The sequence below is a fragment of the Manis javanica genome, chromosome 1 (assembly GCF_040802235.1).
Source record: "Manis javanica isolate MJ-LG chromosome 1, MJ_LKY, whole genome shotgun sequence".
Lineage (NCBI taxonomy): Eukaryota > Metazoa > Chordata > Mammalia > Pholidota > Manidae > Manis > Manis javanica.
Window position 1 is genome coordinate 188,935,649 of NC_133156.1, and position 60,948 is coordinate 188,996,596.

At 36.9% G+C, this 60,948-nt stretch overlaps 1 protein-coding gene across 3 annotated transcripts; it reads left to right on the forward strand.

The window, feature by feature from the left end:
• Positions 1 to 2,662: 2,662 nt before the first annotated feature.
• On the forward strand, positions 2,663 to 60,563 carry PELI1 (pellino E3 ubiquitin protein ligase 1). Of its 3 annotated transcripts, XM_073212572.1 has the most exons (9): positions 2,663 to 3,023; positions 15,181 to 15,272; positions 15,448 to 15,559; positions 47,623 to 47,762; positions 50,487 to 50,616; positions 53,587 to 53,688; positions 57,054 to 57,251; positions 57,347 to 57,535; positions 58,114 to 60,563. In XM_073212572.1, exons 4-9 carry the CDS (start codon positions 47,692 to 47,694, stop codon positions 58,678 to 58,680), a joined length of 1,257 nt encoding a protein of 418 aa, XP_073068673.1. In that variant the 5' UTR covers positions 2,663 to 3,023; positions 15,181 to 15,272; positions 15,448 to 15,559; positions 47,623 to 47,691; the 3' UTR covers positions 58,681 to 60,563. The 3 variants fall into 3 exon arrangements, with proteins under 3 accessions (XP_073068673.1, XP_073068663.1, XP_073068665.1); XM_073212562.1 differs by lacking the exons at positions 15,181 to 15,272; positions 15,448 to 15,559 and having other exon boundaries at positions 2,664 to 3,023; XM_073212564.1 differs by lacking the exons at positions 2,663 to 3,023; positions 15,181 to 15,272; positions 15,448 to 15,559 and adding an exon at positions 30,059 to 32,970.
• The last annotated feature ends 385 nt before the right edge of the window (positions 60,564 to 60,948 follow it).

The following is a 60,948-nucleotide window of genomic DNA, read 5'->3' on the forward strand; positions in this document are numbered from 1 at the left end:
ACTCAAATAATTTTTTTGTCACCCACTCTCACCTCCTCCGACCTGGAACTCGGAGGATGCCTTCAGGTTTACTATTCTTTTCTTCTGAATGTCTAATCTGCTTCTGAGTGTTAATCCCATCCAGTGAAATTTTTATTTCAGAAGTTGCAATTTTAATCTCTAGAAATTCCATTCTTTATATCTTTAATTTCTCTCTTTCAGCATATGGAGTATATTTACAATAACTGTTTTAATGTTAACAGATAATTCTACAATCTCTGTTATTTCTGGCCTTGTTTATGTTGACTGACTCTTCTCCTGGTTATAGATTACATTTTCCTACTTCTTTTCTCTCCTTTTTAAAGGAGAGAAAATTCCTTTCCTAGAAGCCTCAAGAATTGATTCATATGCCTACAAAAGACCAAAAGTAGTGGCCAGGGTATGGATGGCATGAGGCTAAGTATCTTAGAATAAAGACATACACCCTGCCTCTAGACCCAAAGAGTCAGCTTCCCTCAAAATTGTGATGAGGAGGTATGAATGTCTTAATGAAAATTGAGTGATTATCCAGAAAAAGAAGAATGGAGGCTGAGAAGGAGGAACCACAATATCTACTATAAGGAAAGGGAGAATGATTCACAGATTTCTGGCTTGTATGATTATGAGCTAGTGATGCCATTGACTGAGTTAGGGAATTCAGGAGACTGAACAGCTCTTGAGGGGGAATTTGATGAGTTACTTTGGATAATCTGAACTTGAGATGACTCAGGATCTCTAGGTGGAGAAGTGGAATGGGGAGTTATATACATGACTCTAGTGCTCTGAAGAGAGATCTGATCAGAAGATATAATTGTAATATACCATCATACAGATGTTAGTTGAGATTATGGTAATGGATGAGGTCACCTAGGGAGAGTATGCACAGCAGGAAAAGAGAAGTCAGTAGTAGCACCCTGGGGAACACCAGCACTAAAGGGTACATCGGAAGATCGTGAAAATACTTGTGTATTGTATTGTATCAAAATTTCATTGGCTTACAATCATGCAATGGCTTTCCATGGATTCCACTAAAGAGTCCACACTCCTTAGCATATTGTACAATATTCCTCATGGTCTCTCTTACCTTTTCTGTGTCTTCTCTTGCCACTCACTGTAACCCCATCTACCACCAATAAAGCTGAGCTCTGAGGAACCTAAATATTCTTTGGTCACATGCCTCTAGAACTCTGCTCTTGCTGCCTTCCACCCCCACCCCCAATGCTCTGGTCCACTTCTCTCTTCCCTTTCCTCCACCAACGTACACAAACACACTAACTCCTGGTCATCCTCAAGTTCAAATGTTCTTTGAAGCATTTCCTGACCTTGCTTGAGTCTGGGGTATTTGTGTATCATATTTCCCTATTATAGTATTTATCATACTAAGTCTGTGTATTTACCGGTCTTCTCTGCACAGTACGTTCTTCGAAAACAAGAAATGTTTTTATATTCTTGTATTTCTATTTTTGGAACCTAATAAAGTATGTGGGACATAGCATACTACATAAATTTTTTAATGAGTAATTACGTGATCTGTAAACATAAGGAATTCCAATCTTGGGACTATTTGAAAACTTCAACTTTTCCTACTCTAAATATGTTTCTAAGCATTCATCTTTTTCTTCCAGGATATGGGGTTCCAGATAGGCAGAGAAAGAAAACAGAACAGATGAGAAGGGTTGCCTTTAGTCCTCTCGAGACCTAGTAACATGCCGTCTTTCACCATAGTCCTTCACAACCTAGTCACACCTGGGTGTCCCGTGTGGGTGTAGACTTAGCTGACCAGCCCAACAGCATGCTCAGACCTCGGTTCAGACTTATTGCTACATATAAGCTTGCCAATATATTAAGCACAGTAAACAATTTTCAATTTTCCACTTATCTTTTCATTTATACCCTATTAAGTTTGTACTTTTTAAAAACTGTAGGCCTTAAAATAAATAAATCCAGTTATTTTATACTGATCAAGTAAAAGATAGCGATCTGAGTCCTGAACTTTTACCTTTGTTGACCTTAGATGTGACTGAGTTAAGAAATGTAACTGAGATTCTGATAGCGGAAATATTCCTAGTAGTTTTATAACCTAATTATTAAGTCACTGGAAGCAACTACATTTCTACAAGTGTCAGGTTAAAAAAACAAACAAACCTGGATATAAGGCAAAGAGGATTCTTTTGAGGGAAGGGAGGGAAACGGCTATTAGTGATTCAGGATTTGTGGAAGAAAATTAAGCAGTAGGGAAGACCGAACTATCGGGAGGAAGTCAGATTTTACTGGGCACTTGTAGGTGGTGAGGCTAAATATGGGAGGTGGAGAGAAGTAGGAAGGACTAGCTAGGGGCGGGATCCCTAGGCACCATAAAACAAGGAGAGCCTTGTTCAGTCAACCGCAGCTCTGAACACGTTCTCTTCCTCAGTGGGTCTGTGACCATAGTAACAGTGTGAGCCTCGCCTCTCATTCTGAGCATGCGCAGTGCAGAACGAGCAGGAAGCGTCTTCAACAACGCTGTATCCTTTTTCTTCCGTCACAGAACTACAACTCCCAAGAGACAACTCGGCGCCTCGAGGCCGCCTCCCGCCGTGGCCCTGCCCTGCCCCCTCCCTCTGGCCACGCCCCCTGTTAGTCCCCTCCCCTCCCTCCAAGTGTGTGTCAGTGACCCAGAGGCGGTGTGAGGCGGAGGGACCGTCGGGGGGCGCCGCCGCCGCCGCCTCCTCCTCCTCCTCCTCCTCCTCCTCCTCCACCAGCAGCACTAGCCTGCCGCGCGGTCGGATCTGCCTCGAGCCCCCGGAAGCGCACCACAAAGCGGGCCCTGCGCCCCTTTTTCCGCCCACGGTTCCTCGGCGCTCGGCTCCGCGGCCAACATTCCCCCTCGCCGGACTTGGCCGGCTGGCGAGGCAGGCGGCGGCGGAACGTGGGCTGTCTGTTCGCTCTCCCCGCGCACGCACACTCCACCGCGTCGCTGCCGCTCTCGGGGCCGTGCTGGGATTCTGGCCGCCAGCAATCGTCCGGTGAGTGGAGCCGCGGCGCGCTGCCGGAGGGTTCGCCGGGGGTGCGGGCAAGGCGGGTGCGCAACTTCCTCGGCGGCTTCCCGCGCGGCCGGCCGGTCTCCCCGCCCGCCTGCGCGCCCCCGCGCCGTAGGCGGCCGAGCGGGGAGTTTACGGCGCCTGCACCCCGCGCCCTCGCAGGAGGAAGCGCCTTTGTGAGAAGCCAGCCCGGCGCGCCCTCCCCCCTCGCCGGGGAGCCGGGCGCGCCGCGGCCAAGTCCGAGCCCCGCGCCCCGCGACCCCCCGCCTGCAGCCGGCGGGGAGCTCCGCGGGGGCGAGGCGGAAGAGAGAAATGAAAGAGAAACAAAGGGGGAGGTGGGCTTTTGTTTGTGCGAATCTGGTAACTTCGTTCTCTTACCTTACATAACGCAGACTTCCAAGTTAGTCATTCTTTTTATTGTTAAACGATTATTGTCATCATCTCAGCGCGTCTCTCGCATTTCCTTTCATCTCTGGATCGCAAGAGCATTTAAAAACACTAATTAATTACACCTCGGGGGCCCCAATGAAACAAGTTAATACGCCTGTTTCCGTGAGTGGGTAAACTGAGGTACGAAAGAGCTCTCTAATTGATGTTTATGCCTGATCTTCCACCGCACCTAGTATCTGAGGATCTGAAGCATTTATGAGTAAGAACTCGTTCACCAGTGCCCCGTGGAAAAGTTAGATGCTTATTTTACTTACAGGTTAACTTAACTCTAAAAGAAGTCTGGGTAATTGTTGGGGAGTTCAGACAATAGTTCTTCTTAGATAGTGTTTGAGTCTTAAAACCTTTAAGAACTCTTGAAAAATGCGCCAAGTGGGAAAAATACAGTAAGTCATGAACTCACCTCACCCATCTACTTTTATACATGCAGGTCTCTTACGAGGCAAGTGATAGGGGTGGGGGTAGATTTAAGTGTAGATTCAACAGATTTTAATCACTACACGCAAGGAAATATGTCTTGGTTTTCACAGAACCAGCAACCTTCTCTCATCGTTTGGTCTTCAGTATATCAGCAAATACTTGAGCACTTAATCCATAAGATGCTCGTTGAAGCTCTAAATGTATGAAAAGGTCATCTATTTGTTTTGGTTCAGAGGCTGTGTACTTTGCTTGCTCTGCAAAACGTTACTTTGTTTTCATAAGCATCTAGTCTTTTGTTTCAGAACTGGCTTGGTCTTTGCGATATTGAATATGTGTTTTATAATTGAGGAGAAAGATAAAGTTTTTTAAATTTGCATACTAGTGAGAATTAAAATTTTGAATTGTGGAGGTTCAGTTTCTTCAGGTCTTCTGTTTCAGCTTATGTTTTCTTTAACAGAAAGTGTTTTCCCAGTGATCAGATTCACATCTTTCAAAACATTGTTCTTATTGTGAAAGTAATCGTAGAGATTTCTTTTGTTGTTTAGTCACACCAACAATCTTTTCTGGAAGAAGATACTTAACTCCCAGGACAAGTGTATTTATTTTGGTAGTTGAACCAAATTGGAAGGTACCAAAAATTTAAATCAAGCATCATTTCTACTAGTTATTTCTTGAGGTGAATAATGATCAGAACTCTAGTATTTTCACTTATCCTAAGTTCTCTTGAACCTAATTTTGTACTGTGTAGATTTTAGATTTTAGACTCTGATGGTTCCCATCAGAAGAGGAAAGTGAGCTATTTCTTGCTGATATTTTTCCACCAGTCTTCTAACCTGTCCCCCTTCTGTAGCGTGTGAAAAGAAGCCATCTTGAGTTTAAAACAGTTGGAAAATCTAACAGTTAAATAAAGAAAACTTCATGTAGTGAAGTGGTTGTAATGCTTCATATAATAAATATACGACTTCTAAAGAAAAAACTGTCACCCAGATTTTTATTAGTGTCACAGAAGTTCTCAAATGTAATTATAGTAGCGTTTATTGACTTGAAAAAGGGGAGCTAGAAATGGTACCTTAGTGGCAGATTTTGGTGGTTGAGGGGGAAATAGGTGCTCTCCCTAAAATTATCGCAAAAGTGACCTTTCACTTGGTTACGTTGAACTTTTTTCTGTAGCATTTACAAAGAGATTTGTATTTTAAGGAAGCTGCTAACAGTGCCTTTTCTCAAGCACTAGAGTCCAAAAGCTCACGTTGTGTTGACTAGGGAAAGCTGCCACTGCACCTAATTTCTTTGGGACCTCTTAAAGGAAATTACTGAACAATATTGGCAGGAAATTGAGTTTAGTACTGTTGAATGCTACTGAGACAAATTTCAAGGGAAAACCTAAGTGTGTTTCCATTTGACTTTGTTTCAGCTTCTTTTTAGATTGTCAAAATGTCACTTGTTCATTAAGAGTTCTCTCATTTTAGAATATACTTTACTGTGGTTATCTTGTAGGTCAGATGATAAGGACTATAATACTATAATAGTCCTACTTTGTGAACAGCTATTTTCAGACAGAAGCTTCTGTAGCCTATAAGGCTTAGAATTGAAAGCTGTCTTGCTAACATTATCACATATGTACATCTTATCATGGCGCATGGTATTTATTGGAACAGAAAGGCTTATATGGATTATTTTATTACACATATTAACTATATATATTAAAATTTCATAATGACAAGTATATGATGGCAGGACATTGTTCTAAAGAGTTTCTTTGGAAAAACCAGATTATTCCAAAGTTACATTTATGTCTTTTAATTGAGGAGAATAAAATAAAGAGCCAGTGGAAAGAAGGAAGAAAGTCAGCAGAATGAAGCATATCTGATGAAGATGTTTATGGAGTACAATATTAAAGATTCCTGGCAACATTATATAAAGGACAAAATTGTTGCTAGAGTCTATAAACAGTGAATTCCACTTAGCAGTTTCAGTTTATAGATTTCTAGCCATCTTTTCCAGATTCCCTCTAAATATATCACACAGGAAAAGTAAATAGGGATTTGGATTGTTGCAGATTTTTTTCACACATGTGGTAGTGGAGGTTTATTGTTGTTTTTCGTTAAGTTTGAACTCTGCCAGAGAAAGTTTTCCCCAGACAAACGTGTGGGAACCTCAAAACAAGAAATACTGGTCGCTGAAAGAACTAGATATAATTTCAGGTTCTACCACTAGCTTTTTAAAATGTTATCTTGAAAGACCATTTATAATTTTTCCAACAGTTGAAAATAATTGTGTAACATTTTATATTTAGTAGGTCCTACATAATTTTGTTTTTGTTGCTGAATGAATTTATAAATAATAAAGAGAAAGCACAAAATTTCTTGAGTGAATGTTAGGGAATTTCTGATTTTTTTAAATAAAAATAAGTGATTGAAACGTACATCTGATTGAAACTTATCAATTACCATATCTTCCTTCAGATATAAACTTACAGGAAAAGAGCTTCATCAGGTAATTTAAGAGAAGTGAGTTGTAAATGAGTCTAAGAGGACCTGATTATTTTTTCAGAATGTTGTACAAGATGTTTTAGGGTTTTTCTTTTGCCCCAATAAACTCCATTTCAGATAGAGTTATGCATAGAATCACCCCTACAATACTTTTAAATATTTTTACTGAAAAATAAAATATGTTGCTGTTGCCAGTAATCATTAATATTGTACTCTCTCCCGGTTAATCTTGACTATTCACATAGGTTTAAGTTTTAATTCAATACACATGTAATTTACTTCCTTTCTGCATAATTTATTGCTGATTTTTATTTTATAATGAACCTCTTGGGCTGTTGTTAATTCTAAAAATATGTAGTGCCCCCATTTCCCATCATCTTCAGCAGTTTCTTTTTCTATTATTTTTTGCCTGCAGTTTGCTTTCTCCCCTAAATTGTATAAAATAAACTAAGAAATGTTTATACATACTTGACAGGAAATACAGTCAGTAATTTATTATCCTAAATGTCAGGTATATTTCAGCATACAAGGTGCATTGAGTCTGTTTTGGAGATAGAAGTGCACTTAATTGAAGGGGGTAGAGCAGGGATTGCGAATAGTTTCACCTTGGGTACCGTATCTGCTAGCTTGATGGTGGCTGCTTAGAGTGTTAGGTTTAGAAAACTGGGAGTCCTAGTTCAGACTCAGCAAGAAAGAGTGCTATGATTAGCAATTTCTGCTTTTGGATGGGCAATGGACTTTTGGTGTCAATGCCAAGTATATGTATTCAGTAAGTATTTATTGAATGCCTTTTATGTGTCTGGCAGTGGTCTAGAAGCTGATATCACACAGATTAAATCTCTGCCTTATGGTGTTTACATTCCAATAATAAGTAAAGAATAAGTAAAATATTTTATATCTTAAGGACAAATGGCCTGGTTTCTTCAAGACATAAATAGCAAGACATAAGAAAGGGAGGGAGAATTGTAAGATTTGGAGAGACTTAAAAGGCATATTCACCACATGCAATGTGTGTACCTTAAGTAGACTTAGATCCTGCCTTGAGCAAACTAAGTGTAAAAAGGTGTTTATGAAAAATTGGAGAAATTTGGACATCAATTGGGTATTTGATTTAAAAGAATTGTTAATATTTTTAGGCTTTTAAACAAGAGTCCTTACCTTTTAGAGATATAATGTATTTATGAATTAAAATACGATCTCTGGATTTTTGCTTTAAAATAACTTGGAGGGGAGAGGAGCATAGATGAAACAAGATGGACCATATATAGAAAATTGTTGAAAGTAAATGATGGATAAATGAGATTTTCATATTTTCTCCATTTTTGTGTATGTTTGAAAATTTCCATCATGAACAATTTTATATGTACACACACACAAGAAAATGAAGCGGAGAAGGGGGAAGAGGGACTATGTGGGATGTGACTATGGTATAGAAGGAGAATGCAGAAAAGACTCATTGAGAAGGTACTAGATATTTGAGTAAAGACCTAAAGTAGGTAGGGGAGTAAGCTTTACAGGTAATCTTGGGGCCCACCATGCCAGGCAGAGGGAACAACAAGTACAATGGCTCTGAGATAGAAGTTTGACTACAAGGTAAGAAAGTACAAGAAAACCAACATGGAGGGGTGTGAGTGAGAGAGTAGCAGGAGATAAAGTCAGGATAAAGGGAAGGGGAGAGGAGACCAGATTGGGTGGGGCCTGGTTTTCCATCCTTCCTTTAAAGTAAGAATATTTATTTTATAAACTTATCTAAAGTAAGTCTTCTGCTTTAGTCACCCTGGAACTACATACTTCAACAGTGCTAGCATTACTCAAAAATACTTTCTGAACCTTTTTAAAATGATCTTCTAAGCCTGTTCAAGAGGCACGTATGAAAATAGGTCCTTTTTTATTTGCTCCTTTTTTAAAAGAAAAGTGGGGTATTAGCCACATGACAGCTCCTTTAATTTCTCAGATATGACTCAGAAAGAATTTTGGACAGAAAGAAAATAAGAAAAAACTTCAGGCTATTTCTCAATATCAGATCCACTCTGAGAAGTCAGGTACTATTTCTGAAAACCAGATCCACCCATAGACTGAAAAAGAGTTTTAATAATGTTCTGGACAATTGTAGCATCATATGGAGTAAGGATATATCATATGAGAGTGACTAATATGGAAGAGACTGTACTCATTGGAATGTTTAAGTTCTGTCTGACACATGAAAACATACATATACACACAAGACCATGGACATTTCTAAATATTTAAGTACAGCAAAACAGTCATTGCAGATAAATGTCATTTGTGGCATGCATTCAAGACTGAAGAGGTGACATGTAATATAATGTAATGAATTTGTCCAACTTTCTTGTTGCTCTGGCCTACACTTGGAGAACCAAAAGACTAGCACACCTGTAGTGTTGGAGATGGATCTGGCTCTCAAGTCTAATATTCATGCTTCAGTTCTTAGATTAGTAGTTTCAGGAATGTGCTGATTTCCCAGTAAGAACAGCTTTTAAATCTTTATTATTAATACTCTAGAAAAATTGAATCTCATCCTCCAAATGTTTGAAAGCCCCCTCAAAACTCCATAAATATGAATTTTAAAAGTCTATTCATGGGACAATATACGTGTAAAGATGACAAGTTTTGAATGATGTTATACTAGTTCATTTTTTATAGAAATAAGTTTTCCAACCTGAGAAACCAATTTCAATGATTTTTACTCTACTGGGAACACTGAATAAAGAAAACCACTGTTTTTCTAGTTAACTATGCACAATGTTTTCTTTTGTATTTTTAACTAATATGTAGACCTTGATGGGATTAAGTAGAATTTGTGAGCCTTTATTATATAATAAATGCCATAAAGAGACCACTAAGACTCTAAGTATGTAACTGTGTAAGGAATACTTTACATAGCTTCCTACTTTAAATATTTCTCAGGAAATTCTTAGGAATCTATTTCTTGAATTCACTCAGTTTTGTCCCTTTGGTGTATATTTATATATATGCATATATAGAGGTAGCTAGACCTTTCTTCATATACTGCACATACTACCAGGATTGAGCTGTTAGGCTGGATTATTTTTTAATCTGTTAGCATGGAACACAGAGCCCCTGTTTAATTCTTGGGTTTCCCATTAGCTCTGAAAGTCTTTAACAAGCTATCTTTGATTCATCTGTACAATAAAAGTGGCAGTAGTTTTCCATAAAGGTCTTTGAAGCTCTGTGATGGTGACCATATTGATGTGTGGCTCATTTTCGAAACAGCTTTCAGTATGTTGGTTTGGTGGTAGGATTATGAATCTGTTTTTCATTTCCATTTTTGTGGAGTAAATAAATAACTTATGATGGAGGAGGAAGACGGGGAGGGGAGGAGCAAAAAAAGGAAGAAAACGTTGGCTCTCACAAAATGCAAACATAACCATGGATAATTCTTGTAACTTGGCTCTACTTAAGTGTCCATGATCTAATGAGCTAAGATCCGAATTTATAAATTGAGAATAGTAAGAATAATATTACAGCTTCAGTTTCACAGGAAAAAAGTTGTTTTGTAAAAGGGACCTCTTACATTTCATGTTGACTTAAACATTATGACTGTGATAAAGTCTATATAATTAATTTTAGAATTAATAATAATGATGATGATGACTAATAATAATAAAGAATTATTTGAAAATTCAGTCTTTCTTACGCCCTATAGATTTTTGCAGCATCAGGTTCCAGGTTATTCTTACCAGCTTGTGCATTGCAAGATACTTCTATCCCACATCCCTGCAGGTCTCACTTTATCTCTCTAACATTGATCTCTTCTTCACTTTGTCACTGGCTCTATTTTTCTTCCTTTGCCCATTGCTCTTCCACAGTGTTTTCCACGTTTGTCTGTCGGTTTTTAATACTTATAAGGTGGACTTGGAGTGAATTATGGGCCTTAAAGAAGTAACATGTAGGTGGCAAGCATGACACTTTTCCTGTTTGTGTCTTACTTAGCTTCTGTATATCTTGCCCTTTTTTTGGTGTGTGTTCTGGTGGAGAGATGATGTAGTCCATCAGCCAGACTACCAAGAGGTAACTTTGTGACCTATAGAATAATGTAGGAAACAGTAATAAGCTCAGTGATTTGAAAGCCTTGTACACTAATCTGGCATCCATCCAGAACCTATACCTAAACTAGCAAAATTTGATAGTAGAATTAACAGATAACTGGAATTTCAAAAGCTGTTTTTCAGCTTTTGGTTTATGTTGTCTTTTCCAAAAATGTCAAACAATCATAGACTTCATCATTACTGTAATAATAATTAATCATAAATGGCCTTGGGGAAAAACTGTGTCTGGACTTCTGTTCCTTGATAGTTAAGAGGAAAGGATAAAATCAGTAATGTGGTAAGGAAGTTTGTAATTTCTTCTTCCTTCCATGGAATGAATTATAAGGTGATTGGCCCTGATTTTTTACTAGATGGTAGATGCTCATTGTATGTAGTGTTCAACATATCAGTTGGCTTAATCTTTCAAGGCACAATTAAGTTTAATTTTAGTTTTTAACAGTAAGTAAAAACAATTGGAGGTGCTTTGTTGGTTCTTCAGAACCTTATATTCCTAGTTCTTGGCAGATATTATCCACAGGACTTAATGTTCCACTGGGCTTATGCCAGATTCAGTGAACTGCGTATCCTAGAAACACTAAAAGCTGATTTTCTTTAATTTTAGATTACAGTTAACATAACAGATTTTTCTTCTCATTGTTTCTCACTACCATACGTTAAATTTACCAAAAGGACCAAAACATCCAAATTACAAAACTAGTTAAGTTTATCATTCATGAGAAAATGTGTTAAATGTGTATCTTTTGTAAAGTGCTGGCTGCTTCTGATTAGAAACCACAGCTCTTTAGACAGACTTCATGTAATTGAAAGCTTTTAAAATTAATCGCTTTGTTGTAATTTTCATTTAAAATGGGATGATTCTGTCTCTGAACTAGTCCTACCAGTTCACCAAAGGAGCAATGAATTATGAGGTAGAGTCTGATCTGTTCGGCACAGAGCAAATCTGTGACTTTAGTAATACCAGACCTTTTTTAACATCACTGACACTTAGTCAACAACAAAAAAGAAAATCACATTTTGCTAAAGCTTCTTTGTTGTGTCTTTTTTAGAAATGGCATGCCAATTTACTTGCTTATAGTTCAGCTCTTATTAAAGACCAGTTTTTTAAGGCTTTAGCCAGAATTTGCCTCCTGAAGCTATCTTTAAAATGGCTTCCAAAAAGGATTTGCTAGGTTTCAGAACTGAGTAGGCTGTTAATGATTCAATATGCCCCCTCATTCTCCTCCTACTTCTTAAGTTAAAAGCTCCTTCATAGCATCTAGGTGCCTTGAGTCATCATGGCTAAACTGTAAAGAAGAATTGTTACATGGAAAAAACTCACCATGAAGTAAAATTGTCAGAAAACAATCTGAGTCAGAGATCATTCAGTGATCACAGTGATAGAACATAGAGGTTGTGGGCTTCATTTAAATCATTGAATGTACTTACATATGTGTTTATTACAAGACTTGTAGATGCTGAGAAACTTGGCTATTCCCAGTTTTTATTAGTTTGATTTTTTTTTTTGGTCAATTACATGAAAAGGATTTCATACTGAATTTCTTTTTTGAATACATGTACCCAGAAGTGCTATTGCTGGGTGCCATGGACCACACTTTATAAAAGGATTATGTTGGTATACATAATACAGGAGAAGCAGTATGATTCAGGATAATACCACTATATCAGAAGGCAAGAGACCTAGAGTTTTGGTCCATTTATTCAGTATGTGCCTCATGTATTTCACTTAACCTCTGTGTACCTCAGTTTACTTGTCATTACAAGGTCAGGAACTCTGTGATGATAGCCCTCTTTGGAATCCACCCATGGGGGATATAGCTAATAGCTGACACTAGACTGGTTCCACACTCCTTTTTGGTACAGCACTGTCAGCGGCTCTGTAGTTGGCATTCTAGATGAAATCTGTCATTTCAACCTTATGAAGTCTTTAGTCCCATGATTCCATGACTTTAAATGATTTGCCTTTAGAAAATATCTCTCTTTTCTGAGTTTGTACTCTCTTCATGTTGAGCTTTCAGGGTTGAAACTTACTGGATGAATTTAAGAATTTTTGTAGGCAGGGATAGCATGTTTCACATAATGTTATAGACTGAATGTTTGTGTCTCTCTGCAACCCAAATTCATATATTGAAACCTAATCCCCAGTACCAGTATGTATTTGAACATAGGGCTTTTGGGAGGTGATTAGGTCATGAGGGCAGAGCCCTCATGAATGAGATTAGTGGCATTACGAAAGACCCCAAAGAGATCCCTCATTCCTTCTGTCATATGAAGATGCAGCAAAAAAATGTCCATCTCTGAACCAAGAAGTGGGCCGCTACCAGGCACCAAATCTGCCAGTGCCTTGATCTTGGACTTCCCAGTCACCAGAACTGGGAGAAATAAATATCTTGTTTGTAAGCCACCCAGTCTGTGGTGTCTGTTACAGCAGCCAAAAGGACTAAGACTTGTAATGTTAGAAACAAATGTTTGGAGAAAATTTCATGGTGACACTTAAAATTCCAAATGGAGTGGAAACAAATCAAAATGCTCAGTGATAACTGGATTTGAACTCATTTCAACTCCTAAGTGTTTCAATTGGCAAAAACCTCAGGTTAGTGATACTGTGTCTGTTTGGAGGGCACATAATGAAGCAGAACCAATAGTAGATTGAGAGACAGGAGGCCTGAGTTTGAGTTCTGCAAGCTGTTTTTAATCTGATTTGTGTGTTCATCTTTGTAATGGTACTAGACCCTTACTTCCCAAACATTAAGTGTATTATATGAATTATCTGGGGGTCATATTAAGATGAATGTTCTTATTCAGTTAAGTCTATGTGAACCTTGAGATTCTGCATTTTTAACAAGTACTCATATGTGCTACTGCTGGGTGCCATGGGCCACCCTTTATAAAAGTACTTTGATGGTAGGAGGTCCCTTCTGGCTGGGTCTTTAAATCTTAACTCTTCTTTCTCTTCAGCTCTTTCACATCAAATTTCATTAAACGTACTCATTTTGAAATCAAATTCCTAGACTCGTTCCCTATTTTCTCTGACAGCTTACATAGTTTTGCTGTTTTTCCCTCTCCAGAACCTACTTCATAGGTGGTCATGCAAGTTAAAGGTAAGGTAGTATAAAAGAAAGAGGCTTTGACTTCAAGAAAACTGAATTCAGGCCCCTCCCCCACTGATCAGCTGTTGTCTCAGTTTACTTGACCTCGTAAAGCTTTGAATACCGTCCTAGTAGGGTTGTTGAAAGGAACAGGAATAATATACAAAGCACTGTCAGGCATGAAGTAGGTTCTCAAAATTGAAAGTTATTTTTATTATTCTTAATTGCATCCTGATTTGGTTTTGTAGAGGAGAAAAAAGAAAAGGAACTATCTGTCCCCAGCCCAGGACCTCCTTTCTGTGTGCCACATTTAAATTTTCAACTGCCTACTAGTCATACTAAGCCAAATTCTTAAAACTTACTGTAGTCAAAAAGATCTCTTTGTTTTTCTTTCCATATCTGTTCTGCCTTCTTCAAGCCTAATGGGAGTTAATGTTTCACTCTGTACATGCCCAAGCCAGGAACCTGTTGGTTCTTCTTGGTTTCTCAAGTACCACTTTTCTCTACCTTCACTTCACCGTCTCAGAGAAGCCCTTTTCCTCTTCACCCAGGCAGTTTGTATTTGGTCTTACTGGTTCTAGTTTCCTTATGTTTGTCATATCCTCTCTCTCACACATCTTGCATTCTGCTTTCAAAGCTATTTTCCAAAAAAATCTTATTTTTTTAACCAGTATTTCTTGAATACCTCCTATGTAGAAGTCACTGTGCAGGCATTGTGTGTATGGTGAGAGAACGAAGTGAGACAGTTCCTAATGAAAAGCACAGACTATGGAGGGAAATAGATGCTATACACAAGTATGTGTGTAAGTAAATAAAAAACAAGGTGCTATGAGAGAGAATAACAGGATGAGACCTGTGTTACATTGGGTGGCCAGAAAAAGCTTTCTAAGGAATTAACACACTGCTATCTCAAGAATGAGGAGGAGGAGCCAGCTAGGCAACACAATATTGTTCCAAGCTGAGGGTACAGCATGAGCGAAGACCCAGAGGTGGGAGAGGTGAATATGTTTTAGAAGTGAAACGATAGGACCTGCTGATGGATAAGATATGGAGGATGAGGCAAAAAGAGTTGTTAAGAACTTCTAGGTTTCTCATATGAGCAATTACTGGATTAATAGTGTTGCCATTTACTGAAATAGATAGCGGTAGGGTAGGTTGGAGCAGGGGTAGAATTATGAGTTAGTCAGGTTTGAGAAGCTGAAAAAAAAAATGTAGTATGTCAGTCCCCTCTGGTTCCCTGTTTCCTGTAAGATCTGTTCCAAATTCTGTCATGGCTTACAGAGTCCTTCGATAGTTGACCCTAACCTCTCTCTCTTACTTCTCCCTCATGTTACCTTCATTACTGTACTCAAGCCATAATGAAATTTTTACTGTTCTCAAAACAGTTTGGAGATGTGTGTTTGCTTTTGCAAATGTTATTCACTTTGCCTGGAATAAACATCTCTGGCTAAGGGCTTCACATCCTTCAAAGCCCATCTTGAATATTCTATAGAATCTTCTCTAATTTCTCCATGTTTAGGTTAGAATTCTGGCCTTTTTACTGTCATTTGGTTAATACCTGTTACAGCACTTACCATATTATACTAGAATTTCTCATTCAACTTTTTAGACACATTTCACCAAACTAGGAGCTGCATGGGTACAAATATCTAAGCTCTTCCCAGGATCTCACAGGGCACAAAGTTGCTGCTCAGAAAATGAGTAAGTGGATATTGTTCTCACATAGCAGTCATAACTCCACCCCCTAAACTGGGTTAGTGTTCTTGGCTTCCATGGAGCCCAGACACTATTTTCAACATGTTATATTGACATTAAATCATTTCATGTAAGTTTCTCAAGAACAGGAATTGAATCTTGTTTTTCTTTGTCTCCACAGTGCCCAATACTGTGCTTACCTTGCAATCAGGAAAATTCCATTGAACCATGGCCTCACTGTGGAATACCTTATCCACAGAATTCTGGGCGAATGCACCTTATGAGGGCTGGAGGTAGGAAGAAGGGAAAGCCAGTATGACTATTAACATATCTCAACAATAGCTTGCTTGCTATTATGGATAAAAAGATACATAAGTATGCTCACATTAAATCCCATTATTCCTTTGAAGTAGCTGTGGAAATGACTTATCTCCATGTTGTTAAATGCAGTGATACTTTTTCAGTATTCATTTTGCCTGACCCCTCAGCAGCATTTGAAATTGCTGGCTACTTCCTCCTTTTTTTTTTTTTTTTTTTTTTTTTAAATTTTTTATTAAGGTATTATTGATATACACTCTTATGAAGGTTTCACATGAAAAAACAATGTGGTTACTACATTTAGAAATGGTAACAAGTTTGCCCAGTAGAGAAGGCATCAATGTGTACATCTATTAGTTTGATTAAAATTGAGCACTGTATATGTCAGGCATTGTACATGGCCCTCATGGAGTTTACATTCCAGTGAGGGAAACAGCAAAGTCATTTCAGACTGTGATAAATACAATGAAAGAGCCAAAGAGAGTAACAGGAATGAGCTAGGGGTAACTGGGAAGCCAGGTTGGAGGACCACTTTACACTGTGTGCTCAGAGAGGGCCTCTTGGAGGAGCCCAAGTATAAAGGTTGAGAAGAAGTCAGTCATAAAATGTTCCAGGCAGCGAGAATTATCACGTGCTGAGGTAGGCATGGTTCGCCTGCGTGTTACAGTAATAGAAAGACGGCCACTCTGAGTGCGGGGGAGTAGGACACAAGGTGAGGCTGATGAGGCTGGCCACGGAGGAGGAAGCAAGATAAGGCAGGGCAGCATGTGCCATGGTAAGGAGGCTGGATTTTATTCTGCAGACACTTTCTCTTTTCTTTAAGGAGCATCAATTTCAAAAGCCTACAGAGTTGATCTAACTGCTTATCACCCTGCACTTTTTCTGTCTTACCCAATAATGATAGTATCAGATAAATCATTTTGAAACATGACATTATAATGTAATTAATGTAAGGTTATACCTTGTTCTGAATCATAAAATTCTTATTAGAAGGAAACCCTTGAGGAAAAACAAGGTTTTAGCTGTTAGAAATAAAGCACGTATGAACATTTGTGTATAGGATTTTGTGTAAACATAAATTTCTATTTATCTGATGTAAACGCCTAACAGTGCAATTTCTGAGTCACAGTAAATATGTGTTTCACCTTTTAAGAAATGGAGAAATTATTTTACAAAGTGACTTCCCCATTTTATATTCCTACCAGGAACATGATTCAGTTTCTCTCATCTCTACTAGCATTTGGTGTTGTCACTACTTTTCACAGTAACTATCTGATAGGAATGTAGTAACATCTCTTTGTGGTCTTAATTTGCATTTCCCTAATGGCTAGCAATGTTGAACACCTCTTCATGTGCTTGTCTTCTGTATAACCATTTTGGTGAGATTCCTGTTTGTTTACCTTTTTTTTTTTTTTTTTTTTTTTTTTTAGAGGGCATCTCTCATATTTATTGATCAAATGGTTGTTAACAACAATAAAATTCAGTATAGGGGGGTCAATGCTCAATGTACAATCATTAATCCATCTCAAGCCTAATTCTCGTCAGTCTCCAATCTTCTGAAGCATAACGAACAAGTTCTTACATGGTGAACGAATTCTTACAGAGTGAATAAATTCTTACATGGTGAACAGTACAAGGGCATTCATCACAGAAACTTTCGGTTTTGATCATGCAATATGACCTATAAACCATCAGGTCAAATATGAATATTCATTTGATTTTTGTACTTGATTTATATGTTGATCCCACATTTCTCCTATTATTATTATTATTTTTATTTTTAATAAAATGCTGAAGTGGTAGGTAGATGCAAGATAAAGGTAGAAAACATAGTTTAGTGCTGTAAGAAGGCAAATGTAGATGATCAGATGATCAGGTGTGTGCCTATGGACTAAGTATTAATCCAGGCTAGACAAGGGCAGCAAGACATCCACGGATGCAGAAGATTTCTCTCAAAGCAGGGGGGGTGAGGTTCTGAGCCTCACCTCTGTTGACCCCCAAATTCTCACCTGATGGCCCCCCTGCGACTGTGCCTGTCTTAGGTTGTTCCTCCCTTGAGGAATCTTACCCGTCTCTGGCTAACCAGTCATCTTCCGGGGCCATACAGGGAAATGTAAAGTTGGTAAGTGAGAGAGAAGCCATATTGTTTGCAAAGGTTAGCTTTTTACTTCTTTGCAGATTTATGCCCTGTGGCTTCTATGCCCAGCACTTGTCTCGAGGTATCTTTACCACCTGGAGGAATTATGATACTCGGTAAATTCGATATGAGGCACGAATTCTATTTAAAGTTTGTAATTAGGAAGGAAGAAGAAAAGCTATAGATGTAGCATATGAAGGAAACTTGGGAGGATTGATTATTTCTTTGACATATCTTCTTGTATAGTACCTTAAGTATGTATAGGTTTTAAACTACTAACTAATTTGCACACACATATTGACATAATAGGAATACGGTGACATAAACAAAGCAAATCTATAATTACCAGCCATCTCCAGTGAAGCCAAGAAAACCATTTAGGCACCCTAGGCATTTGTGAAAATTTATCTATGATATGATGGATATTTTCCAACTGTACTTGAACCATCAGACAAATTAAAGCAGCCCATTTCTGGGATCTGTTCACATCCCATATGTTCTTTTAACCATAGATAGTCTATAGTCATGAGATTTTGGGGTGCTACAACTTGCACCCCTCCCAACTCCTGGTTGAGTTCCAACAGTACAGATCCAGTCAAATTCGTTGTCTCACTGTATGCACATGCCAGCCTAGACATCTCCCTCCTCCTTCTTATGGCGAGTCCAGGAGACGGTGGGCTGGATGCAGCCACAACCGCAGCATCGTCCGGATCCCTGTGGAGGCTTTTTGATGATCATCCCCCGGCACGAGTCCTCCAGAGAGTGCTGATGCCGGAAGCTCCTCCTCATATCGTATCTTAGTTCATTTTCTGGGTATCCAAGCTAGGCCTTGATCTTCTGCGTAGAGACAAACAGACCCTTTGCCCACACTTTGACATGCCCTCTATACCACTGTGCAGAACTCATTGGAGGTCAGCACACAGTAACTGCTTTTTTTTTTTTTTTTTAATTAAGAGAAAGGAATATTATCAGAAAAGAGTACCTCCATAGCTGATCATCTGACACCCTTTAAGTGATCAACATTAAGGATATTTAAAGCATGCGTTGATCTTTGATTTACCAATAGTTTTATCCTGTTAAGGAGTAATCCCCCTTTTCTTTCTTTCTTTCTTTTTTTTTTTTTTTTTTTTAAATTTTTAATCTACACTTACCTGAAGAATACTATGTTTACTATGCTCTCCCCTATATCAGGTCCCCCCTAACAACCACATTACGGTTACTGTCCATCAGCTTAGCAAAATGTTGTAGAGTCACTACTTGTCCTCTCTGTGTTGTGCAGCCCACCCTCCCCTTTCTCCCTCCCCCCCATGCATGCTAATCTTAATACCCCCCTTCTTCTTCCCCCCCCTTATCCCTCCCTGCCCACCCATCCTCCCCAGTTCCTTTCCCTTTGGTACCTGTTAGTCCATTTTTGGGTTCTGTAATTCTGCTGCTGTTTTGTTCCTTCAGTTTTTCCTTTGTTCCTATACTCCTCAGATGAGTGAAATCATTTGGTATTTCTCTTTCTCCGCTTGGCTTATTTCACTGAGCATAATACTCTCCAGCTCCATCCATGTTGCTGCAAATGGTTGGATTTTTCCACTTCTTATGGCTGAGTAGTATTCCATTGTGTATATGTACCACATCTTCTTTATCCATTCATCTACAGATGGACATTTAGGTTGCTTCCAATTCTTGGCTATTGTAAATAGTGCTGCGATAAACATAGGAGTGCATCTGTCTTTCTCAAACTTGATTGCTGCGTTCTTAGGGTAAATTCCTAGGAGTGGAATTCCTGGGTCAAATGGTAGGTCTGTTTTGAGCATTTTGATGCACCTCCATACTGCTTTCCACAATGGTTGAACTAATTTACATTCCCACCAGCAGTGTAGGAGGGTTCCCCTTTCTCCACAGCCTCGCCAACATTTGTTGTTGTTTGTCTTTTGGATGGCAGCTATCCTTACTGGTGTGAGGTGATACCTCATTGTAGTTTTAATTTGCATTTCTCTGATAATTAGCGATGTGGAGCATCTTTTCATGTGTCTCTTGGCCATCTGTATTTCTTTTTTGGAGAACTTTCTGTTCAGTTCCTCTGCCCATTTTTTAATTGGGTTATTTGTTTTTTGTTTGTTGAGGCGTGTGAGCTCTTTATATATTCTGGACGTCAAGCCTTTATCAGATCTGTCATTTTCAAATATATTCTCCCATACTGTAGGGTTCCTTTTTGTTCTATTGATGGTGTCTTTCGCTGTACAGAAGCTTTTCAGCTTAATGTAGTCCCACTTGCTCATTTTTGCTGTTGTTTTCCTTGCCCGGGGAGATATGTTCAAGAAGAGATCACTCATGTTTATGTCTAAGAGGTTTTTGCCTATGTTTTTTTCCAAGAGTTTAATGGTTTCGTGACTTACATTCAGGTCTTTGATCCATTTTGAGTTTACCTTTGTATATGGGGTTAGACAATGGTCCAGTTTCATTCTCCTACATGTAGCTGTCCAGTTTTGCCAGCACCATCTGTTGAAGAGACTGTCATTTTGCCATTGTATGTCCATGGCTCCTTTATCAAATATTAATTGACCATATATGTTTGGGTTAATTTCTGGGGTCTCTAATCTGTTCCACTGGTCTGTGGCTCTGTTCTTGTGCCAGTACCAAATTGTCTTGATTACTATGGCTTTGTAGTAGAGCTTGAAGTTGGGGAGTGAGATCCCCCCTACTTTATTCTTCTTTTTCAGGATTGCTTTGGCTATTCGGGGTCTTTGGTGTTTCCATATGAATTTTTGAATTATTTGTTCCAATTCATTGAAGAATGTTGCTGGTAATTTGAGAGGGATTGCATCAAATTTGTATATTGCTTTCGGCAGGATGGCCATTTTGACGATATTAATTCTTCCTAGCCATGAGCATGGGATGAGTTTCCATTTATTAGTGTCCCCTTTAATTTCTCTTAAGAGTGACTTGTAGTTTTCAGAGTATAAGTCTTTCACTTCCTTGGTTAGGTTTATTCCTAGGTATTTTATTCTTTTTGATGCAATGGTGAATGGAATTGTTTTCCTGATTTCTCTTTCTATTGATTCGTTGTTAGTGTATAGGAAAGCTACAGATTTCTGTGTGTTGATTTTGTATCCTGCAACTTTGCTGTATTCCGATATCAGTTCTAGTAGTTTTGGAGTGGAGTCTTTAGGGTTTTTTATGTACAGTATCATATCATCTGCAAATAGTGACAGTTTAACTTCTTCTTTACCAATCTGGATTCCTTGTATTTCTTTGTTTTGTCTGATTGCCGTGGCTAGGACCTCCAGTACTATGTTAAATAACAGTGGGGAGAGTGGGCATCCCTGTCTGGTTCCCGATCTCAGTGGAAATGCTTTCAGCTTCTCGCTGTTCAGTATAATGCTGGCTGTGGGTTTATCATATATGGCCTTTATTATGTTGAGGTACTTGCCCTCTATTCCCATTTTGCTGAGAGTTTTTATCATGAATGGATGTTGAATTTTGTCAAATGCTTTTTCAGCATCTATGGAGATGATCATGTGGTTTTTGTCTTTCTTTTTGTTGATGTGGTGGATGATGTTGATGGATTTTCGAATGTTGTACCATCCTTGCATCCCTGGGATGAACCCCACTTGGTCATGGTGTATGATCCTTTTGATATACTGTTGAATTCTGTTTGCTAATATTTTATTGAGTATTTTTGCATCTACGTTCATCAGGGATATTGGTCTGTAATTTTCTTTTTTGGTGGGGTCTTTGCCTGGTTTTGGTATTAGGGTGATGTTGGCTTCATAGAATGAGTTTGGGAGTATTCCCTCTTCTTCTATTTTGTGGAACACTTTAAGGAGAATGGGTATTATGTCTTCTCTGTGTGTCTGATAAAATTCCGAGGTAAATCCGTCCGGCCCCGGGGTTTTGTTCTTGGGTAGTTTTTTGATTACTGTTTCAATTTCTTTGCTTGTAATTGGTTTGTTTAACTTTTGTGTTTCTTCCTTGGTCAGTCTTGGGAGGTTGTATTTTTCTAGGAAGTTGTCCATTTCTTCTAGGTTTTCCAGCTTGTTGGCATATAGGTTTTCATAGTAGTCTTTAATAATTCTTTGTATTTCTGTGGAGTCTGTCGTGATTTTTCCATTCTCATTTCTGATTATGTTGATTTGTGTTGACTCTCTTTTTCTCTTAATAAGTTGGGCTAGAGGCTTATCTATTTTGTTTATTTTCTCAAAGAACCAGCTCTTGGTTTCGTTGATTTTTGCTATTGTTTTATTCTTCTCAATTTTGTTTATTTCTTCTCTGATCTTTATTATGTCCCTCCTTCTGCTGACTTTAGGCCTCATTTGTTCTTCTTTTTCCAGTTTTAATAATTGTGATGTTAGACTATTCATTTGGGATTGTTCTTCCTTCTTCAAGTGTGCCTGGATTGCTATATACTTTCCTCTTAAGACTGCTTTCGCTGCATCCCACAGAAGTTGGGGCTTAGTGTTGTTGTTGTCATTTGTTTCTATATATTCCTTGATCTCTATTTTGATTTGTTCATTGATCCATTGATTATTTAGTAGCATGTTGTTAAGCCTCCATGTGTTTGTGAGCCTTTTTGTTTTCTTTGTAGAATTTATTTCTACTTTCATACCTTTGTGGTCTGAAAAATTGGTTGGTAGAATTTCAATATTGTGGAATTTACTGAGGCTCTTTTTGTGAGCTAGTATGTGGTCTATTCTGGAGAATGTTCCATGTGCACTTGAGAAGAATGTATATCCTGTTGCTTTTGGATGTAAAGTTCTATAGATGTCTATTAGGTCCATCTGTTCTAGTGTGTTGTTCAGTGCCTGTGTGTCTTTACTTATTTTCTGCCCGGTGGATCTATCCTTTGGGGTGAGTGGTGTGTTGAAGTCTCCTACAATGAATGCATTGCAGTCTATTTCCCTCTTTAGTTCTGTTAGTATTTGCTTCACATATGCTGGTGCTCCTGTATTGGGTGCATATATATTTAGAATGGTTATATCCTCTTGTTGGACTAAGCCCTTTATCATTATGTAGTGGCCTTCTTTATCTCTTGTTACTTTCTTTGTTTTGAAGTCTATTTTGTCTGATATTAGTACTGCAACCCCTGCTTTCTTCTCACTGTTGTTTGCCTGAAATATGTTTTTCCATCCCTTGACTTTTAGTCTATGCTTATCTTTGGGTTTAAGGTGAGTTTCTTGTAAGCAGCATATAGATGGGTCTTGCTTTTTTATCCATTCTATTACTCTATGTCTTTTGATTGGTGCATTAAGTCCATTTACATTTAGGGTGACTATTGAAAGATATGTACTTATTGCCATTGCAGGCTTTAGATTCGTGGTTACCAAAGGTTCAAGGTTAGCTTCTTTAGTATCTTACTGCCTAACTTAGCTCGCTTATTGAGCTGTTGTATACACTGTCTGGAGAGTCTTTTCTTCTCTCCCTTCTTATTCCTCCTCCTCCCTTCTTCATATGTTGTGTGTTTTGTTCTGTGCTCTTTTTAGGGGTGCTCCCATCTAGAGCAGTCCCTGTAGGATGCCCTGTAGAGGTGGTTTGTGGGAAGCAAATTCCCTCAGCTTTTGCTTATCTGGGAATTGTTTGATCCCACCATCATATTTAAATGATAGTCGTGCTGGATACAGTATCCTTGGTTCAAGGCCCTTCTGTTTCATTGCATTAAGTATATCATGCCATTCTCTTCTGGCCTGTAGGGTTTCTGTTGAGAAGTCTGATGTTAGCCTGATTGGTTTTCCTTTATAGGTGACCTTTTTCTCTCTAGCTGCCTTTAAAACTCTTTCCTTGTCCTTGATCCTTGCCATTTTAATTATTATGTGTCTTGGTGTTGTCCTCCTTGGATCCTTTCTGTTGGGGGTTCTGTATAATTCCATGGTCTGTTCGATTATTTCCTCCCCCAGTTTGGGGAAGTTTTCAGCAATTATTTCTTCAAAGACACTTTCTATCCCTTTTCCTCTTTCTTCCTCTTCTGGTATCCCTATAATACGAATGTTTTTCCTTTTGTATTGGTCACATATTTCTCTTAGTGTTGTTTCATTCCTGGAGATCCTTTTATCTCTCTCTATGTCAGCTTCTATACGTTCCTGTTCTCTGGCTTCTATTCCTTCAATGGCCTCTTGCATCTTATCCATTCTGCTTATAAATCCTTCCAGGGATTGTTTCACTTCTGTGATCTCTTTCCTGACATCTGTGATCTCCTTCCGGACTTCATCCCACTGCTCTTGCATTTTTCTCTGCATCTCATCCCACTGCTCTTGCATTTTTCTCTGCATCTCATCCCATTGCTCTTGCATTTTTTTCTGCATCTCTGTCAGCATGTTCATGATTTTTATTTTGAATTCTTTTTCAGGAGGACTAGTTAGGTCTGTCTCCTTCTCAGGTGTTGTCTCTGTGATCTTTGTCTGCCTGTAGTTTTGCCTTTTCATGGTGATAGAGATAGTCTGCAGAGCTGGTACAAGTGACCGCTGGAAGAGCTTCCCTTCTTGTTGGTTTGTAGCCTTTTCCTGGGAGAATAGCGACCTCTAGTGGCTTGTGCTGGGCAGCTGTGCGCAGACAGGGCTTCTGCTTCCTGCCCAGTTGCTTTGGGGTTTATCTCCACTGTTGCTGTGGGCTTGGCCTGGCTGGGGCTGTTCCTCCAAAATGGTGGAGCCCCGTTAGAGGGGGAGCAGCCAGGAGACTATTTATCTCCGTAAGGGGCCTCTGTGCTCCCTGCTGCCCAGGGGGTTAGAGTGCCCAGAGATCCCCAGATTCCCTGCTTCTGGTCTAAGTGACCTGTCCTGCCCCTTTAAGATTTCCAAAAAGCACTCTCCAAACCAAAACAACAACAGCAACAATGAGAGAGGGAACAGAAAGGAAAAAAAAAAGAAAAAACACGCGATTTTTTTTTTTTTTTTCCTCAGGTGCCGGTCCCAGGCACCCGCGCACTGGTCCTGCTGCCCTGTCTCCCTAGCACCAGGGTCCCTGTCCTTTCAAGGCTTCCAAAAAGCACCCACCCACCGGTCCCGCAGGGAAGGAACGCTCAATATTCTTGGTCCTCAGGCACTGGTCCCACGCACCCGCTCACCAGTCCTGCCGCCCTGCCTCCCTAGCACCGGGGTCCCTGTCCCTTCAAGGCTTCCAAAAAGCACTTGGCAAAAAGAGAGAAAAAAAAAGGGGAAAAACGCGCGATTTCTTCCGTCCTCAGGTGCTGGTCTCAGGCACCCACCCACCGGTCCCACAGGGAAAAATGCGGGATATTCTTTGTCCTCAGGTGCCGGTCCCAGGCACCCGCTCACCAGTCCCGCCGCCCTGCCTCCCTAGCACCGGGGTCCCTGTCCCTTTTAGGCTTCCAAAAAGCACTCGCAGAAAAGAGAAAAAAAAAAGGGGAAAAACGCGCGATTTCCTCTGTCCTCAAGTGCCGGTCTCAGGCACCCGCCCACCGGTCCCGCAGGGAAAAACGGGGGATATTCTTTGTCCTCAGGCGCCGGTCCCAGCCACCCGATCACCAGTCCCGCCACCGTGCCTCCCTAGCACTGGGGTCCCCGTCCCTTCAAGGCTTCCAAAAAGCGCTTGCCAAAAAGAGAAAAAAAAAAAAAGGGGAAAAACGCGCGACCTCCTCCGTCCTCAGGCACTGGTCTCAGGCACCCGCCCCCAGGTCTCGCAGGGAGAAACGCGGGATATTCTTTGTCCTCCGGCGCCGTTCCCAGGCACCTCCTCACCGGTCCCGCCACCCTGCCTCCCCAGCAACGGGGGCCCGTCCCTCTAAGGCTTCCAAAAAGCGCTCTCCAAAAAAAAAAAACTGCTCCAGTTTCTCTCCACCCGCCGGGAGCCGGGGGGAGGGGCGCTCGGGTCCCGCCGGGCTGGGGCTTGTATCTTACCCCCTTCACAAGGCACTGGGTTCTTGCAGGTGTGGATGTGGTCTGGATGTTGTCCCGTGTCCTGTGGTCTCTATTTTAGGAAGATTTTTCTTTGTTATATTTTCATAGCTCTATGTGTTTTTGGGAGGAGATTTCCACTGCTCTACTCACGCCGCCATCTTGGCTCCCTCCCTACTTCCTCCTTTTTGAAACATTCTTCTTCACTTCCAGGACACTGTGTACCATACATGTGGATGCTGCTTTTTTCTCTTTCAGGAGAGAATCTGCTGTGGCTCCTTCACATTCCTAAATTTTTTACTTCCTCAAGGCTTAGACCTAGGCTCTTTTCTCTTGCTCTGTATTCTTTCCCTAGGTTATTTCATCTGTATATTGAAGATTTCCAGGTTATCTTTCCAGCCCAAGCTCCAGACCTGTATTCATAGTTATTTCTAATTCTCCCATGGATATCTCAGAGGCACCTCAAATGCCCGTGCTCTGAAGGTCAGACTGATGGGAGCTGCAAGAGCACCAGACTACAGAAGTTTTTGAAGAGTGATTTATTACCCTTCATAAAAATTAATTTCCAGCATTGGCTCCCTCCCCCAAAAATCTCTCAGGAAATAGTTTCTGTACTAAAGTAATCATTTTTAAATCATTGACAGTATAAATATTCAAGTAAATAGAAATTGACTATCAGAAGAACTCTAACAGTAAACTTTTATTGAGCTACCACTGTGTGCTAAACACTGATTCTCATAACAACCCTTTGAGGTAGGTAATACTATATTGTTGAAAGGTAAATGACTATGCTGTTCCTAAGTATAGACTCTTAACCAAGACTTCTCAGGTTCCCATCCCAGATGCCTGCTCTACCACTCTATGAGTTTGGGTAATTTACTCATCTGGGCCTTAGTTTCCTCATCTATAAAACAGATGATATTATCATTTATCTTCTAAGAACATTATTAGGAGTTAAAGAATTAATGTGTAAAGCTCTTTGAAAAATGCCTGGCACTTATGGCAAGCACTGCATAGATGTTACTATTATTATTATTGTCGTAGGTTTACAAGTGAGGAAATGGTCTCATTGAAGTTGGTGCAAGTTCCACAGCTATTAAATGACAATGCCAGGGTCAGTATAGACAGTCTGAGTCCAGAACCCCCTTAACCACTGTTTTACTTCATTTAAACCAGTAAGTAATTTTATCTCATCCTCTTCATCTTAATGGTCTTGTTGTAATCGTAAGAGCATTGTTATTAATTCCAGTGCTCACACCTGATGTTTAAATGTAGATGTAAAATATGCAGGTAAATGCTCAGTTCAGGATGATCTGAGGAGCACAAGGATGTACATATTAATTCCATTTTATTCCTTGTTTTATTCTTCTTTTCTTGTTAGTAGTTAAGTCACCAAAATCCCTGGAAAGTGAAAGTACAAATTATATATTAATCTGAAGTGACTTTAGTTGTTGTGCTTTACCACTCTGTTAAATCATCTTTTGCTAAACATTTCAGAATGACTTGGGGGCTTAATAGCTTGTCATATTCACATAGTGTGTTTAAAATCAATAATTTTTGTGGGTGTGAGTAACTTACAGCTTTTGAAATTCTATAGTGATTTGCCTATTTTTAAAAGTCTGAGATGTTGCAGTTTCCCAAGTTTTCCTCTGAATTTTAATTTGATGAGCTGCTTTTTGAATAGGAACTTTGATTATAGTATTCTGATGTTTCTGTATTAGATTCTATATGTAGTTGATTCTGCTTAATTTTATAAGCTTTAGTTTCTGACTCTCATTTGGGCCTTGAGTGAAAAACACATCTGGTTATTATTTACAGTTTCTGTAAATGATTTGCTTCCCTTCTCCCTTGCCCCTTACTTGTTATTTCTTTTTGTCATTGTTGGTTTTTTATTCTTATTCCTTTGTGGGAAAAAAATTTTTTTTCTTTGTATTAAGGCAATAAAACAGCAGAAGATATAAAGTCTTTTGTAGCCTTTAAACTTCACAGGGATGGGGTCCTGAGGAGGAGAATAGATTTTGAAAAATGAGAGTCATCTATGAGGAAGAGTCTGATTTTACCTCGGTTTTGGGACTGAATGCTATGACATACTGTATTTACTGCTGGGGAAACAAACACACTTAAAATAATTGTTATTATCAGTTAAGACTAGTTCTATTGTGACAGAAAACTCCACTCAAACTGGCTTAAGTGGGGAAAGATTTATTGGTTTTTGTAAACTGGCCCAGAATATGTGTGGCTTCAAGAAAGGGTCCCCTCCAGGATTCAAATAATGTCAGTGCTCAATTTCTGCATGTTTCTTAGCATTGCTGTCTCTGCATTAGTTTTATTCTCCAGCCCTACATAAACGAAAGATAACTTCAATCCCTTTAGCCCCTAAATCCTCACAGCACCATGTGTATCTGGAAAGAGTGACCATCTTTTTCCTAGAAGCCCCGGCAGTAGTCTCACTGCATCTCATTGGCTTAGACTGACCCACTTCCCTTGCAGCCAGAGGAATGTGAAGCTCGGATTGCCTGGGACTGAGCCATAGGCCCAGCCATCGAGTGTGAGGGTGTAGTCAATTCCACAAGATTCATATACACTGTATGTATTTCCCAGAAGGAAATGAAGATACCATTATGCCACAGGAAGGGTGAATGTTTGCTGGGCAGCAGAAAGTAGATGTCCTTAACTCTTCATAGTACCTTTTCTGTTTTAAGAGTTAGCCCTTAACTGTGGAAGACCAGTTTGGTTGGTTGGATAGTTGTTTTCTAATTTAGTGCTCATTTGGAATTTGTGTGATTTTACTTCCAAATTACTATTTTAAAGCAGTATATAAATGGGAAGTGCCAGGAATTTTCACCTGAGATTTAAGAATGCATCAAAATTTTAAATTTGGTGCTCCTTTAACAAATACTATTAATCTTCCTATTAACTGTAGTAATCAAATTTACTGATAGATAGTTCTTGTGATATAGGGCAGTGTCTTTATGATTAACATGTAAACACTTCTTTAATGCTTTAAGACTGGGCTTTTGGACCAAGAAATTCATGAAGAACCATAACATCCAGTGGTCTTTCTTAGACACTCAGGTCTTCCGGAGAGGAGGAAGTGGTAAGGGATTGTCAGAGACATTAACAAGACTTTACTTTAATTGATTCTATGATTTTAGTCTGAAAATGAAAAGTAAATTCTCACTGAAAAGGAAAATCAGATGCCTATTGCAGGGTTACTCCTTTTTTAACAAAAAAAATTTGAAATGAGGTGGAAAATGATATTTATATTTCATTCTCCAGTATAATTATTTAGATAGCTCCTTCTATTTCTTAGGTTACATTTATATATACATGTATATATATACATACACACACATATATATGAATGACTACATCCATCCCTATAAGGTTTTAATATTTTAGTGTTTGGGAAATACTGATTTTTTTCTTTCAAATTTCTGACACCATAGAAATAGGTATGCTTAATCTGCCAAATTAAAATGAAGACTCCATAAGATCTAAATAAAACATACATTTAACAATCTTTTCCTTTATAATTAAGTGCTGCAAATGAGTGAAACTGGAGTTTTTGCCTTTAATAAGAGATATAGCACAAGGTCTACATAACTCTAATGCAAAACTGGTTATAAGCATAGGAGTTTAGGGAATAAGGAAAGACTTTCCATTTGGAAAAGTCATATCAGACGGGTCTTGAAACATCACAGTTTTTAACAGGTAAATAGTGGTAGCATTTCAATTATTGTTTACTGAGCTTTTAGTATATACTCAGATTTCATTTTTGTCAGATAATGTGTGATACATGTGACATGGGGGGCCACAGCCATATCACTTTAAATTTGAGGGAAAGTTGGAAAGAATTTGAAGTATGGTAGATCCATAGATATATGGTGTAAAACATAAAAATCAAAATAATGGTACTTACTGGGACACATATGGGGAGCTATTTCAGCTACAACAATAATTCTTCATAGTATAAGAGTTGAGAATCATTTCTAACAAAAATTACATTGTTTCCTGGGAGGTAATTATTTGAATAAAAACAGTGGTATATACATTGCCTTAGAAGGTGCTAGATTAATCCTCTAACATTAGAGTCATTAAGGAAATAACTATGACTGTGTATGGATCAGCAATATTGGCAAGTGCAGTCTGTATTCTACATCTTCCAGAATCAGCAATATATTTATTTGCTTGATTTTTATATAGGTATTAGTGTGTTTAATAAATGCAGGATGGTTCATTTAAAGTGAACTTTCCAAAATACAGGGTGACTTTAATTGAGTGATCCTGGAAAATTTATAGTCTAATATTTACTGAAGAAAATTTTAATAATCACAGTAAAAGGAATAACATATTTTATCAGTTATTAAGAATTTCAGTCTTTTTTTAAATATTAAGAAAAGCAATTAGAAAAAACCTATTCAAATGTTATCTTAATTGCGATTTATTAAGTTATATGAAAAGTCCAAATTTGTTTAGACAAATAAGATCTGAATTTATAGTTTTCTGGGCCTACTGTTTTTTCATGGAATCCGGGGCATATTAAAGTGTCTACATTTATGTTTCACTACAAAAGATTGGTCTGACAGTAAGTTTTAGTCATTTTCACAATTTATTGCTATCTAAAAATTTCCCGATTTCACATTTTGTTCTGAATGTCCTAGTTTCTTTCTTCCTCCTACACAATATTGAAGGCAAGTGTAAAGCAAGAGTTGCAAAGTAACAGAGAATTGGAGAATCCTGGCTTCTTTTCAAAACAAAATAAACCTTTATTATAAGATTGTTTTTTATTGATACCCAAAAAAGGGCTTTTGGCAAGTGTTCAGTAAATGTGTGAATAACCTAATTGATTTAGCTGGAATGAATAGGAAGCTTTGCAATTTGTCCTTGTATTTGGCTCAGTAAACACACTGTGACAGACTCGATGGTCGAAGGTTAAAAATAAAAACTCACCAAACTTACAGATCTAAATATTAGCAAATCTGTGTCTCTCCGAGTGCCTTTAAAGAGAAAGTACAATATGTTAATTGGAATCTTGTTTATTTCTACCATAAAAAATAGTCATGTAATGTACGTAAGATCCAATGCTTCAATAATCATTAATGTTTGAAAATATTAATAGAGGAGATCCTTAGTAAGAATTGTAACCTGTATGAAATTCAAAGATATGTGTAGACATTTAAACATACTGTTGTATACTCTATAATAAAGCTCCACTAAAGGCAGGAGGCATAATTAGGACAAACAATTAAAAATAACAGTAGAAACAAATTAAGAACTTTTTAAAAACTTGTTATTGTGTCACTATTATATGATTTGCAATAGGAAATCTCAGAAAAATTCTAGGAGAAAAAGTGATTTTCCTGGTTTTAATATGGGAATTATAGATTCATTTAATATAGAAATGTTTCTCAATTAGTCTTTGTATCTGGAACTCCTAGCACAGTACCTGACCCATAATAGTCACTCCATGAATGTTTACTGAACTAACTTCCAATTTTAGAAATTTCAGGATGACAGTGTTATTTTAGGGGGGTTTTAAAACCATATTCTCCCCACCGCAAACTTTGTATCTCTCTTTTGATACAGTTTCTCAGTTTTGAGTGTAAAGAAGACTTGTTGGTATTTTTCATCAACCCAACCTTAGCCTGAGCTGAAATTACTTAAAAGGGAACTCAATTTAACAGCATTCCTTCTTTTCAGGTATCTGGAGTATAAAATATAGATTCTAAATGACATAAATGGAAAGAGTCTGTTTTTATCTGGTTGGAGGAACATTAATAAACTAAGATGAAGAACCAGTTTGAAAAAATATCTATTCCTGTTGAGTGGTCATTCCCAACAGATGTAGTTAGAGGGAAACTAAAATCTGACTTTCAAATGTTAACTGAGGCAACAACCTATACTTTCCAAGTTAGATCCAATATCAGGAACAATAAAATTGCAGTTGTTACAGTCAAGGTGTCATAGGAACTAGAGCTTGAGAAAAAGTTAACATTAAATGAGTATTTATGCACAAGTCTTTGGACAGATGTTTCTGTATCTACTAGACATATACTTAGAATGGCATTCCTGGTTTGTATGGTAACTTTGTGTTCAGTCCTCTAAGGAACTGCCAGACCATTTTCCAGAATGACTGAACTGTTTTTACTTTCCTACCAGTAGTGATTAAGGATTCCAGCTTTTATGCATCCTTGCCAGTACTTGTTGTCTGTCTTTTTTATTATAGCCATTTTAGTGGTTGTAAAGTAGTATCTCATTGTGGCTTTGATTTACATTTCCCTAATGGCAAATGACATTTTTCATGTACTTGTTGGCCATGTGTGTATCTTCTTTGGAGAAATGCATATTCAGATCCTTTACCAAATTTTAATATACCTGTATCTAGGTACAGATATAGATATATCAGGTATGTGATTTGCTAATACGGTTTCCAATGTTTAGTGTGTTATCTATGGCAGTAGTTTGAATTAGCAAAGCCCACAAAGTGAGAGTGTGAACAGCCAGTTCAGGAAGGCATGACCCATGTGATAAGCAAAAAGAAACAAATCTTCATGGTATGCCTATCACCAAACTATTATTGTCTAATTTTCAGCTTTTTTATGGTATAAAATTATAATAATGCACAGCAAAGAATAGAGCTCAAGGTGAATACTTGGCCATCTCATGTGATGACATTCACACAGTACAAAGTCCGAGTTACTTGTTGGCTAATGGCTCTTTTCTTTAGTATTGCCTCTAAAACTAATGAAACAAACTCTGTCATAGAAGTCAAAAGGTCTGTTAGCTAGCTCTCCTATTTAGCCCTATGACTTCATCAAATAAGTTACCCTCTCTGGAAATAGATTTTCCTCATCTATAAAATTAGGGAATTGAAAGGAAAATGGATCAAGTTGAATAAGATACTCTTTAAAGTTCTTTCCAGATTAAAAATGTGATTATGATACAGTAATACTGTGACTTTCTTCTTACTGCCCCTACCAAGGAAGAATTATGCCTTGTTGAAAAATCTTTTCAATGTCCCTCTTTCTCAGGATTAGAATTGGACAGATTTGGCAAGTAAAAAACTGGTCCCATGTAGATATTCAGTAAAGATTTACTGTAGAATAACCAATGCCATCTATGATAATTTGCCATATGGGTTAAGGGAACGTGACACAAGCGTCACCAGTGAGGTGGAACTAAAGGATGAAACAGTTCACACACCTGCTGTGGGTGTGGCAAGAGGTAAAGGGACTGTGAGGAATGAGTCCTTGATTGCATCCTTGGAAGTATTCAGAGATCATTAGAGAAGGAGCAAGCTTTCAGAAGTCAGCTGTGTCTAAAGGTGAAATCGAAACCTAGACTACAACTAATAAGAAAAAATATAGGACCAAAAGAAAAGAAGCAACTAAAAAGACCTAGAGATTGTGAGGTAAGTATACTTTGTTTTGTTTAATATTTTTCTGGAATGGTATTTTAAAGTTTTCAGGGTACTGAAAGTCCCTGAGCTTAACTGAGACAATTGCCAGTTCAGATATTAGAGAAGACAACAAAGAAGTTGAAGATAACTGTGAGCCAAGCCAGATATGGAAGAAGAGTAGAGGTAAGGTCATTGAAATCCAGGTCCATTTGCCAGTTTAGTAACTGATTCCCATCAGCTAAGAAAACTATAAAGTTTTGGGTTTTAACCAGACATCATTTTAAATAAAGCACATATGAAAAGCAATAAGAAAGTTCCTTTTTTTTAAGTAGTCAGAATTCAGACTGGGAAAGAAAAGTTTAGAAATTTAATTCTAACCCTTCTCTCCCTTACAAACTATGGGTCTTTGTCCCGTTATAAAAATAGCTCATCATACTCAGAAAATATGGAGGTTTTGTCTTTAATGTTTCCTTAAGAGTTCTTTAAGAAAAATATATTCCTTCAGGACATTATTTGGTATAAACACAGAGCTTGAAATACATAAGGAATTTTTATATTCTTAATGCTCTGACTTTAATCATTAAGGTAGTTCATGATGATAGCATATGAGCTATTTATATCTTAGTTGCCTTAGGAGCTGTACAAGAATAAACTTCCAAAATTAAGAGAGTCATTATGTTGGTCTAAAGAATGGCAGGTCCTTAGGTTTTGTCATGGAATCTAAGGCATAGAGAGTCAGTCACAACCACATTCTGTTTAGTATGAGTATTTGGACCTGTCATGTCCGGCTTCTTGAGCAATTCATCAGCCTAGAATCACATGACAAGGCAGGATCACCAAATAGCAAAATCTTAGAATATGTCCAGATCATTTTATAGATATGTTTCCTGGACTGGACATGTATCTACAATGGGCAAAAGCAGGATACCTGGGCAGATTTTCTTCACAGTAACCTAAGGGCTTGCTGCCAGCAGAATGGGCAAAAGAAACATGATGCAGATTTAATGATTCCAGGGATGTGACACAGTCCGGTATGGAATGCTGGGAAGCAGCAGAAGTAAGCCTGGAGCCATAAGATAGAGGGAGGCTCAGAAGTATTTTTTTTTTTTTTGAGAGGGCATCTCTCATATTTATTGATCAAATGGTTATTAACAACAATAAAATTCAGTATAGGGGGGTCAACGCTCAATGTACAATCATTAATCCATCTCAAGCCTAATTCTCGTCAGTCTCCAATCTTCTGAAGCATAACGAACAAGTTCTTACATGGTGAACGAATTCTTACATAGTGAATAAATTCTTACATGGTGAACAGTACAAGGGCATTCATCACAGAAACTTTCGGTTTTGATCATGCATTATGACCTATAAACAATCAGGTCAAATATGAATATTCGTTTGATTTTTGTACTTGATTTATATGTTGATCCCACATTTCTCCTATTATTATTATTATTTTTATTTTTAATAAAATGCTGAAGTGGTAGGTAGATGCAAGATAAAGGTAGAAAACATAGTTTAGTGCTGTAAGAAGGCAAATGTAGATGATCAGATGATCAGGTGTGTGCCTATGGACTAAGTATTAATCCAGGCTAGACAAGGGCAGCAAGACATCCACGGATGCAGATTTCTCTCAAAGCAGGGGGGGTGAGGTTCTGAGCCTCACCTCTGTTGATCCCCAAATTCTCACCTGATGGCTCCCCTGCGACCGTGCCTGTCTTAGGTTGTTCCTCCCTTGAGGAATCTTACCCGTCTCTGGCTAACCAGTCATCTTCCGGGGCCATACAGGGAAATGTAAAGTTGGTAAGTGAGAGAGAGAGAAGCCATATTGTTTGCAAAGGTTAGCTTTTTACTTCTTTGCAGATTTATGCCCTGTGGCTTCTATGCCCAGCACTTGTCTCGAGGTATCTTTACCACCTGGAGGAATTATGATACTCGGTAAATTCGATATGAGGCACGAATTCTATTTAAGGGTTGAAATTAGGAAGGAAGAAGAAAAGCTATAGATGTAGCATATGGAAGGAAACATGGGAGGATTGATTATTTCTTTGACATATCTTCTTGTAGAGTACCTTAAGTATGTATAGGTTTTAAACTACTAATTTGCACACACATATTAACATAATAGGAATATGGTGACATAAACAAAGCAAATCTATAATTACCATCCATCTCCAGTGAAGCCAAGAAAACCATTTAGGCACCCTAGGCATTTGTGAAAATTTATCTATGATATGATGGATATTGTCCAACTGTACTTGAACCATCAGACAAATTAAAGCAGCCCATTTCTGGGATGTGTTCACATCCCATATGTTCTTTTAACCATAGATAGTCTATCAGAAGTATTTTTATATAAGAAAATATCAACTCCTACACTCAAGTTGAACAACAGGTTAATGGATGGAGCGTATAGATGGAGGTTTGCATATGCAGTTTATTGTACAGGTATGAACTACCATTTTACTCTTGTGACTTAATTTAGCATGCTTTAAAAAATTTTAATTATAAACACAAAGCAGGTTCACTTTTGGCTGTGTAAAAGAATAGACTGGTTCCATGTCCAATCCTTCACCATTAGAAAACATATTTCTTAAGAAAGGGTATGGGGGAATTTGGAACAGGCAGCAGCTCCTCTGCAAGCTTCATCTTACAAGTAGGGTGATCTAAGAGCCCCTAAAGTCAATTAAGTAGGGTGCCTTCAGTAGCTACTTGATGCAGCTTGTACAATCCTAACACACCTCTAGGTATTGTTACAGTTTCTCTATGTTCATGAGCATCATATAGTCTTAATTTATTTTATTTAAAAGTATAATAAAGCTGAAAAAAAGCAGATCAATTGAAAATGTGACTGAATGTTTACCTATTTTTATGCCTGGGATAATGTGATATTTTATAACAAGACCAGAAAAAAATTTATTTATTTGATAGTGTTTTTTTTTTAAAGGCATTCTCTCTTTACTTTTGGATTTTATTGTGTTTTTAAATGAGAGTTTAACAGATTGAGTATTGTACTAAATCTGTTAAGATAGGCTATTACACTATCATGAAAAGTTAGTTAAGTATCTTAGTTATACTTCTAACATTGATAGAGCATTTATATAGTTAATTCAGTCAGCCTTTTAAGAAACAGAATACTTTCATCTAAAGTGCCTTATTTCATAACTTGAAATTTAGCCTGTGTTAAAAACCGTTTTGTGCTTCCCTCTTACTTCCGTTTCTTCCCTTTTGGGCTACAGACTTCCTGAGGGAGGAGGTGAGGTAGAAGTGAATTATCAGTTCAGCCAATAGAATCTAGAATTATATATTGTTTACCTATTTTGCGTAACATAGGCCCGCCCACACACGTTTTGAGGTGCTTATGTGAAAGAACACCCAGCAGACAGCTATTGAGTGTGTGATTCCAAGAATAAGTGGGAGATGCTTTAATACTATCTGGGTTTTATCCTCTGGTGAGAAGGCTGTTTCTCTAGCTGTGGTGATAGCAGTGGAATAAAGAGGTAGGTGTTTTGTGGCTTAATTGTCACATCAGTGCTTCATGTTAAAGGTAAAGTTGTAAAAGGAATGATTTGAATCATGATTAACCGGATCATTTACGTTTAACTTTTTCACATTCTGCTTTAGAGGAAGTGTGTTATATGTGGATTACACTTCCTTCCATCTTCTGGAAAAGGTTGAATAAATCGCAAGTTCCAAGGTTTTTGTGTTTTGGGGGACGCTTCACACTGTTAATCTCACCTCCCATCTGTTTTAAGGAAAGCATAAGAAAAATAACTATGGGTGTTTATTGCCTGTTGTCTCTTGGTCAACAGAAAACAAAGTTCTTCATTTGTAATATTTTTCCAAACAAGCTACAGTATTTAGTTTTTTTACACACTTTGGGACTTAATGTTGTCCATTGTTTGCTTTTTAATTAATTGTTAAGTTTGAGAATTACATTGCTCTCAGAAGGAAGTAGGTAGCCAGAACGATGGTGCTGTCACTGGTCACTGTACTTGGATTAACTGTTGGCAGTTTATTCAGAATCTAGGTTTTTTTTTTTTTTTTTTTTACTGTAAATCCTATCCTGAGGTCCCCTCAAAGAGAGCCAGCCCTTCTGATATAACAGTATACTATTTAAACATTTTCACAAGATAGGGAAAAATTATGAAGAATTTTTTTAAATAATTGAGTTTTACTTTGTAAGGATTTTAAGTAATGTTTCTACCTGAATGTTTTGTTGTTCTTTCTCAGATATTGTAGGAAGAGAGAGAATAATTTTAGATCTGATGATTGATTAGGTGGGGTGGGGGAGCTCTTTCTGCTAAAAAAATCAATAGTCATAAGTTCCCAACAGTATTCTTTTCTAAAGCATTGAGATTTTTTTCTTTTTTGTGGGGAATTCATGAAAACCTCAGTCTGTTTGCTAGAATACCAACATGCTGCCCAGTAATGTGTGTTCATTTTTTAACAAATACCTAATATATTTGTGAGAGGGAAGTATTCACTGTCTTGTATATGTATAAAATGGAAGTTAACTCAGTGACTGAAAAGCTGCAAATTAGGAGGAAAAATTTATTGTAATAATTTACCTAATTGGGTATTTGTAATGTTATAACAGTAATCAGAGTTTAGAAAGGAAATTTATAACAATACCCTGGCTACATATATGCATTGTTTTCCTAATACAAAAGAGTTAAATAGGAATACCATACTGAGTGGTTTAAAATATTCACTCTGCTAAAAAATAGATGTTCTTAGCCGCCCACACACAATGTCTCTAAATTACTGCTATAAAAATTTATGGGAAAACATGATTTGGTCAAAGAAAGATCAGCTGCTACTTTTGAGAACTTTACATGAACCAAAGAGAAAACTAAAATTCTAATAAGATGAAACATATGTTCCTTAGTGATATTAATCATACTTGTCATCTCTTAATAATGATTTCAGTCTATAGGTAGCTACTGTTAGAAACAATATTGGAGATTCATTTGTAATTGAATTTTCAACTACATTTTTCTTTTCCTACTCCTTTTTAATAGAGCCTATAATCGGATTGGGAAACTATACAAGAGTTAAACTTAACTTCCTTGTAAGATTAGGGAATACATATACTAAATCTTATTTGATTCAAATCTACTGCTTTTTTGCCTATTGAGAATCAAACACAATATTCAACTTTGCAACTAATTGCAATGATTTTTGAGGCCTTTGATTATATTTCAGGGCCTTTCATATTTTGAGAAGTGGAAAACCAGAATTTTATACATGGTATCAAAGTTATCTATAAAGAACACATTATAAACATATGTTTAAATACTGAGAAATAAAGATGAATCTCTAAGAAAATAATCTTTATGGATGGGGCAGCATCACCATAAATTAACCAAGAATTATTAAGACCTAGTTTGTATGCCTAATTAAATAAACAGTAGTTTTTTAACAAGTACTTGATTTTTTTTATTACATTAGGTCCTTCAAAAGGTCCCAGTTTAATTTTCACAGTTTGAATAATTTTAAGACACCCAGACTGTGTATTTAGTGTATTTATGACTTGTGTATTTAGTGAACAAACCAAGCAGATGGCCCAACATTCAGATCTCAATGCAGCATTGTTCTCATTCAGTCCTGGTGACAAAGAGGTGTGGAAAATATTGTCACCATTTTAGAGGATGAGAAAATCATGTTTTACAGAACAGGTTTTGTAGATGGAGAATTCCTAAAAGACTGTGAGCATTGCCTTCTTCATTCATGGCTGTCAAGGGCCAGCCAGAGTTCTCCTGGTTGACCAACTAGGCACTGTTACAGCTTGGTCCTTCACTAGTGTCTCCTCCAGTTTGAAGAAAAAACTCATAATGAAATAATCAGTGAATAATTTAGGAAGGTATTTGACTTCATGGCTTTTTGAGGGTTTTTTTGATGCACTGTATCAGAATTATACCCAGGGTTGCTTCTTTCTAACTCTTCCTCCAGCTCCCTTTTCTACTCCCTTTCACAAACTCTTGAAGACCAGAATTTCATGTGTGTAGGTGGACAGAACTCAAATAAATTCAAATACTGTTAAAGATTTCAATGTTCAGGATAATTCAGAAGCTATCATATAATTACATATATTAAGTGTTTTCTAATAACACCACCTAGAGCATTCAATAATAAAACTGACCTCAGTGCCATTTTTGGTTGTTGATTGGTAAGAAAAACCCATTAGCATTGTTCTGCAAAATTCTGTTCAAGTGTGGATGGATTGGTTCAGGTATTGCTCAGTTCAGTGAGTGGCTACACATGTGTAGTAACAACTTTCCTGGCCAAAGGAGCTGTGGATGAGCAGTTTCACTTCAGAGCAAGGGCATGAATTTTGGGAGACACCTTGACTTGAACAGGACCAGTACAACTTGGAAATCTTGCATTTTAGGTTGTAAGAAGGCTGGCAAACTTTGAATTGTGAATTCATTTTTCAAATGCCTCTTAATTAAATTGAAACGAATTTTTTTTTACTATTTGCATTATCTTTTTTTAAAAATAATTTTAGCCCTAGAACAAAACTGGAAAAATAATGTGAATTTATATATATCCTTTACTCAACTTCCTCTAATGCTAACAATGTCTATAACCAGTTTATCAAAACCAGAAATTAACCTTGGCACAGTACTATTAACTACAGACCATATTCAAATTTAATCAGTTTCCCACTAGTGGCCTTTTTCTGTTCAAGAATCCAATTCATGATCTCCTACTGCATGCAGTTGTATAGCATCTCCTTCTTAATCCCTAATGTGGGAGTTTCTTAGTTTTTGCTTATTGGAGTTGTTGGGTATTTTCTCATGATTGGATGGAAGTTTTGCATTTTTTGGCACCGCACCACAGAGTTGATGTGTCCGGGCATCATAATCAGGGATACATGATATCAGGATGTCATATCATAGGTAATGTTAACCTTGATCAGTTAGTTAAGGTGGTATCTGCTCGTTTCCCTGACAATGAAGTTACTATTTTCCTGTGTGTAATTCATGAATATCTTGGGGGAAATATTTTGAAACTACTGCTATCTTTTTAAAATGCATGTAACTTGGTCAGTTTTTTAATAAAAATACAGACTAGAGAAACCTAGATTATCATATTTCTAGGAGTAATTTAACTGGCCAAAATAATCATTACATGATATTCTTTTTTTGGAAGACTCATTACCTACATAAGGTTAATAATAGTTTACTCCTGGAATATAAAAAGGTGACCATAGATAGATAGTGTTTAAGTTTAAATTTTTTCCAAGGTACTTTTAAACTCAACTTTAAACAATAGATTGAATTACTGAGAAAATTTAAATGATTACTCAATATTATAGAGGTTTATTCCCATGTTAGGGCAATAGCACTTAGGTAAACTCTCAATCTTTAATACTTTAGAGTAAGAAGAGTTGGAGAATTTTCTTGTTTGTTGTTTAGTTTAGTTTCCCAGTATAGTTCTCTCCTCCCCACCCACTGTACTTTTAAATTGTGTTTCAGCAGTTACAGAGTGCTAGCTAGACTTTGAGTTGTAACCTTGGTTTTATTATCTATAAAATGAGGATTATAATAGTTCTTACCTCACAAGGTTGTTGGGGGGATTAAATCAGTTAATACATGTTTAGAACAGTGCTTGGCACAGAGACAAAATCCAGGAAATGTTAGCCACTGTGAAAAAAGAGTAGTGAAAGCATGAGTTGACTGCCAGTGTTAGATGCTGACTTTAGAAAATGATAGAATTTCTCAACAATATTCTTTTACCCAGTGCTTTTGTTCCAAATAGCTGTCTAATCCCACTGAATCTGCTGCATTCTGCAGAATTTTGTTCAGGACTTTGGTCATTAAACCTAGGGGAATTTCTAGTCTTGCTTTCTGAAAAGCATATTATTTTAGGAAGTTTGGTAGTCTAAGTGTTGAATACAGGCCAACCATTGGCAGGGACAATAAAAATGTTTCAGTCCTTAATTGTCTTTCAAAATACATTTTCTAGGTGTGGGGAATTAAGTGATCGTTTGGGGGTTGGTGGCAAGTATTTACCTCCCTTCCCCAGTCAGGAATACCGCCCTGCAGTTTTTTTCTTGGCAGTCATTTTTCTGGGAGTACATGAAGCTGCCTGTCCTTAGGCTGTCTTAACTCACTTGTAATACACGTTTTTCTTCTTGATGGTATCAGGAATTTGCCTTAGTAGAATACCCTTCTTTCCCTTTGGGTCCTTTCTCCCCACCCCTCCATGTTTTAAACAAGCATGCAAAAAAAAGTCCATTTCATTTACTGAAGTTCTTGTTGGTCACTACCAGGAAACAGAGTTGACAAATACAGTGAGCATTGAGGAAGTGACAGGGTTCAAATAGTCTCAAAAAGCACTAGTCATAGTTGCACAGTTGTTACTAGTCTATGCTAGACTATAAATTGTTTAGAGTTTATGTTACATAGTACACTTTCTAGTCTCGTTCCTAAACGGTCCCATAAAAGGATCTCTTATTTAGGAATCGGCTCCACCGAATCCTGTCTGGGGTGTAACTAGTGGTATCAAAAAATCTGGACTACTTGTAAAAGTCTCAAGTTTCCCCATTTATAAAACAGGGATAAATTAGTATACTTGTATAGTTGTGATAGAAAGAAATTAAATGAGTTATTGTATATTGAATTAATATTTTCAATTGGTTTCAGTGCCAGTTCTGCCAGATATTACTTCTTTGGCCTTGTACTCACACACTGTTCTTTCTGACTGACACACTCAGTTCCCTTATCTGGAAAATGGAGTTAATAAGACTTTCCTACCTAATTCATGGAATATTGCAAGGGTCAAATAAAATAATCTTATGTAAAAGCACTTTGCTAATTAACATTCTGTGCAACTTCAAGCTACATCTTAATGCATGGTTGACTCAGATTGACACCCCTTTTGATTTAAAAGGATTCCCCCATGCTTTCCAAAGCCTGCTTTTAGTTTTTCTGGATATAGGTCCCCTAGGTCAAGAAGGTATTTCCTTATTTGGCCTTGAAAGATGAGGCTTTTTTGTAAATGTCAGGCTACCCAGCACCGGCCTTAATATCTATGTATGTGGCCACCCCAGCTCCAGTCCCTTCAACCTCTTGAGAGAGAGTACTACAATATTTAAATAAATACACAGAAATATTAGTAATTAATCACCATCAAGATGAGATGTTAGTTCTTCTACTCTCAATCCCTGTCATTCCTATCAAGTCTAGTAAAATACTGAAGCTGCAGCTACCTTTAAATCCATCACCTTCCCTAACACAAGGCTTAGTACTAGCCCTTGAAGACATTAGTGTGATGTTGATAGTAAGCAAACATCTATTAATATTTTACTACGTGCCAAGCATTGTGACAAAAGCAGGGGAAATCCCCCTTCTAAAAAACAAATTGTCATCCTTAATTTGACATTACAGCAGCAATTCTTATAGGGTAACGGGTGGGAAAATGAGACATTTTTGATCATCACAACTAGGATGCTACTGGCATTTAGAGGGTGTAAAGGCCATGAGTGCTGTTGAACTTCCTACAATGCACAGGCCACTCCTTTAGTATCGAATGTCAAGGTTGAGAAACCCTATTTAGAAAAACACATACTGTCTGTGGGAAAGGTGTTAATTGCTTTCCCATCAAAATAAAAATATGTTTTATCTGTGTAGGTGATAGAGTGTAAATGAGGAGGCTGGGAGTCAGCCCCCGGGGGTGTCCTGTATCTTGGAAAGGGGAATATGGGCATCGCTTCCTCTGCTGCTGTATCAAGAGACATTGGCAGAAAGTAGTAACCTTATATACTCTACTACTGAGAAAAGATACTTTCTCCTATCTTTTCTCTCCTTTTATGGAAAAATGCTGCTCATTAATCCTGTTGATTATGAAAGAAGGAAAAGAGTGATTAAATTTTTGCTCTTATCAAGAAACTGCTATAAATTTACCTTCTCTAATTGTCAGTTAAATTGGTTTCATAAAATGGCTCCATCACAAAATAATACCAAAACAGTTCTTTCTGAGTCATCCTTTTGAAATCAACCACAGGGAACTCTAGGGTAGATGGAAATCTGTTTCATCAGAGATAATTTACACAATCCACATTATATTTTTCATTATATATTTTCATGTTTTAAAACATTTTCCTTTTTCTTCCCTGAGCATTCCATTATGCCTACTCACTTGCCTGCTAAAATGGAGGTATTCAAAGGTTATGTAAACATCTACATAAGATCTGTTTTGTTCCTTGCTTAATATTTGTTTTACTTTTTATTCTTTAGGGCAGGAGTTTGTACTTAATGTTTAGTAGGTAGTAAAGAAAGGCTGTGTGCAATGTAAATAAATAATAAAGGAAAAATGTGTTATGTTGAGGGAACAATTTGGACAAAGATTGATTTCCCAGTTTCCCTTTTTTAGGTGAAACTGACAACATTATAGAAAGTCATTCCTTTGGGAAGACTTGATATGAAAACAATTCTACTTCACTGACCTTTGAAGAACAAATTATTTCAAATTAATGAGACTGTCTAAGAGATATATATTTTATGGCTAATTTTTCATCTTTTTCCAGCCCACAAAGAAAATTAACACTATTTCAGAATACATTTCTTTAAAAAATCTTGTTGAACTTGGGGAGGTCCCTGCTGATGAGAATAACATGCTTAATTTTCAAGGATCAGGCAAGCAGAGCTTCAAAGCCTTATTATTTATCTTAGCTAGATTTTCTCTATCATTTTTTACCAGTCTTGAGTAGAATTAATGCTCCTGTTTCATGTTCCTCATGCGAGATCACATTGAGATAGGACTGAATATATGGGATCAGACCAACTAACTTAATTGAATACCAACAAGTGGGACTAGTAGTTGAGGTATGAAAATATACTTTATGTACATGCCCATTTCACCTTCTCAAGTATAAAACTAAAAGAATTGATTTTAAAGAATTCTGTATCTTATTTAGATTGGAAGATAGAATATACAAAGAGTAAGCACAAGAGCACTATCTAGCAACTAGCCATGGTTAAAGATTCTAAACCATTGTGAAAACATGAATCTTTCTTCAGAACACAAAGATTCCAAACTTCTTTCCAACAGTCACCTCTCAACACGTATTAGACTTGCAACGAAGGGTTCCAGAAGAATTAGCTATCATGGCACATTTTATTCATAGTTTAAGAATGTCTGTTATATATTGATTGATTGTATACCATTTTAGATTTAAGAAAAACTGTTTATCTTGGGTTGCCTAAGTGTATATATAACCAATACTACGGAAGTGTTTTCATTAAAAGTTTTAGATTATTAGATATAGAAATAGAAGCTAAGTTTGAGTGTGTTCCTACAATTGAAACTTTAATGTCATTAATAAAATATCTCAAGTCCCTGCACACTAAGGGACTTGAGCAGAGTAAGGATAATTATAATTGGAAGTATATTGTTTTCTTTCGCTATTTTGGCTAAGGGCTCTAGAAAGTATAGAGTGGTAGGGTATGCCAGACCTACTCTTAATTATTTGTCAAAGCTAAAAATTGTTCCTTTTGCTCTAAAGGCAGTAGGACTAAATCTATAGTGCTGTATGAACATTACTTGTAAATTCTTATCTTAGAACCAGATGGCCTCTTGTATTTTTTTCTAGCTTCTAAATTCTACTTTAGTCCCTTCATTTTTAGAGATGAGGAAACAGATTGCTTTGTTCAAAGAAAGCTAGAACTAGAACATAGGCTAATACTTGCTAATCATGCTATGTACTAGTGTCAACCAAATATGACATTCACATGTCGCCTTCAGATTTTTGCCATATCTGTGTACTTGCTCATCCTATTTAATACTATTTAAATTGACTTATTTCTTTAAGTTTTTTAAAAGAAATATTTTGCTACTTTAAATGGAAAACCATCACTTCAAAAAATAGTAACTTTAAATTGGAATTCAAATCAAGACAAAGCAGTATTATTAAAAATTAATTTAAAACTAATTAATTCTTGTTAAATTTTTAATTCTTGCTGTTCTCGGTTGGAAATGTGTCAAAGCGATGTTTTCATGTTTGATGGCAGAACCTTAATTGTCTAGTAAGAAAAGCACAGTTAAAGCCTCTAATTAAGCCTCTGCTCAGCTTTTTTAAGTGGGATGCTTCTTTAAGGGGAAAACTGAGAAAGTATGAATACATGTTCATATATTAAAGTATGATATAATACAGATCAGAAGAACTTATATGGACCCAACATTGTTCTTTGGTTGATTTCAGTTAATTTTTCTTAAAACTCTTAAATTTTTACATAGAAAGTTTTAGTTAGCTTCACTTAAGTTTCTTCTTCTAAATGGAAGATTTGATCAATATGATTTATTTTGCTTAAGTAAAACATTTCTTCACAAAGCTAATGTCCCCTGATTATTGTGATATACCTGTATATTGTTTTCTGTAACCTTTGAACAATTAATGAACTAAAATCTGGTCATCAAAAAAAAGCAAATTCATCTGGGCAGAAGAGAGGATTTTTACAATGTGTTTGGAGGAAATGTTTTTCTGAAAACCGTCTTAAGCGCATTTCTTTCTTTACAATTGTCTAGTAAGCATTTTTTAAATTTACCAACAATAAAAGTTAGTTTTTGTCTCAATTGCTGGTCTAAATATCCATGTCAGTTACAAGGGATAAAGGGGCTTCAAAATGACTAAGCCTTCTCATATTACTTGTTCTTATCCGGCTACAAATATTCTGTGCTGCCTTCTTTCCAAAAGAGCTGTTATATAGTCTGTATTTCACTATACCACAGAAAAAGACAAGTAAGCATATTTCATTCATGAGTTTCCTATGAAAACTGTTGGTGGAAGTATGACCAGGAGACTTTTATGGGTTAGCAAGTAAGAGTTCTGTTGTGAAACCATCGTTAACAGGTCTAACAGGAAGACCAAGGAGAGAATAGATACAGGATTTACCTAATCCCATTAAACTGCTGATGAAATAGATACGTTATTGTGGGGACTGTTTATTGTAGTGATTTTTCTGGCTTAGCAGAAGTGTTAGTCTTTTGTTTTTCATGCTTTTGTCAAATTTGTATTTTTAATTAACTTTTTAGTTTGAGAAGATTGTAGATTCACATACAGTTGTAAGAAATAATGCAGAAAGGGCTCCTTCCTGTGTACCCTTTACCCTTTACCAATGGTAGTATCTTGCAAAACTATAGTACCACAACCAGAGTATTGACATTGATAAAGATAGAGAACATTTGTATCACCACAGGGCCCCATCCTATTGCCCTTTTGTAGCCACACCCACTTGCCTCCTACTCCCACCCCCTCCTTACCCCTGGCAACCACTAATCTGCTTCCCAAATCTATAATTTTGTCATTTCAAGAATGTTACATAACATTTTTATGCAGCATAATTCTCTGGAGATTTATCCATGTTGCTTCATGTGCCAGTAGTTTATTCCTTTTTTATTGCTGAGTACTATTCCACAACATAGATGTACCACAGTTTATCATTTACTTAGTAAAGAATATCTGGGTTGCTTCCAGTTTGGGGCTATTAAGAATAAAGCTGTTGTAAACATTTGTGTACAGGTTTTATGTGGACATATGTCTTTGTTTCTCTAGGATAAATGCCCAGGAGTGCATATATAATAGACTTAAATATTTTCCTTACATACATTTGGAACCACATTAGACAGTGTTATAATTTTCACTTTGACCTGCAAATATAATGTAGAAGATTCAAGAAAAGGAAAGTTTGTTATATTTAATTGCATCTTACCATGTTCATTCTTTTTTTCTGATGTTCTGAAGTTCATTTCTTATCTGCTTAGAGAATTCCGCTAGCCATTCTATTAGAGTAAGCCTGCAGGTGACAGATTCTCTTAATTTCCCCTCTTCAGAAAATGTCTTGATTGCACTTCTGTTTTTGCTGGGTATAGGATTGTGAGTTGACAGTTTTTTTCTTTCAGCACCTGAACACAATATGCCACTTTCTTCTGGCTTCTTTAGTTTCTGGTGAGAAAGCCACTTTCATTCTAATTGCTTTTCCTTCATAGATACAGTGTAGTTTCCTCTGACTGCTTTTAATATATTTTATTTGCCTTTAGTTTTCAGAAGTTTAACCTTTTTGTGTGTGTGTTAGAGTGGGTGGGGGAGTACAGGGGAGGAAGGAGGCTTCTCATGGCTTCATGAGGTAGAAGTCTGGGATCCCTAGTAGGCTCTTGGTGGTGGTGGGCTGCAGTAGAGCAGTTATTGTTGAACATTTTTTGTCTTGGTAAGGCTGCCCTTTTTACTCCTTTGGTTAGAGAGAGCAAGCTTTTGTTGGGGCTTTTCTTTTTTTCAGCCAATTGGCATTTCTGGGTTGCTGATTCTTCAACTCCAAATGCAGGATATATGAGGCAAACAGAGAGCCCAAAGAACTCACCATTGTGTCATTCCTTGGGCCCCGAGCTGGTCTGCCTTCTCTCTACTTTTCAGAGTCTTACTTTTTATATAAAAATGTTCAGGGTTTTTAGTTTGTACATAGTAGAACTAATAGGGGAAAATATGTCTGCTCCATCTTCCTGGAAATGGAAGTCCCCAGATTTATGTTTTTTATATATTTAAGTAGTTGCATCAAATATATATAACCATTATTGGGGGAAATGTCACATACTTTGTATATTATGAGGTGCTTATTTGAACTGGAATTGTTCACATTATTAATGAAAACATTTCCCTTCTAGGAAATAATGCAAAAGGTGTCCCAAGGCTTCTGATCAGTGAACCAAGATTTGAGAAAGACAGCCAAGCTCATGTTTTCTCCTGATCAAGAAAATCATCCATCCAAAGCACCAGTAAAATATGGTGAACTCATTGTCCTAGGGTAAGGTTTCTCTGTCTGATGACATAAAATTTAGTATCTCTGACATATAGGTTAAAAGTACTTTCTTTAGAATTTACATCCTACATATTTCCAAAGAGGATTTAAAGTTACAGGGTATAATCAAACTGAGAAACTCTTAATTCTCATTTTATGCCATCTCTTATAGTTGCTCAAATACTCCATAAACTTTGCCTCACCCTCATCCCCAGAAAGGACAAAAACTGAAAGATGAAGTGACAGATGTATTTGTCTGAAGTCATGTAATCATTCTATTTGTCTTCCCTATCCCATCTTTTAGAAAAATTTTCCTCAGTACATTTTACCAAAACTGCCCTCCACTTCAGGTCATTTTCATGGAGGTTAGTACTTACTGGTTCCTTTGGCCCTCTAAAGTGTTCATTGCTTTGTGCTTGTGGTCCTGTACTTTTTGATAAAAGGTGTTGTATAAGCATAGCAATATGATGACTCTGGAGCCCAGGACCAACTGTTTGCTTCAAAAGTAATCCTATCCATACAGTTCACACAGACACAATCTACAGACCGAAGAATAGATGATTCTGTTATTTCAGTTTATCCAGTCTAAACTCACCATAACTATCAAAACAGAAATAATGTTAGTCTGCTAACTAGAGATCTCAGAAACTAGAAATTTCAAAATTTACTTTCTCCCTGCTATTTCTCTTCTGCCTAAAAAGCAGCTCTTGATATTACAACATGTTTTAGGATCAGGTTGGTACAAATTCTTACTTAAGTGAAAATATGTCTGTTGTTTCAGATGAGAGAGTAAGAGAAACTGGGAAGATAATATGGAGTTAATTGAGCTTGACTGAAAGTCAAGAATCCTATATTCCAATACTTACTCCAGCATTGCTAGCTGTATGACCTTGGGCACGTCACTTAACTGTTCTGGGCATTAGTTTCCTCCTCTGTAAAATGACAATTTGACAAGATAATTTAAAGTCCTTTGAGACTTTGTTCTCAAAAACAGAACTTAAAAGATCATAAATATAGTCACTACAATATTACAACTTAAGTCACATAGTTGCTAATATATTAATGACAAACAAGCTTTTAACTACCAAAAAACTCTTCAAAGTTAAATTCTTACACCAAGAATTTGAGTCATTTGAAGACAAGAATTTAAAATTTAGTGTGTGATCTAAACTGCCTGTCTTAGTCCAGCAGCTTCTTAGTTAATCCTAAGCAATAATAGTTGTCTCTGTATCTGGCACTTAAAATGCAACTAGTGCTTCTTCCTAACTCTCTAGAAGGATAAGTAAAACTGGATAAGGTTGTCAGTTTCATGTTGTTACTGCTTAGAAAAGAGCTTTGAGCTACAGGAGCACCATGTGGGAATAGAAAGCATATCTCCAGAAGACGTTCAAGTCATGCCACTTGGTGGACAGTAGTGAGGGACAATGAGGAACCCACAGTGGGTCTGGTGGCAATACATAGCCTAGAAAAGCAAAATTAGTGTATTAGCTAAGGGGAGCTACTCTTAACTTTTATCTAGGACTAGCAAGATTAGCAAGGGCCTTCTCCAGTAAAAAATCAGTGTTTTATTTTTCATAAAGAGTTGGTGTAATTTCTGTGTATGCAGTCTTTGAATAAAGTCCCTTCTTTTCCTAGAATGGGTGTCATTTTACATCATACTCTCTTCCAATCTCAAAACTGTTCCTCTTCCCTGCCTCATTTTCCCCCCCAGAATGACCAGCTATATGCAAGAGACCATTAAAACAAATATTTTGTCAGGGTTCAGGGGACAGTGAATGAAGAGTGACTATATTATTAAACTACTGCTCATGCCATAAGGAAGCAATAGAGATAGATTAGAAAGCATGACAAACACCTAGATTCCTTCTAGCTTTGCTAGTGTCACTTGTATGACTTTCAGAAAATAAACTTAATTCCTCTGAGAAACAACTTAATCCCCAACTTATAAAAGTGGAGAGTAATTCCACTCTTGCAGATTTTTTTGTGAGATGGATTAAGTGAAGTGATGTGTACGGGATAGAGCCCAATAGTGCTCAGTACATAGTAAACACACAAATGTTATGTTCTGAACTTTTTACCTATTAGTTCAGTCCTTGCTTACTTGCTTATCTTCAGGAAAAATATGTATGTTATGGAGAAATGGTCATAAGGTCTCAACAACAAAAATATGTTTAACTACTGTTAGCAGGCATCTCAGTTGGACAGGTTTTCCAACATGTGAATGTGTTTGCACACACATTCAGGTAGCTGAGGCTTAACAAACAAGTCTAAAAATTCCTTATTTCAAAAGTTCAGCCATTTAAGATGTTTGGTTCATAATTAAAGGAGGTACTGTTTTACACAATTCATAGTGTACTTTTAAAGGTTGTATTTAACACATGTAAACATTTGCCTTTAAAAAAATAGAATGAATCGTAAGAAGTTAGATATGCTGTTAATCAGCTCTCGATTATCTTGAATAAAAGAGGGAAGAAAAATAAAGATAAAATTAAAACTATGTATAATACAAAACCTTCTCTGTGACTTGGAACACAGCCAGAAGGAATCTCATTTTGTTTCACACTCAGGCAGCTGGGGATCAGCAATTGCTGAAAGGAATTTGATATACTTACAATGTGTTAATAGATGATGATTGGGGATTGATCCTATAAGGCAAAGTAAAACACTTGTTTGAAACAGATTGTGTGGTTTGTACAAGAAATCTCCTAAACTTTTTTTTTCCCTTGTCAGGTATAATGGGTCTCTCCCAAATGGCGATAGAGGAAGGAGAAAAAGTAGGTTTGCTTTGTTTAAAAGACCTAAGGCAAATGGGGTGAAGCCCAGCACTGTGCATATTGCTTGTACTCCTCAGGCTGCAAAGGTAAAAACAAAACAAAACAAAACCCTAAATGAACCTGGAGAGAAATTGAAAGATTTTTGTACATGTTTTCATATTCCCTTCAAGTTCTATACCAGAAATTTCCTTTTGTTTGAATGGAAGGGCCACTGAGTTTTTAAAAATGATAAACCAGGAATAGGGTGGAAATTAAAAGAAAACATTTTAAAAGGTGAGGGTAGAACTGGGGCTTTATCTAGTATTTAGAGTTATGCAGCTGTCTTCTCTGAGAAGTAGGAAGTTCCTGCTGTTATTAGAGGGGGCCCCCCCTGCGCTGGGGAAGGAATGCAGGGTACAGTAAGTGTATTTAGGTACTAGAAGCATATTGGATGAGGTAATTTTTTTAACTAAGGACCTATCAAAGAGCCTATGGATGCTCTTGGTTTTTGTTTGTTTTGTTACATGATCCTTATAGCTTTTCACAGAGTGACTTGAACAAAGTAGATCTCAATAATTATTAAATTGAGTAAAATCTATGCATGCAACTAGCCAAAAATGTAACTGTTCAATCTCCTGATCTATTCAATTCTTTCAGCCCCTTTTTCTTTCCCTACCAAAATCTCCAGAACTTGTGCCACCATTTCAGGACCCTTGGGCTTTTCCTGGAGTGATGATAGACAGTTATGGGCAATTTCAGATCTTTGTATTTCCTATGAATTCCTCTACTTCCAATTTTATAACAAGGACTGGATTTGATACTGTGATGAGTGATTTAAAAAAAGTACAGAGTTCTGTGACTTCTTGAAGTACCTGTATCTTAGTTAAGCAGCCCCAGAATGTTCCTTGATATTATACCATCTGAGGTATCTCTCTCAGTTAAATAAATGAAAGATATACTGGCATATAATACCTTGTTATAGGTCACTTTTCCAGTCTCTGAAATCAATTGGATTTTTTACTTTGTTTTATGCCCAACGTGGTGTCTAAGACAGAATCCTCCCTCATGCCTCGACTAGGCCTCTCATAATACTATTTGAAAGCCAGTGAATATAGAAAAGTGACAATTTCTGTTAGGTGTTTCTTTTTGCCCCTTTGCAGAGAAGGAATATGCTGAGCAGGTGGTGGAAGTGGATGGCTTATTGATCCAGTCTGAGGAGCTTCCTTCCAGTATTTTCCCACATGAGTGCCCTTGGCATTTTGGTTGTGCAAATTCTTTGTGCAGGACTGTCCCACATATTGCAGACATTGAAGATTCTTAGTTCCCACCCACTAAATGCCATTTAAGCCCTCAGATCATGTGACAGCCAAAAATGCACCTATGTGTTTCCAAATGCCCCTTATACAGCTAATACTACCTCTGAATGAGAAGCATTAGCATGGGGAAAATATTCTTAATCCCTATATATATATATATATATCCTCTTCTGTGCTTTTCTTTGCATTTTTGCTGTCCTGCTCCTGATGTTTCATTGCTAGATCCAGTTCATCTTTACTAGGCAACAAAAATCTTCAGGATCTTTCCTCTTTCAGTTTCGGAGGAATATAGTGAGATCATGATTGTACAAGATTGTACAAGAAATTACAAAACTAATTGTTTAGTCTGGCAGTCATCTGGGGTGAGTGGTTAAACTCTGCTTTCCATTCCAGTGAAAATTTAATTTGATGTAGTTCTTATTCTCATTCTAAAAGTGGATTCAATAGTTTTAAAAGAAACAAGTATTACAATCTCAAAAGTACACAAAAACCCATGTTATTTAATCTCTTTGGCTATTAAGAATTATCTTTCAAAATACTGAGCAATTATTTGATTGAAAAGTAAGTTGTTTAATGCTAAGTTATAGTAATTATAGTTCTTAAAACCTGTAAAACAATTATGTAATATTTATGAATACATAACTGTATAGTAAAACATTAACAACATGCATGAAATTGATCTACCCTGCACACTCGAGGTTGGATGCCTCTGAAGAAAGCAGAGTAGGGAGGGACATGTAAGCAGCCTTGATTATATCTGCAGAGTTTAATTTCTTTATAATAATCAGAGGCAAAAATGGCATTATTAATCTTTTATAAAGCTGGGTAGTTAGTACCCGCTGTTTATTCTCTTTGTGTATTTAAAATTTTCACAATCTTAATTAATCTTAAAGCTATTTTTTTAAGTTTTATCTATTACAGAATAGTTACAAATTGAAACCAAGTAAAATTTTATGCCAAACTTCTAATTAGAAAACATATTTTTTCATTTAGCCTCTTTGTTGTTCTATAATTATTCTTTTGTGTCTTTGTATCTGTTTTCTTTTTAAAAAGCAGCCTGTTTATACTTCCTTCGTGCAGGTTCCCCCATCCTTCCCACTCACCCACCCCTGCTCTGATATCTTCAACTCATACATAGAAAAATGCCTGAAAGCAAAACTGAAAACGTTCTTTTTAGAAATGTTTTTAATTTGGGATAAGTCAGAAGTACAATCATAAGCATTCTATCCATTTCCTTTGGTAGTATTTAATTATTCTATGAATTTTTCTGTATTTAGCCCACCATACAACAAATATTTATCATCCATAGAGTCACAGAATGATTAGGAAAACCATTTAACCCTGCTTATTGGTTAATTTTACAACTCTTTGAGTTACTTTAAAAATAACATTCTTCTTATTTTTAAAGATTTTGTATATTCTCTTCAGAACAGTACTAAGTACTGCTTTCAGTTTATACATGAGATTTGGTTTTCATTAGTATATAATTTAAAGTACTTAAAAGGGAGACCTAGATTTTATAGTGTTTTAATACAAAGAAGTTAAGTCCTTACTCTATATATTACTTCAAAGTATTCTCCTACACCCTACTCAACCTGAAAAACTACTGTCACAGCTGAGGTTATACAAGAGTTATTAATCCCTACCCTAAGTTTCACCAAGAAATATATCTTATGTGATAAATAGATTACCTTTCTTTATTTAAATATTATTTGACTAACCTACCGGCTAATTTTTTGCTGTTAATTTTTTCTTTCTTAGGCAATAAGCAACAAGGACCAGCATAGCATATCATATACCTTATCTCGGGCACAGACAGTGGTGGTTGAATACACTCATGACAGCAACACTGATATGTTCCAGGTATATCTGAATTTTTTTTCTTAAACAAAAAAGTTAAAACCTATTGTCAGTGACTTTTGCTGTGGTCAGATAAAGGATTATCATATTTTAATAATGTGTGTTTCATTAAATATACATTGATTTCTAACCCACCCCCCCCCATACTAGAAGTCAGCATAACATGGTTAAAGATGGACTCTGAAATCAAAATGCTTTGTAAACATCACTTAGCCACTCCATACCTCAGTTTCCTCCAATACAGTACAGATACTGGAACTTATAAGACTGTCAGGAGGTACCTGTAAAGTGTAAGTACATGTAAAGTGCCCAGAGCTTTGCCAGGTAGCTGGTAAACAATTAACTATTAATAATAGAGGTATAATAATAACAGCTCTGTTAGCTATCATTATCCCTAAAAGAAGGAACCAAGAAGTAAGTGTTCTGCATACATTTATGATTTGTTTTTGTCACTGCTTCCCATTTCCTCTTTAGTCAGCAAAAAGTAGAGGCAGTTTTTAACTGTTCTTATAATGTGAAATCAAATTTATTTCTCAGCACATATTTGGGCAGAGCTACTGGTGCAATAGTGGTGGGGTTTTTTTCTCCTCATTTTTTGTACCAACTGAGTGCAATATTTTTATAAAACTGATAGATAATAGAAAGCCAAACCCAAAGATGTAAACAAATATCACGATGTCTTCTCCCAGAACATTGGGTTTTGTAAAGCCCTGGGATTTTTTGAAACAAACTTTTATAGATCATAAAGTACCTGAAAATGTTGCTCTTAAGATTACTGTCCCAGTTACTTTTCAGTTTTTCTTTGTTTTACGAGATAAATGAATGTGAAAAGGATAACTGTAACCAGTAGCAAAATACTTCTTTGAAGTCACCCTCTTCCTTCCAGCCCTGTGTACTACTCCTGACTTCTTTAGATTAGTATCTCTATAGTTAGTATTACAATATGAATGTTTGTTTGTATCTTCTTTGCTTTTACCAAAAAATTGAAAATAAATAACACTTCAATGAGGATGAAGTTTGGATGATTTTCTACATTTTATTTCACTGACAGCCAGTTAAAATGAATGTGCCTAATTAATAAGCTCTTTAAAAATCAAGACGTTACTGAGATATTTGATCACAGACTGGAATTTTAGTTTCAGGAAATACCTTGATATGGTCACTGAAATCTTATTACAGATTACAAAGTTAGGGGCAAAACTGAGATTAAACCAGGCATCCTCAATTATGGAACAGTGTCTTCACACATTTTATGAAGTTGCCTTAAATGTATTATAACATTTTTCATTTCATCCTTTTTATAAAGGAATAGAGTTTTTTCCCCAGTATAGTAGAGTGATTATACCCTTCCTACAAGCATTAGACCTATGGAAAATCCAAGCATTTCTACATCAAAAAACCTGACATATATCAGAAACTACCCTGATAAATCAGCCAGTCTTGGAAGAACTGGTTTTATAAGCATTCTAGGTTTCCTTACCTTCTAAACCGAACATATTTGTTCAGTCCATCTGACATTCATACTTCATCTCTATGCATTTCTTGACACTCACTGTGAAGTAAATAAAGGAGGCATTACAAGTTGATTACTTACATAGGTGCCATACTGATGGTCTAAATGTGAAGCATAGGCTTCAGATTAGTTGGAAGAAGGATGAAGAAAAGGCTTTATAGTGGTGCCTTTTTATTTGGACCTTTTTTTTATAAAGTTGATTAGGATTTTACCAGTCTAATCAGCAGAAAGACATTCTGATAAAAGAGAAGTAGAAGTGGTAGAAGATTGATGAATACAAGCGACTTCTAGCTAGAATATACTTTTTTTGTGAACTGAAGTAACAGGAAGTCAGGCTGGATTGGTAGATGGGAGGTGAATTTGGATAGGCTGTAAAGAACCATTGAGGTTTTTAATGGAGTGAGAGAGTGACGTGATAAGATCTGTATTTTTAAAGCTAATAGCAGTTCGAAAAAGAATTACTAAAGTTTATCTTAACACATGATTATATTTTACATCTACCACAATCATGTAGGTTTTTTCTCTTTATAGATACTGAGATTTCTTCCGTCTTACTTGTCATGACTAGTATTGCCTTGATGTCTTAAATCTTCCCTTCCAAGGCTCAGATCAAATATCAATTCTTCTGAACAATCTCTCTTCCCAAATAAGTGCTGCTTCTGAATATCTTGATTATGAGTATCAATCTTCAGGCCAATCCTTGGCCTACATCTTTTGGCTCTGAAAGAGCCTTTGACTTTTGGAAATATTTTTAGTTTCAAAGGTCAGAGAACATTTTCTTTGAATGTCATTTTTCTTATAAAAATAAGGAAACAGGAATCTTACATTTCTTAAACAACCAGTTTCCCTCTGAAACTGTCCAAATGAAGACTTTATTCTTGATGATAGGACAAAACTAAAGAGTTTTATCTAAAAGTATGCTTATGTGAGGGATTCAAGATGAAATTAATTAATTACTTGCTAGTACCCCTGACAATGTTTTTAATCCACTGACACCTCACCCACCAGAAGTCTTATCTGGGAATCTGTCTCTCTGGAATATGGCCAAAAACCAGGAGGAAAATAAAAATGACACTAGGCATATAAAATAAATGCCACTTAGGCCATGCTCTTGCTCCCAGGAGAATACCTTAGGCTTTCACCAAGAACTTTTTGAAATACTACTCTTTGAAGTTTGGTTATTTGGTCTCTTAACCCATAGCAGGATAAGAGTAGCTGGTTAGAAGAGGGGAATGCTGTTAGAGACAGGTATGCCAAACAGCAAGAAATGATAGCTGATAACCTGACAGGAAAAAAACCCAAAATCTATTAAATATGCATAAGACCTCAAAGCAAGGCTGTATAAGGCCTTAACATAAGGATCAGCATTCTTGTACAATTCTTCACAGCGCCTGAAGACATCACTGCACTTCAGCTGAATATAAATGGATTTATTCATATTACAATGTCCTATAGTCATAAAGGATTTGCTCTTTTATTTATATAAAAAAAGCTTACTGTATTCTGTTAAAAGACGATGGAGTAATACATGGTAGATATATTTCCATCCAAAGAGGTTAAAATGAAAATCTGCAGCCATCTAGAAATGTCAGCCATCTTAAACTCTTCATTCCCTGAGGGTTTCATATATTCTGGGTCATAAGTTCCCACTTAATTCTATACTCTAGGTGATTATCAGTGTAAGTACGTCTAACAGATTCATTTTCAACTCTAGATACCCCTAGAGTTAGTAGGGCAAGTTTGAGATTAGAAATTTCAAAGGCTTAATATTTTCACCTTATTGTACCTTTCTTGAATGGATTTTCCTCTCTGTTCTTTTGAACAGGTTTATAGATATTTTTTTTTCCCCCCTTAGATTGGTCGGTCAACTGAAAGTCCCATTGACTTTGTAGTAACTGACACAGTTCCTGGAAGTCAAAGTAATTCTGATACACAGTCAGTGCAAAGCACTATATCGAGATTTGCCTGTAGAATCATATGTGAACGGAATCCCCCCTTTACAGCACGGATTTATGCTGCAGGATTTGACTCATCAAAAAACATCTTTCTTGGGGTAAAAAATGTTTTCCTAAATGATGCATTATTTTATAACCACTTCTTTTACCAAAGTACAAGTAAACAGAAGCTTTCTATTCTTATTCCTACTAGGAGAAGGCTGCCAAATGGAAGACATCAGATGGGCAGATGGATGGCTTGACCACTAATGGTGTTCTTGTTATGCATCCACGCAATGGGTTTACAGAAGACTCCAAGCCTGGAATATGGAGAGAAATATCAGTGTGTGGAAATGTATTCAGCCTACGTGAAACCAGATCAGCTCAGCAGAGAGGAAAAATGGTAAGTGCTAAGATGTAGCTTCTTATTTAGTTATAATAAACATAGGCTGAGCTGGACTGGATGCATAGCATAGTCCCAAACACTCTTAAATTTCTTGCTGACACAGAGTAATAAGTCTGACTATCAAATGCTGACTACTTAACACTATGCTAGAGGATATTATCTTTATGTTTCAGTTAGGACACTCTAGAAATTTATTCTTTCACATGTTAATATGGTTTGAAACCTAAACTCTCCTAAATTAAGTAGCACCCTGTTTATTTTCTACTTATCTGTATGTATATCTTTGACCATAATATTTATTGGAAATATTAGACTTACTAATTAGCCAGATGTTTTAATCATGAACTGTCTTTTCTAGCTTAAAAGAAATGTTACTGCTTAATATTTTATCCTGATTTTCAAACTTTTCATGATTTTCATGATTTTTCATGATTGCCAGTGGAGTTCCTTAATTATATAGTAATAACAGTCATAGGAAATTTCAGTTCTTGAATAAGGAGGACCTAAGACAAAATTGTTATGTAAAAATCCAAAACACAAGGGTGAATGTGTGCTTTGATTCGTGTTTCCTCTAGGTGGAAATTGAGACCAATCAGTTACAAGATGGCTCATTGATTGACCTCTGTGGAGCAACATTGCTGTGGCGTACTGCGGAAGGCCTGTCCCGCACTCCCACAGTGAAGCATTTAGAAGCTTTGAGACAGGAAATCAATGCCGCGAGACCTCAGTGCCCTGTAGGGTTCAACACTTTAGCATTTCCAAGTATGAAGAGGAAAGATGTTGTCGATGAAAAACAACCATGGGTCTATCTAAACTGTGGCCACGTTCATGGCTATCATAACTGGGGAAACAAAGAAGAACGTGACGGAAAAGATCGTGAATGTCCTATGTGTAGGTCTGTTGGTCCTTATGTTCCTCTGTGGCTTGGATGTGAAGCTGGATTTTATGTGGACGCTGGCCCTCCAACCCATGCGTTTAGCCCATGTGGGCATGTGTGTTCAGAAAAGACAACTGCCTACTGGTCCCAGATCCCGCTTCCTCATGGTACTCATACTTTTCATGCAGCGTGTCCCTTTTGTGCACATCAATTGGCTGGTGAACAAGGCTACATCAGACTTATTTTCCAAGGACCTCTAGACTAACAGACAGTTGTACTCCAGGACCACATTATAAATTTATAAGCTAAGTGAGTTGGGTTTTCCAACCTGTTGTCCACGTCACAGTTTCTCTGCTCTGGTCATTTGCATTAAGATGAAGAATTTTTTTAGACATTTATAATAAATAGTACAATTTCTAATCAAAAACCTGGAAAACTCAAACAAAGGAATTTCTGAAAGTACCAGACTTCAGAATTCCGAGTTTTGAAAATATATTTTGAGGAAAAAAAGACATAGTCTAATTTGATGCCTTCATTGTAGTGTCTTTGAATCACCCATCCTCAGTGTTGAAAAATTGTTTTGTATAACTGAGGGGACTGTTGGTTCAAACTATGTTAGTTTACTGTTTGTTGCAAACATTGTAAAATACAGCAACATGTATATTAACTTTTTTTTCTATTTATCTTTATTATAGAAAATATCTTAGAATGTTCTTGGTAGAGTAGCATGGTAAATGATGGTGTCACACTCTTGGTGTGAATGGTAGTTTAGTGAGCATAGCTTAAGGATTTGCAAGGTTAGGAACAAGGACAAGAGAGCCTCTCTCCCATCCCCATCTAAATATGGAATTTGGTAAATTAAAATACTTTGTAAAACCAAATTCATGTCAATTACCATTGTGTAAGAGGTGTTTGTTTTTAACCACATTGAAGATTATCAGGAAAGATTTTTTTTCCTTAATGTTTCTCTTAAGTATAGTACTATCACAAAAACTTAATGCTAAGAAACATTTTATATGCTCCTTTGAATATGCAATTTAATGTAGATTATCTATTTTTCTCCCATGATAACTAATCTGTTTTTAGTATCAGCAACATTTGGCAAGTTTGTTTTTTAGATATATATAAACTGTGGTTCATCTGTTCACTGTTTTCTACAAAAAAACTACTCCCATGAGAAAAAGCATAAATTAACAAGAAAGGAGAGTGACTTGATTTGCTTTAGAAAAAGAAATGCTTAATTAATTAATTATTCTATATTTGGCCTTATCCAGGCATTAAGAATACAGGTGATTAAAGGGATAACTGAAAATAGTGCCCCCCCCCAGCCAACCCTTTTTTTAACCTAGTAGATAGGCCTTAACTATGGGCTTGAATCCTAAGGAGAGTTGCCACAGTGCGACCCAAGGAAATGTTGGTTGGCACATGAGCACAAGTGACAGCCAAGTGGGGGAATGTACTTGCATGGTCTGTTAATTCTCTTATTCCAGTAAGTTCTTAGCTTTCAGAAGCAGGAAAATGGTTCTTCTTTCCCCAACCCCCACCCTCACTCTTTTTTCTTTTTTTTGATGCACCACAAGGAAAGTATAGACAGTTGCACTACATACATCAAACCGTTTGTGACACTTGTAGAAATCAATACACTTTTAGATTAGAAAGAGTAACTTTTTAAACTTTTGATTTGTTTTCCTTTAGTTTAAAAAGTTGTATGATGCTTAATTGACTAGCAAATTTTTGTATGTGGTAGCATAGCTTTAATTTATCCTATTGCAATGCTATTCTGAATTTTCTTTTGGCTTAGAAAAAAACAAACCTTGTTGCTTAGAAGCCATGAACTGTTTTATTTTACTTGTCAAAATTTCCTTGTTTTTAAAAATGATCATTTGGGTTCACTCAGGAAGTGCATGTCAGGAAACTTGTATTATAAGTTTACCAGTTGTGATGTATCAGTAACTGCTGTTACCCCTTTTTCAAAGAAATATAACTGATTTTGAAGTTTTCTAGCTTGTCACATGCCTTGTGACTAATGCCTGGAAATCAAGTCTTGTGTTGTATTTGTTCTAGTCATTTCTATTCAAGCTATATATTGTAGCTAATTTTTATTTGCAATTAATTTATTCAAATTAAGTAAATACTTTTCAAAATAGATACTTAAATTTGTCTCTGTGAGTTCATTTCTGCATAACTGAGAATGGGCAACCAGAAATGAAAACTTGTAGACAAATCCACCCCCACTTCAGAAATGTTTCACTTGAAATAGATGAGTTTGCATTTAATGTAATACTCTAAATCTCTGATTCCCTTGCAAAATCATCTTTTTCATATTAATAAAGGAACTTTGTTTAGTGGTTGAATAATTGAGGACTTTTTCTAAGTTGTCCTGCTAGAGAATTGGCTCTTTGCAAATTGCATACTAGACTGTTTAAATAGTGCCTCAGTGGCCATAAAAGGTCCATAGTCTTCCCAAAGTGCCTGAATTTCCTCCTGGCAACTGGGAAAAATATGGTTCATTTCCTATGAAATTCAGGTTTTG

Excerpts from the sequence above, each read along its gene's own strand:
- PELI1 (XM_073212572.1), top strand. The coding sequence starts at position 47,692 with ATGTTTTCTCCTGATCAAGAAAATCATCCATCCAAAGCACCAGTAAAA. Across the intron at positions 50,617-53,586 it reads GTACTCCTCAGGCTGCAAAG|GCAATAAGCAACAAGGACCA; the intron begins GTAAAAACAAAA and ends TTTCTTTCTTAG. Across the intron at positions 53,689-57,053 it reads GCAACACTGATATGTTCCAG|ATTGGTCGGTCAACTGAAAG; the intron begins GTATATCTGAAT and ends TTCCCCCCTTAG.